Genomic DNA, 72089 nt, shown 5'->3' on the forward strand with positions numbered 1-72089 from the left:
CATCATGTGGGGGCTGAGAGGGTAGGCACTGTCCCCTGTGGAGGTGGTGATTGGTATCATTGGTGGGGTTGTGACCTTGCTCAGTATCCAACATGCATGCATGTGCAGTGGCATACATACTCGCCAAGCAGCCATGTATCGCCATGCCGCCCAGCATCTATGTCCCGGCATAGGGTGGACATTCGGTAAATGAAGCTGTCGTGGATGGGGGTGGACCCGGGATAGTTGGCATATACTGAGGTGATGATTCCCTTGGCATTACATACTACCTGCATGTTGATGGAATGCCAGTGCTTGCGGTTCCTATAGATGTGCTCAGATGCCCTGGGGGGACGTAGAGCCACATGGGTGCAGTCGATGGCACCTAGCACTTTGGGGAATCGTGCCACACCGTAAAAATCCTGGGCCGCAGCATGCCTTTCTGCAGGTGTTCTGGGCAGGTATATGTGCCTGCGGACTGATGGGCGTGCAGTGATGTCCAAGACCTGGTGTAGGCAGCGTGACTGGGTGGCCTGTGACACCCCACCCACTATGGCACTTGTCCGCTGAAATGATCCAGTGGCTAAGAAGTGCAGTACATTGAGGACCTTCTCCAGGGGGCTGAGTGCTTGGGAGCACAGGGTGGGTGATGTGAGGTCATCCTCCCACTCACTCACCAGGTCCAGTATTATGTGTGGTGGAAACCTGTACCTTCCATACACCTGGTCATCAGGCATCCCGAACAGGCTGGTTCTGGGTGTGAATATTCTGGCCCTGACTCTCCTCCTCCTCCTCCTTTGGTAGCCCACTGCCACTGCTGCTAGGAACGGTATGTTCATCCTGGCATCTGGCTTGTCATTTGATAAGTGCGCAAATTAATGCTTTGCGCGTGTACTAGGCGAGCGTGTGACCCGCGCACCCCTGGAATCTAGTTCCCAGTCCAATAACGTGTGGAAATTCCCACGCACCACGGGATACAGGTGCGCTGACGTACTTGCGTGTGTAAGTGCCCGCGCACCCCTGAAATACACGTACATAGGCCAATCGCGTGTAAGCGCACTTTTGTCCAATGACACGGGATGACACTCGGACGTGCAGTATTTTCACGTGTGCTCCGTCATCACGTGCTGAGTGGGGAACACCCGTGCGGGTCACGTCACAGACGCGCTTACGCGCTGAGGGACTCTGGTCCAATAGAATCGCGTATGCGTGCTGACGCGCTTACGCGCTAAGGGCCTTTCCTCGGATTTCACGCTGACGTGCAGGATTTTCACGTGCCAAATCACTCCGTATCAAGCTGGCCACCCGAAAACACACGGAAGACCACGCTCCTGCCCAGAAGGCCGAGTTACTGCCCCCCAGTGCCCCGAGCAGCCTCCCACGTGCCATCTGCTGCTGCCTGCCTGCCTGCTGCCTGCCTGCTGCCACCGTGCCCTGCCATTTGGTGCCTGCACATCAGCCATCTGCAGGGGTCCAGTTGCTGTGTCCACCCCTGCTGGAACTGAAGACTCCCAACTGGGATTACATCGCTCCACAGACCAGCCCCAGGACCCAGTTGCCCACCCACACCTGCCTCTGGGGTTGCCATGTCGGGCACTTCCACATCTGGCACCAGTGGCAACCCCAGGCCAGAGGGGCAGAGGGACACCAGCTTCACTGCCACCGAAGTTGGTGTCCTGGTGGAGCATGTCCTGGGGCAGTATGATGCCCTCTTTGGATCGTCCCGCGCCAGCAAGGAAGGACGGGAGAGGATCTGGGCCGACTGTGTGGTTGCCATCAACGCGGAGGGGGTGGCAACCCGCAACGTCCAGAAGATCAAGAAGCGCTGGGAGGACTTGAGGTCCAGGACCCTTGTGAAGGCCCGGCGCCTCGTGGAGGGGGGCCGGGGCCACATGAGTTCCATCCAGAAGAGGGTCCTGGAACGCGTACGCCCAGCGCTCCACGCCCAGATCCTTGAGAGGGAGGCCCGTCTGGAGTTGAGCGGTAAGTGTCCAAGCATTACTGTGTGAGACAGGGCATGTTGCGGTGTGCTGGTTCTATGATGCTTGCCTGTATGTGTGCCATAGGCCATGTATGCATGTATGTGTGCAGGGACATCATGGTAATGCATGTGCGACCAGTGATGTGTGACCCACGTGGTTGTTGCATGTGTCCAAATGCGGCATGGGGAGCCCTATGCAGATTTAGAACATGAGAGCATGCCAGTCTCTGTACCTGGACATGGGTGGGGGTGAGGGATGGGTGCTGATGCCAGGTACATATATGGTAGCCATGTCTGTGTGCCTGACCTGCGTGTCTGTGACTTGTGCATGCCATGGATGCATGACACATGTGTGTGACAATGCACAGATTCAGTGAAGCAGCCAACTTACCCTTGTTTTGGCTGTGTTTGGTGTGTTTGGGGCCAGATGGATGTGACTGAGGTGAAGTGTGTGCATGTGATATGCATGAGCCATGATGCATGTGAGTTGCATATCATTGAATGTTTCAAGAGTCCATTGGACATGCATGGAAATATCCATGGCATGCAGCATGCCTGTTACTGTGTGTGTTTTGCCTGGACTGGAGGGACATGATGGAAGTGTACTTTGACAGTGGTGCTCATCTGCTATTGCTTCCTGTCTAGGGGACCATTGTGCAGTACCCTGATGCTTGTGTTCTTTGTCTCCCTCTACGCAGCGGCTAGTGAAGAAGAGGGCGTAGACGGAGCTGTGGAGCAAGGCGGCGGGGATGCACCCACGGCTGCAGCGGAAGGGGTGGGTGAGCCCCCACAGGGGCCTGCTACGGCGGGAGACGGTGAGGAGCCATCCAGGTTGGTGGTTTGCACAGAGGAGGAGGAGGCCGCCACTGGGGCACACATGGGGCCTGGTGGGGGCATCCCTGCTGGTGCAAGTGGTGCAGTCCAGGGCCAGGGGCAGGAGGCAACACAGGTCACCATGGAGGGGCCTGTGCATGTCGCTGTCCCTGACCCTGTGAGTGCACCACCATGCACCAGCAGGGATGCCCCGTCCCAGGCCCGTCCGCAGGTAGTGGGGATGTCCATGTCACCTGACTCCCCTCCACCTGCGGACGTGGGAACCCCTGGCCGTGTGGAGAAGGTCCTGATTGGGGTCGCGATGCGCACGGCTGTGATTCGTGATGCCGTGCGTGCTTCCCGGGAGGAGCACGCACGTCATCACGAAGTGCACCGTGCCGACGTGGCCCAATTGGGATCGGCCATGTTCGGGGGTTTCCTGCATGTGTTGGCCAATGTGGCGGCCCTCTCCTCCTCTGTGCAGGCTATCCACCAGTCGTTCTCCTTGCCGTCTTCCGGGCCAGATGCCACCAGGGCCCCCTGTGGACCTGCCCCGACCAATGCAGCCAGCTCGGTGGGGATCCCATCCCTGCCACAGTTGGGAGTCGGAGGTCCGGCAGGGGTGGACAACACTGCAACTGGACCCCAGCAGATGGAAGATGTGACAGCATCATCAGGCAGGGCACGTGCACGACGGCGTCGGTGGTTTCCATCAGCCTGGATGCCGTCGTGCTGGCAGAGGCAGTGGCGTCGGAGGCAGCAGCGGGCTCGACGTGGGAGGCATAATGGCTCGGGGCCATCAAGATCAGAGGGGCAGCCATCGGCCGGAGGGCAGGGCAACCCTGGGATGGTGGTGTCTTCCGTGTGGGAGGAGTTGGTCCAGCGGATAGGTGCGGAGCGGCAGCGGGCGGAAGAGGAGCGGCTCGCCATGGTCAGGGCGGAGTTCTCCATGCGTCGGGCATTGAGGCGGGCTGAGTGCCTCGAGGAAGCTCGCAGGGAGTTTGAGCTGAACATGGGGTTATCCCTGCGAGACCTCGGGGCCAGGACAGAGTCCCGCCTCCAGGACATCGACATGGAGTTCGATGATGCCCTGGCCAGCAACATCAACAAGTGAGCCGCAGGACTTGCCCGCTGCCTTTGTATATAGTTATTTAGTTAGTTAGTGTTAGGTTTCCTTTATTTTGTTTTATTATTTTGGACCGCTCGGACAATGGCCACTTTTTTGTATATATTTTTTAGATTAGGTAGTAGTAGGTTTCATTTATGGTGTTGGGCTCATGGACCCTGGAACATTCCTGTATATAGTTTGCTTTTTGTAGATACTTCTTTTTCATTTCTTATTGTGTTCACCATGAGGAAATGGTTTTTCATATTTTTTCATACTACATGATATTGCTTTGGACGACAATTTTTTTTTATTCCTTTGTTTTTTTGATTATGACTTTTGTTCTCGGACATGGACCATTAATTTGCTTATCCACATAGTTGTATGTTTGATTTGTTTACTTATTTTTAATCTATAATACATTTTTTATTTTTACTTTCACTTGTGTTATTTTCTCATTGGTTTCATACATGTCATGATATGTGTTTTGACATTCACTTGCACCCATTGTGTATGTGTGTGTGTCGGGCATGTGTCCATTTACATTGTTGCCATTGGGGTTGTATCATGTAATTGCATTCACTATGTGGGTGGATGCTATCCTTGCCTGGGTGTTTGTGCTGGGTATGCTGCCCATTACTGCCATGATTGTGTATCGTCAGGACCTGGGGCCAGGGGGACATGTGTGGGTGCCTGGTGGAGGTTGCCCCTGCACTGCTGGGGGGTGGGGGTGGTGGGAGACATGAGTGGGGGCCTGGTGGAGGCTGCCCCTGGATGGTGGGGGGTGGGGGTGGTGGGAGACATGAGTGGGGGCCTGGTGGAGGCTGCCCCTGCACTGCTGGGGGGTGGGGGTGGTGGGAGACATGGGTGGGGGCCTGGTGGAGGCTGCCCCTGGATGGTGGGGGATGGGGGTGATAGGGGACATGAGTGGGGGCCTGGTGGAGGTTGCCCCTGCACTGCTGGGGGGTGGGGGTGGTGGGAGACATGGGTGGGGGCCTGATGGAGGCTGCCCCTGGATGGTGGGGGGTGGGGGTGATAGGGGACATGAGTGGGGGCCTGGTGGAGGGTGCCCCTGGATGGTGGGGGGTGGGGGTGATAGGGGACATGAGTGGGGGCCTGGTGGAGGTTGCCCCTGCACTGCTGGTGGGTGGGGGTGGTGGCAGACATGGGTGGGGGCCTGGTGGAGGCTGCCCCTGGATGGTGGGGGGTGGGGGTGGTGGGAGACATGAGTGGGGGCCTGGTGGAGGGTGCCCCTGCACTGCTGGGGGGTGGGGGTGGTGGGAGACATGAGTGGGGGCCTGGTGGTGGGTGCCCCTGCACTGCTGGGGGGTGGGGGTGGTGGGAGACATGGGTGCGGGCCTGGTGGAGGCTGCCCCTGCACTGCTGGGGGGTGGGGTGGTGGGAGACATGGGTGGGGGCCTGGTGGAGGCTGCCCCTGCACTGCTGGGGGGTGGGGGTGGTGGGAGACATGGGTGGGGGCCTGGTGGAGGCTGCCCCTGCACTGCTGGGGGGTGGGGTGGTGGGAGACATGGGTGTGGGCCTGGTGGAGGCTGCCCCTGCACTGCTGGGGGGTGGGGTGGTGGGAGACATGGGTGGGGGCCTGGTGGAGGCTGCCCCTGCACTGCTGGGGGGTGGGGTGGTGGGAGACATGGGTGCGGGCCTGGTGGTGGGTGCCCCTGGTGGCTGGGGGGTGGGGGTGGTGGGAGACATGAGTGGGGGCCTGGTGGTGGGTGCCCCTGGATGGTGGGGGGTGGGGGTGATAGGGGACATGAGCAGGTGTGCAGGCTAGTCCCCTGTTTTGTGGGCTGCCTGCAGGGGCCGTGGAGGGTGTACAGGGAACACCTGTGAGGACCCACCCAGCCTAATCGCGTGTGTAACTTCCCACGCACCCCTGTAATACACTTACCAAGCCAAATCGCGTGTGATAATTCCCGCGCACCCCTGAAATACACGCGCCCAGGCTATTCGTGTGTGGAAATTCCCACGCACCCCTGAAATACACGTACCCTGCTGTAATCGCGTGTGGGACTTCCCGCGCACCCCTGAAATACACGCGCCCAGCCTATTCGCGTGTGGAAATTCCCGCGCACCCCTGAAATACACGTACCCTGCTGTAATCGCGTGTGGAACTTCCCGCGCACCCCTGAAATACACGCGCCCAGGCTATTCGCGTGTGGAACTTCCCGCGCACCCCTGAAATACACGCGCCCAGGCTATTCGCGTGTGGAAATTCCAGCGCACCCCTGAAATACACGCGCCCAGGCTATTCGCATGTGGAAATTCCCGCGCACCCCTGAAATACACGCGCCCAGGCTATTCGCGTGTGGAAATTCCCACGCACCCCTGAAATACATGCGCCCAGGCTATTCGCGTGTGGAACTTCCCGCAAACCCCTGAAATACATGCGCCCAGGCTATTCGCGTGTGGAAATTCCCGCGTACCCCTGAAATACACGCGCCCAGGCTATTCGCGTGTGGAACTTCCCGCGCACCCCTGAAATACACGCGCCCAGGCTATTCGCGTGTGGAAATTCCAGCGCACCCCTGAAATACACGCGCCCAGGCTATTCGCGTGTGGAAATTCCCGCGCACCCCTGAAATACACGCGCCCAGGCTATTCACGTGTGGAAATTCCCGCGCACCCCTGAAATACACGCGCCCAGGCTATTCGCGTGTGGAACTTCCCGCGAACCCCTGAAATAAACGCGCCCAGGCTATTCGCGTGTGGAAATTCCCGCGCACCCCTGAAATACACGCGCCCAGGCTATTCGCATGTGGAACTTCCCGCGAACCCATGAAATGCACGCGCCCAGGCTATTCGCGTGTGGAAATTCCCGCGCACCCCTGAAATACACGCGCCCAGGCTATTCGCGTGTGGAAGTTCCCGCGCACCCCTGAAATACACGTACCCTGCTGTAATCACGTGTGGGACTTCCCGCGCACCCCTGAAATACACCTACCCTGATGGAATCGCGTGTGGACCTTCCCGCGCACCCCTGAAATCCACGTACCCGGCCAAATCGCGTGTGAGACTTCCCGTGCACCCCGGTATACACGCACACGTATTTTTTGTCAGCGTGTCCGTGTTTGTGGGTACCCCTTTGCACGTCATTTGTCCTGGAGGGCCACAGTATAGGACATTCATCATGGCAGTATATGGGTGCTATTTGTTGGCGCACCTTTTGGCGCACATTTCTTACAGCCGCAGAGACGCTACCGCCTGCTTTCTTGTGGCGGTCGTGTTTGTGCCTGTGCGCTGGTTTGAGCGTGCGCTTTTTTGCCCTATTCTATTCCATGAATACGTGTTGTAGGCGAGCGTGTGGGCGTTCCGCGCACTTGTGCCCTGTGCTTCCCCCGTGACGCCCACGTTTTTGCAAGTTGTTCCCCATTCCGAGTGTTACGCCCGTGTTCCGCCTACTTTTGTTGCGTGCGCCGCGCTATGTGCGAATTTCGCTGTGGCCTGTGCGATTTTCGCTGTGACCTGGCGCACGCTGTTTGTTGGCCTGTGCGCCAACGTGCGCCAACGTGCGCCGCGCACTTTTTTATCGCACATCCGCTGGTTTTCTCGCGCACGGCCTTCCATGAATCGACGTGCGCTGCTTTTCGTGCGATTTTCGCACTTGCACTGCGATTTTCGCTATTCCACTGCGATTCGCACGTTTTTGCCCACTTGCGCCGCGCTAATTAGTCCATGAATCGGCCTGTAAGTTGGCCTTGCCAGGATTTGAACCTGCAAATCACACTCAGACTGCAACAGCGAGCACTCAGCCCACTGAGCTATCTTACCGGCTAACAAACAAAAGCATGTTTTCTGACCTTGGCATTACAGTTTATTACTGGTGTTAAGGCCAAAGGCAACATAAGTGTTCTTTCATTGTGGTGGGGGTATTCATACAGCCTAAAAAAAGTCAATGTTTTTTTTTCCCATGGCATGACATTTTTTACTGCCGTTAGGGACTAAATACAACATGATGAGAGTTCTTAAATGCGGAGTGGGGGATTTGTGTAGCCAGCAGGGATATGTTTTCTTACTGTGGAATGACTTTTTTTACTGCCATTAAGGCAAAACCAACAGGAGTATGTTCTTACGTGGGGATACTGGCATGTATTGGCAGAGCCAGCATAAACATGTTTTGTTATAGTATCATTACTGGCATTATTGACAAAGCAAACAAGTATTTTTTATGTGGGATAGTGGCATTTATAGGTGCACCAGAATGGACATGTGTGGGCACAATCGATATGAAAATGCTTTTTACACTTGCAGAGTACTGGCATATAGTAGGCCAAGGCATTATGAAAATGCATTTGAAAATGTTCCTGTGCATTGTTGTTGAATTGGCATCTGATGGACTTTTTATGTTTTATCTACAAACCCGATTGTATACTGTGTGACTTTTTACCTAATTTATCATAGAAAGTGTGCTGTAAAATGCACAATTTTAACCCATTATTTAAAAACATTTCCCAAGGGGACAACTTCCCTTGATTTGTTCGCCCTCCCTCACTGCACTCTGTCACTCCTGTGCATTTGTCTGGTGGCAGAACAAGCCGCCTTCCTTCTGCGGGCTCTTCTTCGTGTAGCCCCTACTACATTATCTCCAGGCCCCACTTTTTACACAATTGTCGCTATGTCTCTGGTGAATTCGGGTGAAAGATGCATCTAAGGGGCAAAAGGAAGGTGTAATATCTACTCAGCCTCCTGAACTTGGGGGCGGGGCACGGGGGATAGATCAATAGCGCAAAAGGTTTAACGTCCCGTCTCACTAACAGTTTTCAAAACTGCCATCCAGCCCCCCAAAATGTTGAGGCTGGCTCGCCCCTGATCCCCGGGGATTAGTCAGGGAGACACCTTCAGGTTTCTCACAGCACAGAGGGCGGAGCTGGCAGATAGAGGAGACTCGACACTGACAGACCTCAGGAATCGTAGCATGTGAGTATATCCATGATGAAAATACTTGTGGGGAGTGTATAGTTTTTGTTGAGATTGTTTAAGTTCAAAAAGAGTATTGAATAGAGAAAAAGAGGTACTTCCAACAATTATTGGGGAAGACCGCAAAATAGAGCCTAAAGCCCAGACTTTTTCGGGGGCAGTAAAAGAGATAACAGAGGAGATACACCATATTTCAGATCACCAGTACTTTCTGCCCATGCACCTTTGCATCACAGGGAAGCGCTCCGGCCGTCTCTAACTCTCTTGCTGCTGTTGTTTTCTTCAATATATCATTTTTCTTGTATTTCTGCATATTTCTGCTGTTATCTGTCAGGGTAACGTTCACTTGTCTGGCTTCAGGTTCAATGTAACTAAGAAACACTGACAGGTGCTCTTGCCTTTTTTCCTTGTAACTAAATAAGCACTGCTGTAACAGCGCCACGATGCCCCAGGGCCGCTTTGTGCGCTTTATAAATTCAAATAAATAAATACATAAATAAATATAAGGGAAGATAGCTGTGTAGAATATATTTTATTTCATGTTGATTGGTGTGTGTAATGTTTTGGTATATATACAAGGACGATAAAGGTGTCTTTTTGAGTTAGAGTAGTAGTTAGGATTGTTTGGAGGTAAGTATGGAATTGAAATAAAGGAGGATCCTCAGGCACAAAGGCACGCTCCAGCACAATTATCTTATCCAGCTTCCGTCCATTACATTAAGATGATACAGAGATAACCACTGGCTGGGGCTCCCCAGCTGCCTGTCGCTAGAAACAACAAAGCACACCACAACACATCTCCCTTCTTCACATAAAGCAAGCATCCTTCATACACACATCACTCCTTCCCCACCACTGAGATCAGCTGCACGCTGAGTGCACACACAACTTGTTAATGGAGATGGGGCAGCACCAACTTCTCTGCAGGAAAACAAAGGCAATTGGAAGCCATATGTCTTTATCCTCGAACAAAGTGAGAAAGCACCTTTCACCAAACAACACTCCGCCTCAGAGATCTACAACATGTATGACTAGCGATCGAAACTCACACTGCACACCTCTCATACTGCACCTCTTTAATGAGAGATGCAACTCTGAACAATGCAGGAAGCGCTCCCCCCTCTTTATGCTAGGGTTTGGTAAACCTAACATCGACCCCTCTCCTGTGACTACTTCAAGAGCTCCTGATACTAGCCAAATGCTCAACACACCTTTTTAATGAGCGGTGCCGCTCTGCAGGTACCGCAGCACTTCTCATCATGGATCCACACCACAAGTGGGGTCTTAACACCATGAAACACTCAGATGCCTGGTGCAGACATTTCCCCAAACTTTCCAAGAAGATGGCAATACTAGAACACGTTTGGGATCTCAAGAACTCTCAGCGAACAACACTCTCCACAAAACATTAAAGATGCTCACACAAGAAATATGGCATTTCACATTTTAAAACGTATTTTGCTAAGAGTACATAGCTGACTTCATCTTTAAGCTGAAGGTCCGCTCACAGGTTAATTCTAGCTGCATTCTCTCTTTGTCCAGCCATACAACACTTAATCCTATGCACGCTAGCTCACAAAAACATCACAGAAACGACAGCAATGAAGTTCAATCATTACATAACATTTCCAGTCTTAATGTCGTATCCTACCCACATGACACTAGAAACTCTGAATTTTAACTTCTGAAACCACACGTTACCTATAGAGTTATGAATTTTTACCATACCCTAAAAGTCAAATGCCATATTGCAGATCTATCATCAAGGGTGTGCAGTCATAATGTCGAAAAAAATAATATTGAATTGCAAAAATGTCTAAACAATAATGTTGAAAAAAAATGTCTAATTTTTTATTTTTTAATTGACATGTTTTTTTTTGGGTTCTGGGGTAAAAAAACGGGTTTCGAACAAAAAACAACAAAAAAAAATTGACATTTTTTTTTCGACTTTTTTTTTAGACATTATGACTTTCGATATTATTTCATTCGACTTTATGACTATAAACCATCATCAAGAACACTTTATCTTAATAACTAAAAGTCCATTGCTTTCACTGAGCATTAAATCTAAAGTCCATAGCTGGTCACAGATCTAATGCAAAGGCCATTAATACCACATTGACTTCCTACCATGCACTATAACCATAGCATGTCACGACGGTACTATTTATGCATCTTCATTCACTTCTCCTAAGCATCTCAGCATTGCACACTCTGTCACAAACATCTACTTTAACAGTAACCTTATCAAATCACTGCAAAATGCTAAATATACATATCATGAGCCATTATTATCACTTTAACAATATTTTATCCTGAAGAGTTGAAACCTCACAAATAAATAACACTGGGCGCTTCACTGTAATTACAGCTCACATTACTCAGGAAAAGAAAATGTTCTTCCTTCCTGCGCTGCAGTTACAATACCATAACAGCACAATTGATCCTGCGCCGCTGTTGACCCAACGTCCCAGTACCTTGTATTCACGTTACACTACTGCCATCCTGAGCGTCATTAGTGACTTCTCTTCACCTCCCCATCCCCAAATGGTGATTCCTCATTTGTGTAAGTCACTTCCCAAATAAAAGGAAACAATCCTTGGATATCGTGTTCAAAGGGTTAAAGACACAGAAGGCAAAATGGTCCAGCCATGGCCACAAGAAGGGACACACTCGAAGCATCTGCTGCAACATATGCACACATATTTACACACCACACACAAAGGTAAGGAATTACAGAGCAGAGTAAGAATACTTGAGTTATGGAAGATGTTTGAGGAGGAGGAGCAGAATAAAAAAAGAGGGTCTAGGTAGAAGAGACGATGAAGGGCATGTGAAGCCCATAGCGCTTAAGTTACAGTAATCCCTGATGAGTGCCTCTGGAGGTGGAAGGTAATATTATAGGAAAGGAAAAACAAGTTGGCAAAAAAAGCGCATTAGCAACATGAGTAGAAGATGAAAAAAATTGCAGTTTAGAAGCACATCTAAGGGAAGCGAAAGACGAGTTACAAAGGGAGGGGAACAAGGAGCAGCAGTCATACCAGGTAAAAGGGCGAGAGGACAATTATTAAGCAAAATAGACAGTTAGAGAACTGACAATGACAAAGTGAAGGCCTTGGAAAAAGAGGAGGAGCAGGAGAGAAGGGGAGAAGAGTACAGGAGGGAGGTTAATGTTAGCATTAGTAGAAGGGTGACGGAGGACAGAGGAGAAGAGAGCATGAGGCAGGTCGCTGACAGCATCAGCAGAAACATAATAGAAAGAATAGGGTATGTGAGGCAAGGTCTTAGAGGTGTTAGCAGCAAAATGCTGGGCGAGGTAGAACGAGAGGAAGATGTGTGGGAAGATTAAGGGGAGGAAGAGGAAGACTAGGCGGCGTAAGCATTTAGAATTGTATGCTTGTTTTTGCTTTCCATTTTACTGTGACATTGTTGCTAATCCTTTACTCGCTACTAAACCTTGCTGAGTAGTATCATCTTAACATTGTGGGAAATGCTTTTATCCTCTTTTACCCTTGTTAGGAAGTACTGTTTTTTGCTTTTTTTCCTTCAACAAATCCTTGTTGCCGCTCAAGACTACATCTCCCAGCAGCCCTGCTATTATTTATAGACTGTCGGGGCATGGTTAAGCGCCAGCACGTCAAAGCCGGTTTGTGCCGGTATTTAATTGGCATTTCAGCGACTAACAAACAGTAGCATTTAGAATTGTATGCTTGTGTTTTTGCTTTCCATTTTAGTGTGACATTATGGGTAATCCATTTGTCAATACTAAGCCCGGCTGAGTAGTACAATCTTAGCATTATGGGAAACGCTTTTATCCTCTGCTTGCCTTGTTAGGAAGTACTGTTTTTTTGCTTGGGAAATCTTTGACTACATCTCCCAGCAGCCCTACTATTATTTATAGACTGTGTCAGACACGTCAAGTGCCAGCGGCGCCTCAAAGCCCCTTTGTGCCAGTTTGTGTTGGGTGTGTGGCATTTGGTGCATTCGGCTGCTACTTGGCCGGCTGGTAAGAGTCACTGCATATAATATTTAGCTCTGCCCTTCCTAATATTCAGTCTTCACCATCTGTGTATTAATACAGCTATGGGCCATCATCCTGAACTCAGCCTACTTTTAGGTGAGCAGAAAGCTGCACGGGAGGCTATTGTCAGGTGGTACTTTAACGAGGAAAGGAACAACGATCAGGCTACCCCAGTTAAAAACAGTTCCATACCCATTTCTTCTCTGCCCATTGATTACTTTATAACACCTACTTCTGCCCCTCATGAGGAACCTATGGCCTCTTCCTCAGAGATGAATAGGCTGCCTCCTTTAGCAGAGCAAATCTTGTTTCATTCCGTTAGTGAGTTCACCTGTGCCATATATGATGTGCATGGCAGCCCCCCCCCAGGTCTACCTCACTGAAAGAGATATTATCACTACTGAGTGTAGTATTGAAGACCCCCTGACAACAGCCACTATTAATACTGATCAAGTTGGGACCCTGATCGATTCTCCAATGCCAGTAACTACACACATCAAGGGTAACATATTAGCCTGGGGTTTAGAAGGATTTTTGATGTTGACATTTCTAATACCACACTGTGTTTTTGGTTTAACCACTTTTTGTGGAGAGCAAAACTAATTTACTTAAAAAAAACCTTAGCAGGAACAAAAAAAAAGAAAACATCTAAACTCATTTGGCCTCACTACGACCCTGGCAGCCGCGGTATGAACGTTGCCGGGCCGCCACATTACGAGTTTGCTCGCGGGTGGTGGTAAGCACGTCTGGTCTGGCCAGACATGCATCCTGGCAACCACGAGCAGACCAGGATGCTAACAATGGACCAGTCATTAATGGGTCCGTTGTTAGCATCCTCTCCATTCCCATTGAGCCCTATGGGGGCTCAATGGGAATGGGGACGTACCGGGTCTGGGTCCCGAAAATGGGAATTACCGGGCCCGCAAAAGTCAGAATGGCCCAGTAATTCCCCTTTTTCGGGACCCTGACACAAGCTTGGAGGTAGCCATGCCGGTAATGATGGCATGGCTACCTCCAAACATGTAATGAGGCCTATTGTGGGCATCAATACTCTGTCTGAAGCTTCTACGGACTCTGATAATCCAAATACTTTGGCTAAAGTCATACAGAAAATACATTCCCTAAATGTTGGATCCTGTAGCACCTATGACAGAAAAATAATAGTTGATTCACCCCAACTCTTGAAGATCTAAAAAAGAAGAAAAGGCAGGTGGAACGCATCTGGCAAAAATCAGACTTCCACAAAACAGCATAGAGAGCCCATGAGAAAACCTACAGGTTAACAATTGATATAACAAAGCAGAACTTCTTTAATGAGGAGATAAACAGTGCCAAAAAATAGCCTTAAAAATCTTTTCTAAATCTTTAAAATGCTGAATAGCCTAAAGTCCAACCACAAGCCTTTAATCCCACCAAAGAAGACTGCTCTAGAACGCAACAATCCTTTGCTGATAAAATCTCTATCCCACGTGAAAAAATCTACAAAGATTTGCTTGTTGACCTATAGATCCCTAATATTGTGGCAACCAATGATTCAATGAATAATCTTAAAGTACCTGAACACATGTTCAATTGCTCCGAATTCTTTTTTAGGGCTGTCACTGTAGCAGAGTTGGAAGAGGTGCTGAACAAAACGCACCCTACCTCCTGCGCAGTGATGTTTTACCATCTAAATTGATCCTTGAGAACAGGGAATTGTTTGCCCCCTTTTTACACAGTTTTGTAATGCTTCATTTAAGCACAATGGCATTCCAGATGGTATTAAGGAAGTTATAGTCCCTCCTTTGATAAGGAATGTGGATCTTAATCCCAAAGTCGCTACCAATCTTAGGCCTATTAATAACAAGCATTTCCTCCTAAAGGCTAAAGATAGTTGACAAAATAGCTGCAATGCAATTCCAAGAACATCTGCATTTGACCCCCATTCTGCATGTTAGACAATCTGGTTTCCGACCAATCCATGGTACAGAAAGTGCCCTGCTCGATCTACAGACCCACATGTTAGATATTGTGCACAGAAGTAAAGGCAAACTATTAGTTCTGCTTGACTTGTTGGCAGCTTTTGATATCCTTGATCACAAACACCTGCTATCTCCTCTCAATAAGGTAATGAGATGCCCTGAAAACACCATTGACTGAATGAATTCAGTGCTAAATAATAGGAAATCCACCATGTGTTGGATGCATGTTCAAAACCAGCCCCTATTTACTGCAGTGTATATCAGGGCACCTTTTTGTCTCTGGCACTCTTCAACATCTATATTAAGCTGCTTTGTAAATTGTTAACTGAAATGGAAGTCCAATTTACAAACTATGCAGACGACACACACTTGTTGTTTGAATTGAATGGCATGTATGAATTAGATGCTGAAAAACTGAATCTCGTCTACAAAGCTATTAAGTACTGGATGTCTACCCATTGTAAGTGTGTTAGCAGCTCCAAAATAGAATTTATGCTTATCAGGTCATCACAGACCAGGCCTAAACCTGACTCTAGGTTTTCAAGTTTTACCATTGAGGACTGTACCATCGCAGTCCAAAACAAAGTAAAGGCATTAGGCATTTATTTGGAATCATCTCTGGGTGCTGATGCACAGGTCAAGAACATTGTAAAAAAAACTTGCAATGCCATCTAAGATTACTCAGACAAATGAAACCTTTTGTCTCAGATAACAACTGTGAGACCCTCAGAAGAGCATACTGTAATGCACTGTTAGTGGGTGCCACCAAAGGTAATCTCCAGAAACTCCCAAGTGGTTCAAAATGATACAGTTTGCACAGTTAAAGGGTTAAAGGTGTTTCTCGTGAAAAACATATCTCTGAATTCAGGAAAGATCTTCATTGGGCGCCTGTAGCTGCCTGAATACAATTTTAAATAATGACCTTAATGCACACATGCGTTTACAGTAAGGACCCTTCTTATCTTAAGGAAGGACTAACTAGATATGAACCAAAAAGAACCCTGCGGTCAAGCAATACCATTCTGCTTTCATGTCCCAGAACAAGACATTAAAAAGTCATGTAGAGATGTATTTGTTCATAGGGATGCACGTGTTGTGGAAATCAATCGCCATATCATGCTCCAACACCACAAATAATGGTGGTAAGCATTTGCAAGACCTTTTTTTAATAAGAATAAGGGTATAATTATGTGGATGAACAGCATGTAATGTTTGCTGTTTATTTGTTTATGGTACAGGAGTTGCTGAGAATACAGTGATGTTGCACAATATTTGACAGTAATGAACATGGGGACTTATCACTATTGGAAGAAACTGAAATTAAGTAATGAGAGAACGGTGGTTGTCCATTGGTTCAACGTGTTATTGAGTCAACTGTGATGTGCCGGTATTGTAGCGGCATTGTTGGAAATCCCTGCAAGAAGTTCCAAACGTGTGTGTTGTGAATCCTACGGAACGAACCATGTTGGTTTAGGAAGAAACTGCATGTTTTTGGTTGGCATGTATGAGGGCATGAGTAGGCCTTTTTATGTCAATATTTAATAATCAGGATCATTAATTAAATATGACAGCAATGAAAATGACATTTGGACATGCTGCTGAACTACATTGAATGTGGACATCTTTTATATGATTTTCTAGTTGATATAACGCTAGTGTGTAGCTGTGGGAATTTTATTTTATGTGTTAGATAAAAGAATATGATTATGATTTTTAAGCACAAGTCACTTTATGGGGTGCACATGACACTTTAATCCTTTTGACAATGTGTGTTTGTAAATTAATGAATTAATAAAATAATGTTCATATGTTGAAATATTGAATACAAATTGCATTGTTTTGACTCACTCATGTTTATTTGATAAAAATTGACATTGCATGAGAATAGGTCATAAGACATTATGGGCCTCATTACAAGGTGGCATTAAGTGTAAAACTGGCAGTAAATTCATTACGGCAAATTATGAGGTTGGGCCTGGAGTGGAGGATTTAGCTTCAGTAAATACTCCCACTCACCGAGAAAAAACCAGCAGAATTTCTGCAGTAGAGATTCTGCCAAAAAAGCACAATTGAGTCCAATGGACTCAAAATAAATAGGGACTCAAACCGCCACCGCCCCTTGTAATACAGCGGTAATTCCGCTGGACCAAGTGGTGGGAAAGGTAATACAGTTGGGCGGTATTCTGCCAGATATACTGCCGGGATACCACCCAACTCGTAATGAGGCCAATATGTGACTCTATGGTGATTATCTCATTTAATATTCACCTGCAATAGCCATTGTCAAGAGAGGGTCTATTGAGTTTGTGTTTTTTACCTGGGGTGACGTTTTCTCGAAAACCCTGGTGTCCCCCATAATATAGAGTGTCAAAAAAAGATGGGTCAATGCAAAAGGCAAGTCCTTCCCTGTTATAGCAGCCACTGCCTGGAACTCATTACCGTTGATTCTACAATAGGAAAGAAACCTGTTGTCTTTTCGGAAGTGCTTGAAAACCCTTCTGTTTGAATGATCTGCCTTTCTGCCCTCATCTCTCCTGTTGTCCCGAACTTGATATTGTATTTTATGTGTTTTTGTGCGCTCTGATGCCTGCTGGCTACAGCGGATAATAAATAAATAAACAAGTGCACCTGAAACACCAGTGTATCCATTTATAGATTTGCGAGATGATGAACTATTACGGAGCAGAGGCCCATTTCTCCTGGAGTTTCTCCCAATAATTTCAGGAAAGAAAACACCACATGTGAACAGATTAAGGAATTTGCCAGTCCATTGAACACACTACATGGCAATAACTACAAAGGGGACAAACAGTGTGGTTACACTCATATGCAAGGCAGGGTTGACACAGTTACCCTTGCTCCAAAAGGGGAGGAGGATCACTCAGTATATACCGTGGCCTCGAACAGACAAAAGCAATTTGATGGCTAACTTATCATAGGTGACCGCAGGGCCAGGAAAGTGGATTTATGAACTGGAAAAAAGGACAGCAAGAATGACATTGGCAGTAGGGGATGTGAAGAGTTTACTTGCTTCTGTATTGAGAGAACGGTCAAATGATGTATGGGAAAGGGCAGGTTATCCCCATATGACGGCACTAAATAATGCACCTGATGGTTTGCCATTTAACCAGTCGTAGAACTAACATTTGGAAGACATTGAGGGTGTAATACCCAGACACATCAGCCATGAGTGCGATTATGAAACACAAAATTGGGATAGAGTGTAGGATCCAGCAGCATATATACAAGTAATACAAGAGAAGTGGCATTTAGAAACAAAGGAGAGCTTGGATAAAAATATACCTGTTCTTTTTATCACATCTTATGCCAGGGTCTTCACAAAGATGTGCAGAAACAGCTAAAGAAAATTATAGGGATTGAGATGAAATAATGGCCTGAGATACAGTTGAATATTGTCCATTGTTGTGATATGAAACAAGAGAAGGAGAGGAACATGGCAGAAGACAGGCAGAGTGAGGAAGCTAAATTGGTGCAAAAAAAATTGTTAAAGAAAGAATGTTGGGGGACAAAATGATGAGCAAGAAACAGCAGGGGGGCAAGCAGATATTTGGGTGGAGGAGAATAAAGTAACTATTACCCCAGGGGGAAGGGGTATGCACAGAGCGAAAGAAGGTATGCGTTTGGAGGTGGATATGGAGGTGTTTTTTTTGGGATGGGACCATGATTTGGAGGATTTAGAGGTTTTGGAGCATAGTGTTGGACATGTGGGAAGATCAGGCATTATGCACGGGTGTGTAGGAGCACAGGAAACATGAACGAAGGATGGCAGCAATCGGCCTAAGAGGGGTGCCTGTATTTGCCCTGGAATATTCTGCACAGGCACAGGGCAGATTTCGATATATGCAACAGCAACCATTTCCATTACATAACATGCAGCCACAGACACAGCTGCAGATGCACCAGACACCGCAACAGCAGATGCCCCAGATACAGTAGCTGCATCAGCCACAAGTCCAACAACAATCACTGAATCCATTACAAATGCAAACGCAACATTCCAGACAGTGGCACAGGAATATATTACCACAAACTGCAGTACCCAAAACTTGAGGTGGGGCAGTGGTGGGAGGGAATTCCTTTACAGAAACAGGGAGGAGCATTTACACCCAATAGGACACTCCACAGAGAAGCTTCATGTGTCCAGTGCTATAAGTAACTCCCGACCCAGAAGAGGAACCCTGATTGGGAGTGACAATAGGGGATAGGACGTTTTCTCTTTTGGTTGACACAGGGGCGACGAGATATTATATCAGGGAAGGAAGGTTCCACTGTCACAAATAATGATGGACGCACAATGGTTCTCTGGGGCTATGACAAAGGTTCCATTCACAGAAGAACTACCTATAACAGTGGAAGAAGATACAATGGCAGTTCCATTTCTGTATTCTTGAAAGTCATAGGTTAACATATTGGGAACAGACTTGATGAGTACATTAAACACAACTATTTCATTTACTGAGGAAGGGGTAATATGTTCAACACCAGGCATTCATTATGCAAATGCAAGGGAATTTCATTATGATGGATACCCTTACATTCAGAATTATTCCTTTTTGGGGTGCAGGTAGTGATAGGGAGGCTTCCACCAATACAGGATAAATTGTTACAATTACATGCAGAGTATTTGTTCATAGGAGAGGTGCCCATGGATGTGGTATAAGGAGAGATGATAACAACACATTTTGAAGCAGCAGTGCTGCAAGAGGACAGTCTGTTACATGGGACAAGGTGTTAACTGGTGCAGAACCATTGAACTGGACTCAACACAGTGGTTAACCGTCATGATAGATGATTAGCTATTCAAAGACAGCGATACAGGTGATGAAGTGATTTTCTAAATTTCTATTCTATACCAATTGCAAATACAGTACAGGGAAATACTGTAGATAATACTTTTGGCTAAATAGGTACCGTCTTTCCTGCAACAAGATTTGGTAAAAGTATGAAGTGCACTATGGACTAGCAGCCCTTATGATGTAGGTCTGCTGAAAGGATGGGAGTAGTACGAATAAAATTGAAGGAGGGAGCAAAACAGTATCCCATGCCAAGGGAGGCAGACAAAGGCATTTATGAGACAATAGCCACCATGATGCAACAGGGTATCCTTGTGCCATCTGAATCCCCATGCAACATGACAGTGTACCCAGTGAAAAAAGCAAAAGGAGGATTGTGGTGATTCATACAAGATTTACACCACGTAAACAATATTGTAAAGGCAGAATTTTTGGTTGTTCCCAATCCGGCTATGATTCTGTATATCATACTGCCTCAAGCTACACATATTACATTGATTGACAAGCTACATATATTACAGTGATTGACATAAAAACACTTTCTTTTCCATTCTATTGCTCATAGACTCTCAGTATCTTACAGTGTTTACCTATCGTGGCATCAGGCTGCAACACTCAAGACACTGACAGGGGTACTGTGAATCCCCCAGAGTCTTCAACAGAGTGCCACAGATGGACTTGGAAAATGTACATACACTCAGTACGATTATGCAGTATGTTGATGATATGCTAGTGTGTAGCACCACAGAGGAAGATTGGAGGACAGACCACAGAGGAAGAGTGGAGGACAGACTCAGTAACGTTATTAACAGTATTGGTTGAAAAAGGATACAAGGTGGACAAAGACAAATTGCAGTATTGCCAGGAAGAAGCACTATATTTGGGCCAGATAATATCAAACAAAGGGAGGAGGGTGATTCCTGACAGAGCAGAGGCAATTGCAAAAACACCCCGCCCAAAGACAGTGAAAGATTTACAGCAATTATTGGGTCTATGTAATTATTGTTGTGTGTGGGTCTTTTACTACAGCATGTACGTTAGTCTCCTTTTAGAACGATTGAAGGAAGCACAGAAAGAGAAGAGCCCCATAATGTGGACAGACAAGAACTGAACTGAAACAAGCAATAGGTACAGCCCCTGTATTGGGAATAACAGATTACAAGGAAGAATTGTATTTATTCTCACATTCAAATAGATACCTGATGACAGCTGTCCTCAAGCAAAAAACTTCAATGGGGCACAAACCCATGGCATATTACAATGGGTTGTGCAGTAACATTGTCTGTGGAGCATGCCCTGTTTGCCATTCTTGAAAAACCAATGTCCATGCTCACTACACAGCAAGCATTTGGATACAAGGTCATACGGTCCAATCCATTAATAAACATTGTTAGATGTTGCACTGTTAATCCTGCAAGATTGTTTGCTGAACCAGTAGAGGTAGGAGATTGGGTTCATGACTGTTCTACATCTACAGACATACATGACGACATACCCCAAGTAAAAGAAAGAAAGTTGGAGGGGGAGAGGTGGTCTTCATTGGTGGTTCATCAATGAGAGGTCAGAGCACTGGAATGAGGCATTTGGGAGCAGCAGTGATGAGTTGCAGGTGCAATGACAAACATCAGATTAACAGCACATTTTTAGAGTTAGTAGCAATGATATAAGCATTTGTAGAGAGCACGAGGGCTAGGCAGTGACAATACACTCTCACTCCGACTATGTAACATCTACAGTACACTCTGGATTGTCACAGTGGAGAAGGAAGGGCAGGCTTTCAGCATGCAGGCAGCACACCAGTACAGCATGCCTCATTATTAGGGAGATTACTAGATACTGGTGTATCCCACGCCAATGAAGCAGTAGATGCAGAAGCAAAAAGGGCAGCATATTTCCCTCAAATAGCAGAGATAGCATTTGCTACACACAAAATGATGCTCAAGATGAAGATGGAAGAGGGCTATAATGCATTATCATTGACACAATGGTGGAACTGCAGGGACGCATACCACATATGGCACAAGATCTGTGGACAGAGTGGTGCTACTCATTATCCCCCACTGACCTGGTGTGGTAACAGAATAGCACTAGGAAACCTGTAATGCCCCTCGAGTTACTTACAGTAGAATTAGAACAGTTACACTACCTGGCACACACCACAAGGGAATATGTGGCAGCAGATATTTCATAACATTGGTTCGTCCCAAACCTACACGAACATATCATGAATTTTATTGTCAATTGTGCCAAGTCCCAGCAATATACTGCTGGGCATCCTTGAGAATGGTGAGAGGAGCCCTACCCAGCCCTACAGGGCTATCTTGGCATTTGAATATCGACTCCAAAGTTGTAATGGATACCAATACATGATTGTGGTGGTGTGTCCCTTTTCACGCTGGACAGAAGCAAGACCATGCACCCATGCAGATGCCAAGTCGGCTGCTAAGTTCTGAAATAATGGCACAGGGCATTTAGGAAACAATGTAGGATGCAAACGCATCATGGATAGTCCAGGCATGAAAGTAGGCACAGCAGTACTAATGGACCTCTACTTTGCCTGTGTTTCACAGGCACACATGCAGCTCGTGCCAAATTGGGGTTGTATATGTTCACTAGCAATGTTACATTCACTGGCACTGTTGCTGTCCCAAAGTGATGTGGTGCAAATTAGAGACTACCCTATGGTAAAAGGTGATCAGAAAGAGAAGGGATACAAAACACTACAATGCACAAAAAGAGATAATTATTTCTCGGCCAAATCTAACGATGCACTGGACAATATCCCATCTGAACACACGCTGTTTAGCAAGGCCTCAATGTGCATTGCGTCTCTTCACACCCCTGACTTGCAAATGGCAGCAGATAACAAGATGGGAATTGCTTTTGGCTAAATGTCACTGAGAAAGGGCTCAGTTCTAGTATCCAGCTCAGAGCTATCAGATTGATGACTCTCCAAAATAGGTATGTCCTCAACCTCACTGCTATGGAGGGTGGCATTTGTCAGAGCTGTCGCAGAGTCAAAGCAGTCTCTGCAGTGAACACTCCTCCAGCTCTACTCCTGCTCTACTCCACAGTGACAGTCTTTTTCTGCTTTCCATCAAGGGGAGGACTTTAAAATCCCTTTCTGGCCATGGAGCGGCCGCGGAGCCATCGCAGAGTCAAAGCAGTCTCTGCAGTGAACACTCCTTCAGCTCTACTCCTGATCTACTCCACAGTGACAGAGTTTTTTTTTTGCTTTTGTTAGGGAGAATTCTCATTTATGGCTAATTTCCCTTACTGAGTCGGTCCCTCAGCAGCTTTGCTGGATATCTGGGGTTTATTTTTTCCACCTGGTAAGAGTGTGAACCTTTTTCCCACTCTTACATGTGTTTTGCCATGTGTATTTCAAGTGTTTGTGTGATCTTGGGCTATGGAGCCACACCACTCCATGAGCCCAACTTTTTGTGTGTGTTACCCAGCACCTTCGGTGCAGCAACACAGGGTTGTCTCTAAGACTTTCCACTGACTCCATTTTTCTGGGGCTGACTACTGTCCCCCAGAAACAGGTAAAGTTGCCATTTACTTTGTGTAGTCATTCAAAAATTCAGACCCAGTATACCCCATCTTACATGGAGTACTGGAAAGGGTTAATTCCTACTCCTTTCTGTCTGCACCTCTTGGAGCTTTGTTTCGCTCCCTTAACACTAAGACTTGGCTGGTGGCAGTGGTACCTACCCTATCTTTTCTACCGCGATTATAGTATATAAACGTGATACTGTTTTAGGCTATTGTATTAGCCTCAACCTTAAACCTGCTTCACCAAATACCTGTTAATTTGGCTCCGGTCAGGTTTTATCGCCATTTCTTTTTGTTAAAATACTTCTTGTGTTTTACTTTGAGCGGCAAACCAGGTTTGCTTTCTTTGTTTGCCGACCTTTGGCAGGCTTCTGTCCAGAAGCCCTCCTTTGGCGTCTGGGTGTCTAGGTTGGCTGAATGTGAGGGAGGGCTTTAGTCACCCCCTGCTGAGTGATTGACAGCCAGTCTGTGTGAATGGGGGATTTTGGCATAAAAGGCAGGACTCTTGGGCTGGAAGTCAGAGCCGCCACTGGAACTGCAAGGAACCGGAGAGAAGCGGAGAAGAAGACGGCTGCTGCAACTCCCGAGTCCGGGTAAAGCCCTGCTGCAGTCCTGAGCTATCTAACCTTCAACAACAAGAGAAGATCCAGTCTGGAGTTTTCTTTCCTTGAAGAATGAACCAGCTCACCTTCTACAGCCAGAGGATCCTATTCTTGGTCGAAATCGCTGCACACAGCTGTAGTGGTCCGGATAGCCATCTGAAGAGCCTCTCCTGTTTTAAAGGAGCGTACCTTTTATTCACTGTTGCTTTGCTGCTGCTGGCCTCATCCCTGGGTAGTGCAGATCGCTCCAGACATCGTGCTTCTTGTCCCCACTACTGAACCTCCAGGAACCCTGAGTCTGCAGGAATTACCAGGAACAACTGCCTTGGCACCAGCTTTTCTTCAAATGAATAAGGTACTGTGTCCAACTTCGAGGAATTGGGGTGAACCCTTTTCCCCTCACCAAAGGCTTGTCCTTATCTTCCTTCCCTCTTATAACTTTTGCCTCCCTTTCGACAATATCTAAGTACTCCTGGCAATCTCAAATCGTGAACTGTTCTAACCTTGTGATCCTCGACAACAGGACCCCTGTCCCATTTGACACTGCTGCAGGCCTATTGACTTTTATCTACGGATCTGAAAGTATCCTCTGATTTTATCTGCCTTGACAAAAGTATTGCTTACGATTTTTATCCCCTATTTTCTTGTGTTAATTCATGTGCTAAGTGTGTTTGACTTCGGTAACATTTCTTCTCGTGGGTACACCTTTCTTTCGTAAGACCAAACTGTCATTACTGTCAAAAAGTGATCGTGTATTAACCCACGGTAACCTCTTTGTTTCACAACACCGGTCCGTCAAATCCAATGCACTTACCTTGAATTGAACTGAACAAGGGGAATTGTTGTGTGAAGTATATTTGAAGTGTGATTTCAATTTAATAGAAGTGAAGTGTTTTATGAACAGATGGTTAAAAAATAAATGTACTTATATTTTATAACCAGAAACCTTGAGTCAGTGTTTGCTTGAGTCACAGTAATTGTAGTCCTTTGTGTAATCTCTACTACTGCTCATTTGCTCTTGAGATAAGTCTGGCTGCTCCGCTACTACTACCACTCTAACTGTGTAGTACAAGCTTGTACCAAAGGTGAAATTGTACTACCACCTGTAATCTTAATCTTGTGTAGTGGTCCCTAAAGGCACTGCCCAGGATTCTGTCTAACAGCTTTCCATCAAGGGGAGGACTTTAAAACCCCTTTCTGGCCCCATAGCTGCCACGGAGCCGTCGCAGAGTCAAAGCAGTATCTACAGTCTATGGCAGTGCCGACAGGACGAAAGACAAGTGCTGGAGATGCAGGGATGTGGTGCTGGAAGACTACTGTGAAGTTCAAAGGTACCTCCCCATGAGCCCTTCTATTTGCCACCTCCATCCATGCGCCCTACTGCAACCCTTTGCCCTTAGTCATCACACTTGACACCCCGCGAACAGTTGCCAAAAGTACTTACAAACCCGCCCCTACTTTCCACAGTGACTGCACATTGCCAGCTAGCTGGTCATCCACCTTCTACTGAACTACCACCCTGTGCTGTATCACCACTCTTGCCAGCAAAATCACCAGCGCCAGGCATCAGCCGGGAAACAGAGATGGGCAGCGACATGGATAAACTTGCCGCCCCCGTAGGACGCCTGCTGACAGCCGCACATGGTATCCAGCGCAGCCCATCGTTGGAGCAGGAAGAAATGCAGGGACAAGTGCAAGGGGCAGAGGTGCCACCCGTGGAGGGAGAGGAGCCTGCCGCGGATGCACCGCTTTTACCGTTGGATTCTCTAAAGCACGACTCTTCTCAAATAGAAACCATGAGCGAACATTCTCACAATCAAGTGGGCCCTCATCTCCCGTCTGCTTGCGAGGCTCCACGCCCTTCCATTTCAATTCAAGCCCAACAGCACTCTAATAAAGACGCGGGAGTCTTTGTCCCTCCGGCAAGAAAGATTTCAACATTTGAGTCACACCCATCAACCAGCTCACCTTCAAAATGCCAGGGAGGCGATGGTGGAGATCCAACCCTCGCCAGGGACTCCCTCTTCCAGATGCCGGCAGACGGGGCGCCTCTCTCCCCGCAGCCGATCGTGGGTAGTGGCCCCTGCCCCTTGGGAGTGTGTTTTCCTCCAGGTGAGCAGCCTGACTCAGGCGCGGCAGAGGGGACTCCCCCTGCTGGCCGGAACTCACACCAGCTGGAGGAAGATAGAGACAAATGCACAAAACCGCCAGGCAAACTGGCGCATTCAAAGACACAAAAATGACCTCTAAAAGATCAGCACGCCAAAAGACCCCTTATAACAGAGGGCCTAAAACCCCAAAGTGCCCTCAATCTCTCAATCCTTCATTATCTATGTCATCTTTAAGAGAGTTCTTTGATAAGAAAAAAGCGAGATGGCACCCGCCAAAAAGACCTTACAGACGCTGAACTTTTGGCTATAGTGGAAGATACAGCCATCCACTAGGCCAATATCCAGACGTCTTTGAGGGGGCCCTCTACTTCTACAAACCCAGCGCTGCCCATTCTGCTACCTACGCCGAATCCTGGCCAAGTTAAATGGCACATTGGCAGACCCCCGGCGACACAGGATCTAACATCCGGCCATTGATCATTGATGATCATAAGAACGAGAATGCTAAAAGCTCAACACCAGTTCCCGTGACTCCCCCCTCCCACTTACTCAAGCCACAGTCGAGTGTCAATTCTTCTGGAATGATAAGTGAGAAAAGGGAACTTGCACCTCTCATCACAACCCCTCCCAATAAGTCTACAAAAGAGCAAACTCCGGGCATGAGAACATCAGAGAAGAGAGATATGATACCCTCCCCCGAATACCAAGATTCCATAGAAAGCAAAGACTGGTTTATCCACCACATGGGGCCAGCATGAAAGTGACCTACAGCAATGGAAAAAGAGAAATGTGCATTTAAAGATCCTCCCACACGAACACCGCGGATAAATCGACGCCATAGCGAAATCACCTCTAAGCCAGTGCTGGATTCACCTCAAAAGAAACTCGATCCAATGACAATCCTCACGACGGTCACCATAGCTTTGGCCCCTTTTGGGAAACTTTATGAATCCCTGAACGATGCTGTTAAAAATCAAAGCACGTTGATAGCATTTATGCACACAAAGCTCATTTACTTAGAGGGGCATATCACAGCCAAATCGCAAGAAAACCCAGCGGCTCAGGAGCAAATGTCGCTACAGGTCCACCAGAGTAATAAGAACATGCGCATAAGGGACCTACAATCAGCAGTCTCAAAAGAAACACAAATGGCTGATTCGATGGCAACCATTTACTCTGATGCTGCCTCTCAAACCAACAATGAAGCGCCTCAGAAACCTATAGTGGACCTCTCTACCAGTGACCACAGGCCCTTAGCTAAGAGCAAAGAACATAAATCGAGGCCAGAAGTTCCAGCACCTAAGAACAAGTCATCAAAGAGACTAACTATCAAAACTAAGGCTCAGTACTGCGAAAGGCACCTAATACTATAACCACACTCTCATCTCAACAAGCTCAATGGCCATGAACAATCAGACTTACGGAATATTCTCTCAAAAGGGGATTCACCACCAGCCATCCAATTGGGCCCTTCAAGTAAAGGGAGAGTAATCTTTTACTTAAGGACACTCCCTAGTTAACCAAGTGGCTTTGGGAAGCAAAGCGACCAATTTAGGTGGAAAGGAGCATGCATCAGTGAAACTCCCTCCAAGGACTTCTCGATGTACTGGTTCAGATAAGGAGCAACATTACGCCTCAGGAGGCAACTCATTAGACACGGACATCTTGGAAAATGAAGAGGATCTAATGAATATGAGCCTCTACACCATCGAACATTCAGCAACTGAACTGCTGGATACTATCCAGCAAAAAAGGAAGAGATCCGTTTCTCAAGGGCAAAGACTGGTGGATGAACCTAAAATGAAAATCATGATTGTGGACACTCCGTCGCCTAGATCTAAACCAAGCAGAAAGAGATGGAAACTCCATCGAATCAATCAAGCATTTAAGCCCCAGATGCAAGACAAGGTAAACTCACGTGGTGTGAGATGCCCCTCTCCTTGGAGTCCATCTCTTCAGAAACGTGCTGCTCGCGGTATGTTTCATGAAAGGGGCCCCAGACCAGAGACAGGAATGCACTTGCATGAGGAGCAAATCGCAAGCAGGCAGAGAAATGGGCGATCACCCTTCAAGGTTAAAGCTCATTATAGAACGTGTGTCCACGAAAAGTGCCAAGACGATCTTCCTACTAATCCTCCACATTTGTCATCTCCCCCTCGTGACCCCAGGCTCCAAAAACAAAGAATCACAAGAACCTTTAGACTACCAAGATCCTGTGAGGAGAAAGACAACTGGACTTTGAACCATAGGGCGCTATCTAAACTTTTCCAACAGGTGCCCTCACTTCCTAGTTACATCATCAAAGATATAAACATTCTAGAACCAAATGCCAATAGGAGAAAAGACAGCTCCTTTTTACACATCACCTCGTGAGCAACCCAGGAGCGGTTGTGGCATGCTAAGGACAAATTATCCATGCTAGGCTTTGACCTAATCACTGTGCAAGACCCTTCACTAGCAAGGAAGTATTACCCCTCACAAGATGATTTACCAAGGCGAAAACCAACTTAAAAAACAGAAATAAGAACTAAACATCCTTCTCCTTGCAGTCTCGAAGGGCAATTTTGTGGCGATCGACCCCTTCACATAATTTTGACCGAAACCGGAGTGTCAGCCCGAGAAACCGAAAGACAAAGCTGGGCTTTCGGTCACGACCATATCAGGAGGTAGAAAGTACCAGCAGACCTGACAAGGCAAATCAAATCGAATCCAGGAACAGAGCGATTCGCAATGGAGTCCCGCTCCAGTCAGCAAATAACCTTTGATGATAGGAAATGCCACGCGAAAATGCCCAACTACAGAAGAGATGAGAAGAAAACTCGTAGACCAAGAGAAGAGAGCAATGAATGGGCAGAGCCCCTCCAGGACTCTTATAGAAGAAACTAGCCATTAGACAAAAGCACAACGGTCATCCCTCAGGAGCACAACTATAGGACGACCGCCTAGTCCACACATCTCAGAATGGGCTTGTGGAACACGAGGGGCTTCTCGCATTTAACCCGAAAATCTGAAGTGGCTCTGGCAGACTTTGACGTGCTCTGCTTTGAGGAAACATGGTTATCGATTGGACAAGACACTCCACCCATGATCAACCTATTTTGCCAGAGGAGATCTTACTACTCAATGTGTACTGGAACCCAGCAAGAGTAAAGACAAGGAGACTACTTAACCATATTGAAGCTGGGATTGACAGTGCAATGTCTAGTAAGAAGCCCTCGCACATCATCATTATGGGCGATTTAAACATGGCTCTTTCTCTACGTGCAAACAGTTCCACTGGACGTGCACATGCATAGAATAACCTAAGGCACACAAGACACCTACACAATCTGCAGTTAGCGGTTGCGGGAACTACCCATTAGATACCTTCTTGGGAAAGAAATGGTGTTGGAGCAACCATTGACTACATCCACACCTCTCGAAGCCTCCTGGTACTACTAAACTCTTTTGCAGTGATTCGCACTAAATTTAGCGACAACAACATCTTGACTGCTGTCTGGCATACGGATAAAACCCCGGCGAGACACCTGAATGCTGTGTTAGAATAAAATACTTCTGGCAATAGGATAAGATTGTCAGACACTGTCATCCTGCAGCTCATGAAAAGCTACACTGACCAGACGAGCACTGAGCTGACAACGCCGCCTGCAAATGCAGATTACTTCACTTTCTTGACAGCTCTCATCCCGCCAAAGAAAAGGATTTCTAAGTACACAAAACCCACCGTGCATGTCTCCAAGGCACTACTAGTGGAGAAACGAAAACACTTAAGGAAACTGCTATGCATAGCATAAAAGTCACAAAGTGCCGGCTCATGGGAAGCAGTAAAATTTGCTTGGATCAACTACAAAACCTGGCTACATAACACCAAATATCAACGATAATGCTGAACATATGCTACGTGTGATATGCAGCAAGAACTCAAGAGATTTTTGTGCGTTGATTAAGGATAACAATAATATCTCCATGTTACCTTTGATAAACACTGTGAGTGATTCGGCCTGGATAAATCACTTTGAAACTTTGTACAGCCATTGCAGCAGATATGAAAGCCCTATCGTGGATCTCTCATCCACCACATGGGACATCTTAGCTGACCAGGATACTATTCTAATGAAAATTAGAAAGCTTAACAACTCCGGGCCGCTGGCCCAGATGGAATAACCAACTACGAAATAAAGCAACAAACTGTTCCTTGGAGCCATTTTATTTTGGAAGTATTCGAAAAATGTGAGGAATCAAGATCTATTCCTCCATCGTGGAAGCAGGCAATTGTGGTTCCGATTTTCAAAAAAGAGCCCAGGGACAACCCCAACAACTACCGGCCCATTGCCCTTCTCGATTCCATAGGGAAATTATTCTGATCCCTGTTACTGGACACATTTTCACACTGGGCAATATCCACGGAAACAGCGGACCCACTTCGAGCTGGCTTCGTAAAGAACCTGGGTACGACAGTGAACATCCTTGCGCTGTGTATATTTAAGGCAAAGGTCCTTGAAGGTCGGCCAAAAATCTACATCGCCTTTATTAATCTGGTTCAAGCCTTTGAACAGATCGAACGATCAGTGCTTTGGGAAAAACTTGAACATCAGTCTTGCCCGCCTAAAATCTTGAATCCCATCAAGGCATCATATGCAGGCACTTCTACGTGTGTGCGGCTAAATCAAACTGGCCTGCTCTCCCCATGGATCAAAACAGGCCATGGTGTGAAACAAGGCTGCCCACTGGCCCCGGCACTGTACAATGCTTATATCGAGGATTACGAGGTGTGTGAGAACAGAGTGAAGTCTTTCCCCCCGACTCTAGGAGAAGAAAAAATATCACGTCTACTTTACCCAGACACTATAATACTCATGGACCACACGCCGATAGGTCTCCAGAGGCAAATTTCCAACCTGGTTGTTTATCTGAAAGACAACTTCTTACAGATGAACAGAGAAAAAACTAAAATCATGGTATTGGACAAACATAAAACCACAAAGAAGATTTTTACGTGGTCAATTGCCAACCAACCATTGGAGCTTGTGGAAACCTTTAAATACCTTGGAGTGACTTTGAACAAAAGTATCACTGAAGCTCTGATGCAGGACTGTCTATGGGCAAAGACCTCCTAACAACCCAATCTGTTGCCATCAACAGAAAACATTGCCGTTTCACAATGTCCCTGCTTCTGATGTTCTACAGGTCGAAAGTTGTTCCTAGCCTCACATACGGAATGGAGGCAATGCTCTACCTTCCAGGAATACTATGGCAAAAGTTAGAAGGTCAATTGGAAGAATGTCTTGAACATTCCATCTTCTCTGCCAATCTCTTTGATCATGAGGGAGCTAACTCTTCCATCTTTAAGCTCCATTGTAGCAAGGAACGAGTTGATGTTATATAGAAAAACCTTGTTACCAACACCGCCTCTTATCCTAATGGCGATCAATAAGGAAATCCAAGCCAGGCATTGCAAAAGGTTGGGAATCTGGACTAGTAAGAACAAACTCCTGCTTGCTATGATCGACAGCACAGAAGCTGAACTCATCCAGAATCCAGAAAAGGAAAAGAAAAAGATTCTGGAAAATGACTGGATTCGAACACTGGATGAAACAAGTCACCTCATGTCCTCACTGGAGCTCCCCCTGGATGTAAGAAAGGTCAATGAAACTCACAGTTATCTGATCAAAAGCACAGATAGGAAACTTCGAGAACATCTTATGAGAATCTGCTTAAACATCATGCATACCTACTAAACATTAGCAAGATGGAAATTGACTGATTCAGCAATGTGTCGTTTCTGTACACAAAAGCAAACAACAGAAACCACTCAACATCTCTGTATCAACTGCCGGGGGCTGATCGCCACTCGTTCTTGTCACCTGGGCCCATTATTCAAATATTTGCAGTTCTACAACGAAGATGAATGGTGGCATCGGCTGATGAGTGGGGAAAAAACTTCCTGGGTGATCGCTGCAGTCGGCTTCTTCCAAGAGTCAGGTCTGCTCACCAGAGTTAAAATTGAAAAGTCTGTAACCCAGAACGATAAACAACAACATATCCTTTGTGGAATAAAGGGGAGACTTAGGTTACAGAAGATGTCGAAATTAGGAGACTGGAATCTATATGGATTTATAAAGGACTGGAAGGACACACAGTGATAAATCCTCGTAAAAATTGTTTATAATTCAATTGAAACAAGAATTTTAAAAAAATCATCACAAGCTCTTGCACATTCCTACCAGCACACAACGAGCAGAATTGGAGCTTGACAGAAGCAAACACTTTCCTGCAAAATTTGCGCACAAAACTGGTCCAGGAAACAAGTGAAGCTGACATTGAGGACTGGTTTTACGGCTTTGTTCTCATGGGTGCCTTAATGGCCAGGTAACGCGTTTAAAATAATAGCAGTTCTGGCATCGGTACTAGCTGGTCTCTGCATCCTGCAAATAGTATTAGTACAGTTTAGGAAAACTGTAGTCATTCACACTGAGCCCAACAGAACACTTCCCTCCCGCAGATGCACACATACATATATACATGTACATGTGAATATTTGCATCTGCCCGAACAAGTGTTCTTCTGGGCTCACACAGAGCCCAAACACACATTTCACTAGCGCATTTCACTCTTGTGTGCATGTGTCTCTCAAGCAGTCACGCACCCATATGGCCTCTCTCAATCATACAGAGGGCACTCACCAGAACACTTCATTCACAGAGATACACGCTTTAAGAATACAATATCTCACTCTCACACACACGCACATACACAACATTCTTTTTTTTCTTTTCAAAACTTACCTGAGCGAACCTCAGCAGTGATCGTCTCCTGGGCGTTCTTCCTCTTCTCCAACATCATCACGATGGAAGAAGAGGGCCTTGGCTCCCGACATGCCCTTCACGCCTCCCCCTGCCTATGCTTGCATCAGGCAGAGAGTAGGGTCAGCATTCTCAACCAGCCCCCGCCCTGCGACAGGCAGGCAGAGGGAGCAGTGGGAAGCCCTTCAGGATGTCCCCTATGCCAGATTTACCAGTGCTCAAGAAGTATCCTGTAAGGCGTGCATCGCCTAGGGTCGGTGGGCTGAGGGGATGTCGTCCCATCACCCCCTATGGGTGAGCCCACACTGCTTCACACTTTGTTCCTATTGGGTGTTCCCTCGACACTGTGCACGTTTATATGACTTAAAGAATTCTTATATCCTAACACATATATGCTCATTACATGTACCTCATAACCAGAGGCAGTAAAAATCTGCACAAAACCTTGTGAAAATGGAGTGGGAAATGTCATTGATATAGAAGAGAATCTCCATGAACGGTCCAAACATTTCAAAATATGCAGGTGTTTCCAAACTCCACAGTTAACTGTGATCGTCTGTACTGATTAGAAAACTCTACTCTGCAGGTTTGGACTGTCTCTACTAATGACTATTCCAGTGGTTGCCTAAGATGACAATAGCGAAAGAATTTGATCTAAACAGATACTCCTCTGTTTACAAGTTGTGTCTTTGATTGCAACCAAATTGCATTTGCCTATCAGTATGCCAAAACTGCTGCATAATATCTGTTCCGCATAAGCTAACATACATATCTCATAAGAAGCTATGCCGTGCCAATGCACACACTAGGCATATTGTATACCTATTCTTTGCATTGTATTATTATACAAATATGAAATAACTATTATATATGTATATATATAGATATAAAATGACATGGCCGCAGTAGTTATGGTTAAGTTGCTAAACCCATAGGAAGAGCACTTTTTGGGCGGCTTATAACTTCGCTACCCCTGGACGAATCCTCACCAAACTTTGAAAAAGAAGTATATGGCCCACTCTAAATATGTTTGGTGAGGTTTGGTCAAGGGAGGGTAAAGCTATAGTGGGGCACCCAAAATTTCTTTTTTTCCCATAGAATGAATGGAGAAAAAACTTTGCTCATGCCTAGAGCCAAACCGCTGGACGGATTTTCACCAAATTTGCAGCAGGAGCAGCAGTTTGGTCCCAAAAGCATGCTTTTGTAAATTTGGTGAAAATCCGTACTGTAGTTTTTTTTAAAACAACCAAAAAGTAGGTGTAAAAAAATTGGTGATATCTCGCTCGACCGACACATTTCCCTGTTCGCTCCGCGGACAGGACACTGATTGGCCAATCGACTTATGTCGTGTCCGCGGACAGCCAAAGTGTTCGCTGATTGGTCGGATTGAAGCATGAGTTGCGTCACATTCTCTCGATATACACGCCATGTTAGATCCGCGGACAGCATGGCGTGGAACTGGGCATAAAATCTAATTTTGGGGAGTGTGTTGTTGTGTAGTAGTGGCTGGAGAGGGTGGGGGTGTGAGAGATGGGTAAAATGCTGTATTTGTTTAGGTGGGAGAATGCCGTGATGTGATTGCGGTGCCCGCGGTCACTGTAGTTCTCCGCGGACATACCAAACACTGGGCACACTACTGGGTATTTTACTATACTCTGATGTTGGTTTTGGGCAGTTAGTAGAGCATTGAGTGAAGAGGGTATGTATTGAAGAGTTTGTGCATTGGCTGTAGTTATTGTTTTAGAATGTTACTTGAAGTGGATAGGTTTTGAGGTGGTTGTGTTATGTTTTTGGGTTGTGGTCATTTGGCAGGGGTTTGGCCTTTGGCCATGCACCCAAGACTTTAGGTCCTGGCACCAGCCACCGCAGCATAACACATCCATACAAGCAAACATTGTGTCTGTGGTATGTGGGATGCTTAGGGGAAATGTTTTCAAAAGTTTGTGTAATGATTGGCAGTAGTGTAATAGTTTTTATAGGATAGTGACATGATGTGTGGTAGTTGGTTTGTTGGATTGTGTTCAGAATGTTGGTACTCAAGACTCTAGGCGTTTTGGGTTGTATTTATTGGTCAGGTGTTTGTTTGCATGGGTGTGTTATGTTGTGGTGTTTGTGAGTCCAATCATTATATACTTGGGGTACATGTTTTTGGGGAAGCACAGAGAGAACAATATTGGGGGTGGAGTAGCCCTAATCTGTAAAAAGGATCTAGGGTTCTATGAGGTCAAAATACAGTGCATGGGTTGTGATATTATCCATGTAAAGTTAACCTCAAATCCTAACTTTAGCCTGAACATTGTTTTACTATACCGCCCACCAGGAGATGGAGGTAATTTTAATGATGACCTAGTCAACTTAGTTACGCCTATGTTGACTACAAATTCCGGCCTCGTTATTTTGGGTGATTTTAACCTTTGGAAAAATGACAAAACAGATGAAAAAAGCATTACAATTAGAGAAGGTGATGTAAACTCATCGAATCATTTACCACAATACCGAACCCACACATATCAGGGGACATATTTTGGACTGGATTGGTGGAGGAAATGTCCAATTCGGACCTATTTCTACTACCCCCTGTATCTGGTCTGACCATTACCTTTTGGCATGTTGCTTGGAGCTCCCTGTTAAACCAGCAAGAGTGCATGCCATGGCGCACACAGTCAAATCACATAATTTTAGGGACATCAATTCAGATGTCCTAAAGATTTATGTGGATTCTCTTATGGATAAAACAGAAATACCGGATAACCCCGAGAGACTCACGGAAGTTTATAGTGAGGTTATGTTAGAGATGCTAGATAAGTATGCCCCCTTAAAAGATAAAAAAGTCAAAGACTTGCCCAACCGCCATAAGTGGTTCACTCCAGCACTAGCCAAACTTAAAGCTAGTAAGAGACAGGCGAAGCAAGCCTGGTACAAAGATAAATCCAATGAGAATGTATCGGCATGGAAACTCATTGGAAAGCAGTATAAGGCGAAGATCATAGCGACTAAGAAATCACACTATGACGATCAAATAAACCAGGCTGGAGACAAGACAAAGGAACTTTTCCGTCGCTTCAGAACTTGGGAGAAACCAATGGCATGTAATCCTGATATCAAACCTTCTACTGAAGATTGTAACCGAGTTCAGAAGGCCTTCGCAGATAAACTGCTGAAGGCCCAGAAGAAAATTGAACAGGAAGCACTGATCGCGCCTATATCAAAACCCCCTAAAAATGACAAATCAACTAACTCTCCAGGTTCTTTCAACTTCACTGAACCAAATTCAGTCGAAATCCTGGAGATATTAAAAACTATGCACCCCACTAATTGCCCAGGGGAAATTTTTCCTTCCAAATATATATTGGAACATTGAGAATTGTTTGCTCAGTTCCTTAGCCGGTTCGTCAGTTCATCCTTTCGCAACGGCTACATCCCTCAATCCATAAAAATGTGGCAGTTACCCCTCTATTAAAAAAAAACAGGCTTCGACCCGCTGGATGCAGCCAATCTGAGACCAATCACAAATACCCTGTTCTTTCTAAAAATTAATTGACAAGGTAGCTACCACACAGCTCCAATCCTATGTACTTAACACCGGTAAACTACATGTGAAGCAATCAGGATTCAGGAGCTTTCATGGAGCTGAGTCCGCGCTCTTGGACCTACAAACACACATGCTTGGTAAACTAGAGCACAGCGGGTCGGGGTTGCTGATGTTATTAGACCTCTCAGCAGCCTTCAATCTGCTGGATCATAAAATCTTGCTTGAAAGGATGGCGACTGTCGGAGGTCTATCCAGCAACGCCATCTTTTGGCTTGAATCCTTCCTGGAGGGCCGCCAGTCGTGTGTTTATTGGGGTGATCACGTTTCTGAGCCACAGACTATAACCTGTGGTGTTCCTCAAGGAGCTTGTGTTTCACCTTTATTGTTCAACATCTATATTCTACCACTATGTGTTGAGCTGGAAGCCCTGGGGATCTTTTTCTGCAATTATGCAGATGACTTCCAGTTGGTACTAGATATAACAGGGGACTATGAAGTAGATCAAAAAACATTGACTGCAGCATACCTCGTTATTAAACAATGGATGTCAACAAATTGGCTTTGTTTAAATGCCGCTAAAACAGAGTTCATGCTCTTTGGTTCTAAATATGCACAATCATAATTGAACCAAAAATATAACAGCTTTTCCATCGAAAGGCAATCAAATTGAGGTTGTACAGAAAGTCAAGACCTTGGGCACCTATATGGAGGAAAGTCTTGATAGTGAGGCACATGTCACCGCCGTCTCCACTAATACTAACTACCATCTTAAAGTATTGAGTCAAGTAGCCCCGCTTATATCGGTGGAAAATCGTATAAAACTAATAAGAGCAGCGATTCTGCCACGTGTTGACTACTGTAACGCCCTACTTGGAGGAGCCAATAAGGCAAACGTTCAGCAGTTGCAGAAAATACAAAATGCAGCGGTACAAATCATCTTTCAGATGAAAAACTCTGAACCTACCGGCACTGCCAGAAGTAGACTCCATTGGCTCCCGGTGGCTGCCCGTATTCAATTTAAACTGCTCACCACGTGTCACAAATGTATCTTTGGCAATGCCCCTGCATACTTGAAGGAGAGGATTAAAATCCACCAACCAAATAGATGCTTAAGATCTAAAGAGAGCTCCCAGTTGGTAATACCACGTACTCACAGGGCCCGTGGACTAGGGCGGGCGTTTCATGTGCAGGATGCCCAAGCCTGGAATATCCTGCCAATCAGATTACGTAAAACCGAGGATCTTCATCTTTTTCGCAAACAGCTAAAAACCATCCTGTTTAGCTAAGCCTGTCTTAGCATCTGCACCTTCCTCTGTCTTTCGGCGCCTGGATGCCCACGGGCTTTGGCGCCTTACAAATTCAAATAACATAACATAACATGCTTACTGTTTGCTTTGTTGAGGCTGTATGTAGAGTTTTGACCAGGCCATGCAGTCAAGACTGTAGGGTTTGGCAACAACCACTGTAGCATAAAATACCTATGGAAGGAAACATTTTGGATTGTGGTATATCATCAGGTTTTTGCTTGAATGGGTGTGTTATGCAGCAGTGTTTGTGAGTCCAATCATTATATACTTACTATTTGATTTTTTGTGGTTCTATGCAGTTTTTTCATGACATGGTTAATTGGAGCAGACATTGGGCCTCATTCCGAGTGCAGCGGGGTTAATGGCGCCGGTAAGGCTGACGGTGCTGTTAACCCCTTACCGCCACATTCCGAGGTCCTTTAGCAGCTCCCACTATGGGCGGCTGGTAAACCCAGCCGCCCTTAGCGGGAGCCGCTAAAGACCAGCGAGTTAATAACGGGCCCGTTATCAACCGGCCCGTTATTAGCTCCCTCCCCATTCCCATTGAGCCCTATGGGGGCTTGAATGGGAATGGGGAGGGCTTCCCTGACTGGGGAAATACCGGGTCCTCCAAGGTCGGAATGACCCGGTAAGTCCCCATTCAGGGAACCCGGACCCGGTATGCGGTATGTGGGTAGCCATGGCACTAATAGCACCATGGCTACCTCCATACTCGTAATGAGGCCCATTGTTTTTTCAATCTCTGTGATAAAAGAAAAGATCACATGTTAGTGTAGGTAGTTTGTAATGAGTTATTGCATTGCATAGTAGACATTTCTGTACTTTGTCGACCCTCATAGTTAGTACTTTACAAGTAAAATGGTTCAAACCAGTGTACTGTGCAATTTGCTCAGTTCCTGTGTTTGTTCATAAAATCCCCTGTGGGAAGAAAATTCATGCCGGATTTAAAAGAAAAAAACTTTGTACATACAGTATCTTTTTGTGTTTGATTTCAATAGGAGGAATTGAATAGGTGTATGGTTTTTGGTTTGGAAGTGGTGGTAGTATTGTTGCAATTAGATACCAGTTGGTGTATTCTAATTGTTTATTTCTTGTTGCATTTTAGTAGCATTCATTTATCTGTTTGCTTGTTGTAGAATTTTGGGGCAGATACCCGTTGGCGTATTCTAACTGTTTATTTCTTGTTGCATTTTAGCAGTATTCATTTATTTGTTTGGTTGTTACAGAATCTTGGGGCAGTTAGATACCTGTTGGCGTATTCTAACTGTTGATAGTTTTGAAGTTGTTGAGGGTATTTTCATACTTAATAAGTGTTGCAGGGTTTCCTTTGAAAATGTATATTGACTTTTTCTGGTTGTAGTTAGATACTAGTTGGCGTATTATAACTGTTTATAGTTTTCCACTGTTAGACACTTGTTGTCTTATTTTATTAGTTTATGGATTTAAAGGTTATTGAGGAGATTTTGTTGATGTTCATACTCAGATTAGTGATTATATTTTGGTTTTAAGAATTTTAAGTAAGTGTTTACAAGATTTGCTGGTAATCTGCTTTAGAGTATTGGTAGTATCATTACATTCAAACCACCCACAATTCTTTTTTATGTATGCAGTGTAATGACCTGAATTGGTTGTGGCTCCTGTGTGGTAGATTATACCTATTGTTGTTAAGGTTTTCTTACCAAGTGATGCGAGTCCATGAGCCTCATTACAACCCAGGCGGTAAGTTCCCTACTTTACCACCATGGTGTAAACTCTGTTTACACCATGGTGGATGGCGGATTTACCGCCCCATTCCAAGGTGAGTGGGGTGGTAAATTCCCATTCCCCATTTACCCTTCCCCATTCCCATTTTTGCCCCATAGGGCATAATGGGAGTGGGGAAGGCGCTAATTACGGCACCGTAAATTACGGTGCCGTAATTAGCACCAAGGCGTGTTAGCGCCTTGCATTTTAACGCCTGCTAAAAGCAGGCGTTAAAATGGTAATCAGGCGTTAAGGGTTAAAGGCGCATACGGCGCTGTTAAACCCTTAACGCCTGGGTTGTAATGAGGCCCCATGTGTGAATCCAGTCAGCTTGCAGTTGTTTGTGGTACCATCTGCATTGTAACGTAAAAGCATTACTATTATGTATTCACTATGTGACTGTATTTGTAAGGTGGAACGATCAACATAATCTGCCATGGTTTGTACAAGTTTCTGAAATGGAATGGATTCAAAGCTGGGTATGGATATATACACACATCGTTCATTAGGGACTTATTCCTGTGCCACATGTGGACAGAGAGTGCATGTATGTTTCCACATGTATGAAATCTGGAAGATTGCATTTATAGGTATGTTTTTGTTTTCCAGTACTTGTAGTAAGTACAGTAGAAAGTCTTGTTGATCTTCTTGTGTGTTTATAGTGAATTTGACCATTCCAGCAAAGTAGTCTAATTCCTGCCTTATTCCAGAAACACTGTTATCAGGATTGTTGGTTGCATTTCTGAGAAGGACTAACATTTGCAAACACAATTGATCTATCCAGTTTAAGTACATTTTTTCAACAATTGGTGGCAATTGGAATAGAATATTGATTGCTACATTTGCATAGCAATTTACACCAGTTGTATTTGAAAACTTGAATTGACCAGACAGTTCTGTAACCAAGTTATTTGTTCGGACTACACGTTGTTTCTTTAAAGAGGTAGTTGGTTTTGTTTGTGCAGTAGATCCTTCTTTGGTTTTGGTCATTGATGAAGTATTAGCTTCTTTTAATTTCATTGGAGGTATTGCTATAAAATCCTGCATAATTTGAGTCTGAAGTAGTTTTCTTTTACAAACGTTTGCTTTTTGAGGAACAGGATAGGTTTTTAGGTGGGGGGCAAAGAGTGCACGCGGTCTGTTGTATTCTAAAATGCAAGGAATATCAACGTTTACTTTACTTGCATCAAAGTTCACTAGAAATACTCCATCAAGTGTACGTAAACGTGATAGTGTCACGTAGCTCATGCCTTCTTTGAACACTGTGCTACCAATATCTATCAATGCTTTATCTAGGGTAAGACCTTGTAATTTATGAATGGTGACTGTGTATGTTGGATATAGAAAAGTGTTCTCTCCGTACATACATGTCTTTGAAAAAAAGGAATCGGGCTGTTGAGCGTCCTATCCTTTTAACTTCTAATAGTTTGTCAAAGTGAATATTGACAAACTGAATGTTGTTGTCACATGGGTATGTTTGAAAGCCAACAACTGTACCAAGTATTCCATTAACTGGTCCTTGCTCCAAGTCAAGGTTACGTTTAAGCATTACTCTACAGTTTAAAGATATGTTTGATATTTTCTCCAAACCAGCTGTGTTAGAGATAGTTTTCTAAGGTATTTAGTCATGCTGTGGCTTATTCACACATGGGTAGTGTCATACCGTGCACGTGCAGTTTGTCAGTGGCGCAAATTTCAACTATTGGTTGCATTTCTTTTTTCAACATTGTTTCATTTAATCAAGCACAGCTTGTAAGAGTTGGCATCAAGGACATACAGTTTACATTTGTGTGTGCTAATTGTTCCATGACATCACTAGCACATGAGTTATGGCCATAGAGTGCATGGATTTACCTGGTATTTAATATAGATTGTGCTTCTTGAGATAATATACCAACTCTAATACATTTTAAAATGTTGGCATGCGTGAGGTCTGCAGACTGCACATTTTTCAGTTAATTCTTTGTATTGGAAATATTGCCAAAGGTTGACATTTCCTATGCTGCCAAGAGTTTTATGGCATAGTTTGTGCCCTAAGGTTTTAAAAATAGGTTTACCTTTCACCGTTGTTAATTGAAGAAGATCTCTGAAAACAATAATGTGTTTTCCTCTAAAGAGTTCTTCGTCGTCTCTTTTCAGGACCTCTTGTAATCTGAGGTGAATCAAGGCTAATATTAGCTTGGAAGCCATGCTCACCTCATCGATTAGCAGCATTTTCATTTGTTTCAAAATTCTGTATAGTTCCATTGCAGCTTCTGGAGAAAGTTTATAGTAGTCTAATTTGTTTTGGTTTTCTTCTGGAAGGAGTTGTAATTGGTGTAAAGTGACACTGCCTATGTTGTAGGTGGCTAAACCTGTGGGGGCAGTTACAACAGCTGACAGTTTGTTGTTTGTCAATTGCTGGAGGAACATACTGATGATTTTGATTTAGAATGTTTTGCCTGAGCCAGCTTGACCACTCACATTTAGCAGTATAGGTTTTTAGTATTGACAGGTACAATTTTTTGTTTCATGCTGCATGTTCAATTTGTTTTGTTATTTCTAGGAAAATGCTACGTTGCTCATTGTTTAGTTGTGATTTCAGTAGAGCAAAATCTTCTGCAGATTGCTCATACTGACACATGGTGTTTTATACTTTGGTCATGGCTAACTGCGCCTCATTTGTTATTAGTGGCTGTCGAAGTGGTTCTTGGCTTCCTGTTACAGAAGGTTGATTGCTGTCAGGAGTGTCTACATTTAGTTGCGCCTGGAGTTCTTCTTGTCGCTGTTCATTGTGTTACATTGTTTTGTACTGCGTAAAGTTTACATCTCTTATAGTGCTTTCATTTGCTTTGAAAGCATCTTCATAGAAGTCATGGGTATCTAGTAAATCTTCTTCTTTTCTCCATGGTTTAAAAAGTTGTAGTAGGGATGTGTAATACAGTTCTTTATGTTGAGGAGTTTTTAATGACAATTTCACATGATTAATTAAGCTTTGCTTGGTAAGTTTCACTAGGCTGCCTTCACAATTTTTCGACTTTGTATCTATCTTTCATCTCATCTGGTTTAATATTATTTTTGTATGTGAAGTTTTGGGCTAAGTGGTATAGACACATGTTTTCCAAACTGGTATACCTATTTGGGTAGTATGTGTCTAGTAAGTTGTTTTTCAAAATTTCTTGGCTGTTGGGAACATTTTTGGCTATTGTTTCTATGTCTTCTTATGATTTGAGAACTCTTTTCCTGGATTTAGCAGGACCAAGGCTTAGCCATACTATGTTTTCAGATTTCCCATACAAGGCAGTACCGCTTAAATGGTCTATGGCTTCGTAACAGCCACATTCTCTATGGCAGAGTATTTTTATGCCTATGCTGTACAATTTTTGTGACAATGTTTTATCAGATGAGACATCATCCCAGAGGTCTTTGAGCTCTATTTTTTCTGCTTTGGTTAAGTAGGCTGTAACATATCGTGCAACTGCAGTGGAATTGTCTGCAATGTATTGTACATCTATATTTGCATTCCATAAAAGGGCAATGATCGCATTGTAATCATTGATTTATTTTGATCCATCTGTTCTTTTAATGCAATATGTGTTCTTATGTGATTTACCTTTGACACTATGGGCCTCATTACAAGGAATGCAGCAGAGGGATAAAGGCGTCGGTAGAGCTGCCGGCCCCGTTATCCCTCTACTGCCCCATTATGAGGTCTGCTCGCGGGACCCGCTAAGTGCGTCTGGTAAAACCAGGCATCCTTAGCGGCACCCGTGAGCAGACTAAGATGCTAACAACGGGCCTGTCATTAACAGGCCTGTTGTTAGCATCCTCCCAATTCCCATTGAGCCCTACGAGGGCTCAAATGGGAATGGGAATGTACCGGGTCCGGGTTCCTGGAATGGGGAAATACTGGGCCTTCCAAGGTCGGAATGGCCTGGTATTTCCCCATTGCAGGAACCCAGACCCGGTACCGAGTATGGGGGTAGCCATGCTGCAAAAAGCAGCATGGCTACCTCCATACTCGTAATGAGGACCTATGTCTAACTGAACAAAATAAGTTGTTCACTTGACCTGTTGTTGAAACTGGTCTTGGTAAACCAAAGTGGCACTTGGTGTAGTATTTCCCTTTGTTTTTAAATTTGCAATGACAATACTTTCCACACTTGTGTCTTTGAAATTGTAAAATGTGTGGATGTAGGTCACTATGTGTAATTTGTGAAGGGATTTCACAAGTGACATATTTCTGAATTAACTGTTGAACAGTGGCATCATTGTCATGATAAAATTTAGGAGCATCTTTAATCCACAAAAGCATGTGTATGTGTGGTGCTCCTCTAGCTTGGTATTCATTTCTCCAAAGAAGTGTTGCAGTTCTACGAGGGGAGGCATTGTTTTATTACAAATGAAGTGTAGCATAGCAATGAAGCGATGATGTACATATCGTGATACATTTACAGGATCTCGAGAGCAGAGTTCTCCTGTTGTTTTCATATCTATATTTGTTTAATTTTTGTTTGCTATGCATACAAAATTGTGCAAATCTTCCCATGCATTTTCTGCACAACTTAATGTCTCAAACCAGGTGGGTGGGCCAAGGTTTCTTATCATACAGCGTACCTCTGCATGAAGTTGGAACCAGCATTCTTTTGTACCACGCATGTTTGCTAAAAGATGTTTGATTGTAAAACTTCATCTTTTTCTTGCACTTTTGTAGTAATTGCTTAGTTGACATATTTTAAAAATGGGTACCTGATTTCAATGTGTGTGCAACTCTGTAGCATAGAGTTGCTAGTTCACTTTCAAAGAAAAATTGGAATATGTATTACATGTTTTGTCTGAATCTGCAGTCTTCAGAATACATCCGTAAAGAGCAGAATTCTGTAGCTGTTTTTTGTGTAGGTATTTCATCTTATCTTCCTCCTTTTCCAGTAGGAAAGAGTAGAGGAAAGGCTTGTGCTTATACACTTTTTCCCATATGCTGATTGGAGATCCTTTGGCTTATTGCATTTGATAAGTTTCCAGTGCATCATCTATGGCGTCTTTAGAGTGCAATGGGTGAATTATATAATGGTCTAAAATATTGGATTCTGTAGTAGGATCTAGAAGTTGAAATTGGCCAGTTCCAGAACAGTCAAGAATTATTTTGGTGGTTTCCCGCAGGTTTTATTCACTGTTCATTTCTTTGTAGTATTCATTGTTGTCTTTTAGATATTGCAGTGCTTCTCTAACTTTATGTAAGTCCACTAGTTGTTGCCAAATGCTTTTGTCTTTTGTAGCTACGCCATTAACTAGGATAATCAAAGACTGATCTATTGGATGTTGTACTCCCAGAGTGTGTGCATTTTCTTTGAGATCTAATGGCAAATAAACTACTTTGCCACAAATGCCTTTCAGTAATTCAGAGGGAGGTTGTTTTGCTGTTTTTTGTTCAAGGCGTATTATTGCCTGAAATGTATGCACTGTTTGAATTATGATGCTCTCATACAAGTTAAGTTGTTGCACTGGTTTTGGTAATTGGAATAATTCCAAGTTATTAGTAATAGCACATGGAGGTATTTGGTTGTTGTCAAGTTTTACAGTGCAGTAACTGCAAAGTATTAAGGGGTTAATAATTTTGTATTTGTTTTCCGCTATAAGATAGAGAGTTAATTGGAACCACCTGGAATCTTCATTGTCTTCTATTTTGTACATTATATCTACAGTATTTTTGCTATTCTTATAAAAAGTCCTGTGGCAACACACACACACATGGTTTGGTACTTCAGCAGATGTGCTTTTAAACTTTAGAATTTCTTTTTTGTATGTGTGTAGTAGAAGATTGTCATCTGTAAAGTTGATGCTAGTTTGTTCTAAAGATATTGAATTTTGTAAGTGTCTTTCAATTTCAAAATATTTGTTCTGGATGTGGTCTATTTCGTTGAGTAGTTCTTTGGCTGTACCATGTAGAAGAATGTTATTTAAATTGGACAGTGCTAAAGCAGGACTTTTGGCATAGTAGAACTTATGAACAAGATTTCGTACAGTTGAAAGGTGTGTTTCTATCATTTTGGATTTGTGGAAGGTGCTTTTGCAAATAGGTCCAGAAATGCAGGCTAATGAACGTCCTTGTAGTCCTGTGTATTTTCGCACTCAACAGGAGTCCATAGTTTGTAATAGTTTTATTTTCAATTTGTCTTTGCCTTTCACATACTGATTGAGGAAGTGGCATGAAGATGTGAAAGCATTTTTGCCTAGGTTACACATTGATGTGCACGGCCATTTGTAGACAGGATGTTTTGGTTCAGTGGAATGGAGAGTTGATATTAAGTTTTCTGAGGATATTTTTGTGAGCAGCGTTTCTTGTTCCATAATAGTATTATTACGTTTTTCATACCCTCGTCCAAAGCTATGTATGGCAATTGGGTTTCTTTGCTTTTGTTTGCATACATCTTCATTGAAATATGGTTCTGTGCTGGTGGTGTGACTCCACTAACCTCTACAGATGTTGGCGAAGCTATCTTTGTTGATATTCCGTTTATTGAGAAGTCTTTTTTGTAGTTTAGTAGTTATTTTTGTTAGTGGTTTCATTCTGTTTAAAACTAAAATATATAATTTCCTATTGAGAAGGATTGCACTGTCTATGAGAGCTTCCAGGATACATTTTCTATGGTAGGTATTAAGGGTTGTGCATGATTTCTCTCTTGTTTTTATAAGGTTCTGAAGGACTCTGTGGCAGAACATTTTTTGTCAAATAATATTTTTGGTATGGTTACTTGCCACTACATGAAGATTTATAGGAGAAGTGTTAGCAGTAGTGCTAGCTGCAGTCTTTTTAATAACTTTGTTTAGTTTTACATTTTGAAATAAGAGTCAACATTTCTTTACTGTAAACTGCTTTTGTATTGCTTAGTGACTGTATTAGCTGTTTTGTTTGAACTTGTTGTATAAATTCTGCTAGAGGTGGTTGCTTATTTTGATTTGCTTTACTTCTGCATTATTTTCTATAGAGTGGCTTTTTGGTAGGCATTCTTTGGGGTTTGTTGGAGAAAAAAGAGAAAGTGTGGGTTGGGACATTGTGCAATGTATGTGTGAATTGTGCATGAGTTTCTGAGTGTGATGGTAGGCATGTATGTAAAGGTGTTTGATTGTGGAATGGGCTGTTATTTCAGGTTTGGAAGGCTATTCTCGTATTTGTGTGTTACTATACTGGTGTTCAGATGACCATACAAAGTGTGCACCTGCTGAGTTGCAATCAGTAATACTGAATCTAATGCTGCAGGGTTAATACAATTGTTTGTTTTACAATACTAGAACTCTACAGTGTTTGAGTAACAGTTAGAAAATTATGGCAGTAAGATTCTTCTGAGTTCTGTTTTGTACTTCAGATGCTGCTGCTTTTCAGGAGAGTGGTCTTCACTGCAATTGTGAAAGAAATAAGTTAGTAAATATGTGTGTTAATAGTACTGTTGTTAAAGTAGACATGTATTTCTTTGTTTTTGCAGTAATACTGCTTTCTGTTAATTGTGCATAGCATGTACATGCAGTTTCCTTTGTCTATGTGCATTCTGGATATTTTAATTAGAATCTGTCAGTTGAACTTGCCTTAGAAATTATTACAATAGTAAGCACACAGAGCACACTTGGCTTTTTAAGACAGTGTTATTTGATGTTAGGGGATAGGAGAAATAACAGTATGCTTTTCTTGCTAGTTATACAGTTTAAATGGCAGGAGCTCTGGTGAAAAGCATGCAATGTATGTATTTACAATGTAGGGTCCCTGCTACTTACCCTGGTTAAGTAGTAAAAATGTCATGCTGTCATTTCTCATCTCCTATGATCAAGTGTCACTTTAATGGTGTGTGTTTTACGAGTTTTCATTTACCCATATCACAACACAGAACAGGAAACCATACATTGCTTGCATTAGAATATGGTTCTTGCCATTTTACAATCATACTGTTATTTCTCCCATCTTTTAACATGAAATGACACTTTGTTAGAAAGCTGTGTGTGCTGTGTCTGATTACTATTGTAATCATGTCTAAGGGAAGTGCAAATGATAGATTCTATGTAAAATGCCCAGAATATACACAAAGGAAATGTTATGTACACCCTATGCACTATAATGCATAACATGCTACTATGATTGAAATGTGGATAAATAGGTGGTAGTGGTTACAAAAATGACAAAATGAATGAAGAGAATAACAATTTGCACATTACAATTAGTAATATGGGTAAAGGAAAATTTGGAAAGAACACAGCTTTGCAAGTGACACTTGATCATAGCAGATGGGAGAAATGACAGTAAGCTTTTTTTGTTATACAGGGTAAGTGGCAGTTACCCTGTTCAAATGCATTTATACAAGAGCTGTACATGTATTGTGCAAATAATATTTATACCTGTAGTTTGTGTTCATGCATGTGGATGTGCATGAATCTGCAAGCAGAAATCTTGGAGAGTTTTACAGTAGTTATTGCTGTAGGTGCTTTGCAATCACAGTAGAATTGTACTCAGAGTGATCAACAGTACATCTAAAGTGCTGCACTGTGATGATGGAGTTAGATGTAGAGTTCCTGGATGTGATTGATGGATGTTTGTGTGATTTCTTTTATGTGTATCCAATGTGAGAGTGGTGCAGTCAGTGATGTGAAAAGGGAAAAACGGCTGCCCCTGTGTTGCGGGGTCCGCAGACACCGCGGCTGTTCACGGATAAGGCGTGCCACATCCGGGGTTTCTCAGCAAATCCAGCATGGAAAGGGGACTGTAGGAATTAGCCAATCAGGTGTTGAAGTTGTTCTTTGCAGGAAGAGAGGGTGTGGGTGTGTAGTGAAGATGGCAGAGGTGAAGAAAGTGATGGTGTTGGTTGTTGGAGATTTATTTGTACATGGTTTGGAGAGGTATGCTATGTTTAAACATACAGCTGCCAGTTTTGGGTTTGAAGGAGTGGAGGTTTTCTGGTCAACTATGCCTGGTTCCAATATACAGGCAGTGGTTGGAGCTTGTAAGACTTTCTGAATGTGGAAGAGTCCAAATGTAGTGGTACTGCATTGGGTTGGTGTCCATTTGGGATACATTAGTGCTCCTAGTTTGTTGAGTACTCTTGAAAACTTGATTCAGGCAGTGATAGAGGTTGTTCAAAATGGCAAAGTGATTTTTTCTCAAATATTGCCTAGACTACTATGGGAAAAGTCTATTGTTTTATGTCCCCAGAAACATGGTGCAAGGTGTTTGGTGAACAGATGGGTGTCTGCTTCCATGTTTAGAAGTGGAATGCTGTCTTGTAACAATGACAATATGGATTTTGTTAATAGTGAACATTTTAAAGCAGATGGCATTTCTTTATCCATACTGGGAAATGCTGTGTTATTTCGAAATATAAGGAGTGCTTTACAGAGGATAATGTGAAGACATCAGGAAAAAAAGAAGTGAAAAAAAATAACAAAATGAAAGGAGTTTTTTATAAGCACTTTGCAAAAAAACAAAAAAGGCCCTTTTCAGAGCCACCCTCAAAGGGGAAGTGGGGTACACTATTTAAATTTTCATTCCCCACTCTCAGATTTTACTATTTGTCCGCGGATACTGCGATTGTCCGTGGACAGCGTGTATTACATACAGGGATTTTGAGGCTGAGAGGCATGAAAATTAGGCTGTGTAGGGCAAAGGGATTGGTCAATAAGCTTTACTGGGTGTGATGTGTAAGGAGAGACTTTGGCAGAAAGTCTGATTCTGAGAGTTGAGCAGCTAGCTATGGCTGTGTCTTTCAGAAGGCAGATTGTCTGAATTTTGGGTGACTCGTGGATAAATTGGTTGGCGGTGCATGCAGATCGCTGTGGAATGGCTGCACTTCTTGGATTTCCTCATGTGGATGTGCACTGGCATGGAGTGCGTGGAATGAAGTGGCTGGATTTGGTTCCTCTTTGTGCTACTTTGCTGACACAGCATCATCCAGACATTATTATTATTCATTGTGGAGGTAACAGTTTAGGACATGTCTCTGGAATATCCTTACAATTTGCAATGAAAGAAGGACTTGGGAAAGTCATGGACATTTTTCCAAACTCCTGAGTAATTTTTTCTCATATTGCGCAGAGACCAATGTGGCTGCGTTCATCTTCATTTGGTCCACAAATGGAGAAAGCGAAGCGAGGCGCAATGTCAACAAGGCTGTTTGCGCTTTTTTGAGAGATGTTGGTATGTCCTCCTTTTACAATGAAAATATTATGTTTCCTAGTACACACATTTTTCGCAGAGATTGAGTACATTTTACTTATGCTGGGAATCAAATTTTTCTGTGAAATATACAAAATGCATTGCGACCCTTTTTGGAATTATAGCTATCCTTTTTCCGGTAGGTGTTGACCACTTGAAGTTTTCGAAACACAAAAAAAAACACAAAAAGGCTCTTTTCAGAGCCACCACTTCCTCCTGGAGAAGAGTGCAATGGTTTTGTTAGTGCAGCACCCCAAAAATGTTAAATGTCCGCAGAGTGTCTGCTGACTTCTAAAAATGCACAGGGCCCTGCAGCTGTTATGGTCATGAAGTGAGGAGCACAAGCATGTAGAGGTCGCATGCACAGGAGACCTGGGTGGACACTGTCCTGGCACCTTTGGCGCCAGGCTCATGAACACAAGTAAAAAAGAACATCCATTTAACACCAAAAAAGCTTTTATTATGGACATAGCACTTCAGATGCATTGACCTTGAACATTTCATCCATTAAGCAGCCCCAAGTGTATTCTTGGGTGAAGCTGCTAATGGATTGCCTTCGTACATGCGCACTCTCTGGGAGTGGCAGGGTGTGGCCAGTAAGCCGGCCCTAATGGGCGTGCCCATGATCTCAGCTACATAAACTGCCCCGATCCTCAAGATAGACGCTTCGTGTTATTCCAAACTTGCAAGCAGCATAACGCTCACCGTCACCTGAGGTCAGACTTACCTTTGAAGATCCTGCTTCCTGGACATCCTGCTTCCTGCCAGCATACTTACCTACTGGGGGAAGCGGTTCTTACCTGTACATCTCTTTGGCGAACCAAGTATTAATGTTTACACTTTCAGGAACACCGAAATCTTCATCTTGGCACCGCAGCATGACATGCTCCATCGTCGACAGCAGCGCCTGCAAGGAAAAACAGAAGACAAGGTTAGATATTGAAAAAACAGTCCGTTTAAGGTTGTGCTTCACCATACTTTGTACTTTTCCTTAAACCATCACTTACCTGCTGTCGAACATTGCGGTAGCATCCATTTCCATCCGGCCAGGTCTCGCATCTCACAGCTGCATTGAGGCCGCATTTCCATCTAAGGGAAGAAAACAGAAGAGAGACATTATTGCGGGCATAAATAGGAGCAACATATAAAGACATTAAACAGAACGAACAGCATCACAAGAGCTCAAGAAAGACTTACCAATCATAAGGAGAAGCATAGTCACAGCTGGACTGGACTAATCCTTATCAGGGATCGGTGAAGAAAGTAGATCCCATTTGGCATGCCCATGCCAGAAGTAGCAGGACAGAGAGCTTATCTTCCATAATTCACAGGTGAGCTTTATTGGCCGGTGTATGCTCACAGAAACCGTACTTTGGGGTGAAGGGTTGGAGAGATACAACAATCACAAATTGGTGCACTCAAACACTCTTATCTACACGCAGGAGCAGTCTCACCAAGTACCACCACTCACAGCTTTTCTAACGAGGGAGAGGCCTGAAGGGGGTGATTCAAGTTCAGGGAGGGATGTGACCGTACCCCAACGCCTCTGCAGAGACCAGGTGAGCGTAACAGCAGCATTTCATTGCCACTTCTATTTTTACACTATGAAAGGTGGAGCCTTTTTATTTTGTTTTTTGATGTATTTAATGTTTTGGGTTTTTTTTAACAAGAAACACAAAGGAAGGAAGGGAAGGGAGGGCAAGGAAGGGGCACCAATATGGGGATAAGAAAGGGCAGGTGGAGAGAGGAAGAGGGTGGGCCTTAATCACGTAGTGGGCAGCCCTTCTCATGCTCCTGGACCGCAGCCTGGAAAGCACTTCAAAGAGTCTCCCCCCTGCAGAGTACTGCATCACAGTACATACACAATACTGTGATCCTCAGAAGGTAAGGGTCTACTGTGTCGTGTATGGCCTGCGAGGCAGCTTACAGGATGCGCTGCCCCACAGGAGTGTCTCTTGTTGTGGCAGTAGCGGAAACAGAGGATCCTGTAGAGGAACTCAACCTACTATGTATATCGCAGGGGACAACCCTCCGAATTGCCCCAGTGTGGAACGACTTTAGGTGTTGCTTCATGGAGGTAGTACCGTAACTGTACAAACCTGGTTTGCCACGACTGAGCACCATCTGGCACTGAGTGCATTGCACCTTGATTCACAAGCATTTAGTACCCCTCTAACAGTGGCAAACAACCTCTACATCCAAGATTCACTGGTGCTGTAAGTATTAGGGACTTCCACTACCTCATCCTCGTCATCCTCTTCATCCATCTCTGCATCCTCACACCTATTCCCCTCTCCAGGCCCTTGGGGAGTTAGTTGGTGGTGGTGGAGGGGGTGGGGGTGGTGCTGAGGCAGAGGCAGCAGCACAGGTGGAAGCCATGGTTGCCATCTGGAATGTCGCACAGCAGGCAGAGAAATGGCACAGCAGACACAGTATGGACAGGACAGCAGGCAGAGGTCAGCAGCCAATGCAGTGTAGATAGCACAGCACACCAGTATTGAGGAATGCTCTCTCTGGTAGCCAGAAACACAATGAGGAGTGGTTCTGGCGTATGGCCTTTTATAGGGGTGCTCGTGCGCACTTCACAGACAGCTGTGCTGTCCCCAAACACTTAAAATCCCAGAAATGGTTAAAAAAGTTCCAAAAAGTATCCAGATCACCAGGTGCATGGTCTGGGACATGTACAAGGGTGAAGTTTTTGCTCAAAAAAGCACTTTTTGTGTGTCCGGGGGCCCGGACTGTGTTTGCGAACAAGGACCGACGTCGCGGACACATCCGCGAATGGGACGGATGTCCGTAGGACACCGAATGCGCGGGGTCGGTTGTACGCATGCGTGCCGCTGTTCTGCAGGCAGTGTTTCAGTCCCCGAACTAATTAAAAGTGTGACACACGTACAGCAGACAGTTATGAACAGGCGCAGTGTTTGTAGGACCCGAGGGAGGGAGGCGTATGCGTACAGGTGTCTGCCGGACAGGGTTTGGGTCACCAAACTAATTAAAGGGGCGCCATAACTTTGCGGACATGAGGGTAGGTTATGTGTTCTATGGACACATTTACTCTGATTGTGGACAATACAAACAAGTGGGATGTTCTTAGGACACCCCATTTTGGTTAATTGCGGACAGGCAGACATATTATGTGTCCTACGGACACCTCCACTTTGATTGCAGACAGTGCAAACAGGAATAGTGTGCTTAGGACACCCCCATTTTGGTTAATTGCAGACATCCTGGACAGTTGCGTCGTCCGCGGACACCCTTACAGCTTTTTTTTTTAAACACAGAGAAATATACGAACAGTATACACAATACATTATTATTGTACAAAAATATAGAAATTATGCAAGAGAGGGGGAAGCAGAAATTGAAACATATACAGGGGAATTAGGGTTTCTTTGGATGGTAGGGGAGGAAGGGTTTGAGATCTCTTAACGGTTTGGGTGATGGGAATTTTTTGGATATGGTTGAATGGGACATGGAGAAGGGGTACAGGTGCACATGGGACAGTGATATCTAATTTTTCACAAAGTTCTTTAAAATAATGAAATTGGTCATTAATTGATCAATTTTTTGTTCCAAACGTTGTAGAAGATTTTCCACAGTGTCTGTTTGTTCTTCCATTAGTACATGATGTATTGTTTCAGTATTATTCTCATTTTTTGTATGTTCTGTGAAAGAAAAATAAATGTGTTAGGTACACACAAAATGATATCTATTAATTGGCTTACTTAGAAAAGTGTGGTGTCTACCATTAGTTTCACTGTTTTCACTCATTTTGTCCTGGGGAAAATATTCTAGACATCTAAAGTACTAGACATTTCTGTGTAAAAAAAAGATACATTATTTTTTAGTGTATCCTACTACAGAAAGTTTATAAATATAGGAATTAATGTAGTGTACTTACCAGTTTGTTTTTTTAGTTTTCCTGTTACTGCTATGTAGGTGTGCTATGGATATTTGTTGTGCACTTTCTGAATAAAGCATCAGTGAGACATATGGAATTTTTTTGGTATGTTCCATTATGTTTCATATGCTATGTAATTGGACTGTTTGTGTCTTACATATACAGTTTGCATTTTTTTAAAATATTTTTAATGTAATTTATTTATTTGCTGCTCTTTGAACATTTGCAGTGTGTGTATTGCATGATACAACAATGTAAGATACCCCCTGAGTTTTTGGATAATGTTGATGTTGATGAGTCCATTCCCGGACATGCACACAGTCTGCGGACATCCAAACCATTAGCTTGGGACAGGGGTTCAGTATGTGTTATGGTATATCTACATAAACTAAGAAAATCCTAGTAAAAACCTATCAAATTCATGATATCTATATCTATATTCAGTAAAACAACTTTGTTAAAGGGATGTTATGGTTAGGTTGTACTACTAAAAACCTATGAAATTCAGTGAAAAAACTTTGTTAAAAGGACATTATGGTTACAAGCAAAATCGAAAAACCGCTGAAATTCACCAGTTATGGTAAGGTAAGCAACCTCAGGTAGGCAGTGGAGAGGGAGGAAGGAGAGGCCAGGGAGGGGGACCAAGAGGGGGGAGGAGAGGTAAGGTGTGCCATACCTGTCGGGCAAGGGGACAGCTAGTTAAGGATATTCCAGGTAAGCAGGCACATTCCTACAGCAGAGGGGGGACACCTTAATACAAATCTTGTGAGAGTCATGGTGTAGGGGATGAGGAAAGAAGGAATCCAGAGAGGGAGCTGACCTAAGGTAAGCAGCCACCCTGAGAGTGATGGGGGTGAGAGATGTCCCCGGGACCCGGCCTGGTAGTGGACAGGGAGGAGACAGGGCCTTAGATAGTGGGCCTTCAAGCATATGGGCTGGCTAATGCCTGCTGATCCACGATAGACCAGATTTCAACAGACCCGGGCCAATGGTGGCGAGCAGCACAGGATAGCAGGGGAGGCTGCTGAGTTCTCAACTTGCGCTGGCCATGATGGAATTGCCATGAAGCCGGCAGTAAGGGGAGGTGAAATTAAGGCATTTCAGCACGGCAGCATGCTCAGCCCAGGAGAACAGAGGGCAGCAGTTGGGGAGGGTGAGCACACAGCGAAATTAGATGCACACATCAAATTAAATGCCACAATAAAAATCAGCTGGTCGAGTTTCTTTTTTCTCATTCATCACCGCCACGTGCAGACTTCCTATCTGGTGCCAGGAAGTAAGGAGGAGGGTATGCACGGCGTTCCGGGGTGGCATTGATCGTGGAGAAGATCAAACCAGTGGGCTGCAATGTCGGAGGTGCGCAGGGCAAAGACAATGGGTTATCACCAATGATATCAGCCTGATGGTCTATGAAATGCACAGTTTGTAACACATTTCCCCAAAACACATCCCTGGCTAGCATTCTAAAGGGTTTTCAGGAAAATTGACAAATTGTGATTTCTGAGACCGAGCGAGAAGCAGTAGTAGTGAAAAGCAGTGCTAAATCTATAGACTTCAAGGGTTTCTGTGGCAAATGTAGGCAGGCGGTGAGAAGAAAGTCAGGGCTGGGCAGTCCTTATCCACTGGCTCTGTCGCCTTCGCTCCTGTGTGTTCATGCCTGCTAAGGTCACCTTGCTCCCTCTCCTGTGCAGAGCCCCCCCCTTCCTCACACTCGTTTCCCCCCACCTTGCCTTAAGGCTTAGTTGCTCTAGCAGTGTCCTTTGTGTTAGAATGTTGAGAACCCTCCATTCACCTGCTGTATCAATCACAAGCACATGCCGGCAACTCTCCAAGAAGCCACACTGTTGTTGTTTTACAGGCCAGTGTCATTTTTAAAGTGACCCCCCAGCCATTCTTCGATATAGAATGATTGTTCTCTTGGACAGGAACAGGAAACGCTTCTAAATAGGTCAGCAGTGTGTGCGCCCATGGCACGGATCTGTGTGTAGCTTGCACCTATCGGCTGGAATCCCCTCAGGGTTGACTGACACTTTATTTCATTCCTGTATTCATATTATGGGCCTGATTATCGGTATGTGGTGATAATGGTAACATGCATGGTATTTTAAATGCCTCCTAATTTTAGAATGCCACTTATTTATGAGTTGGGTTTGCATGGGTTAATTAACTAATTGAGTTGTGTAGCGTTGGAGATAAAAATCCTTATTAGCACCAGGAGTGAAATGTCAGAGTTATAAAAGCTAATCAGGATCCAGGGCTTCCCCACCTGTCGAGGGATTCCCCACCTGCCCACACTTTACCTCGCTGTCACCTGGCCTCCAGTTGCTGCCCCTTCACCCACCGGCATCTCCTCCCCAGCGAGAAGGTACAGCGAGAAGCGATTTTACTAGTGTAGCAATACAGCAGGTATATTACTCAAGCCTTCCTTAAGTGCCATCACTTTGCTCAGGCTCAAAAGTCAAGCTTGGATACACAATTCTCTGTGGGAATGGGCAAACATGGCTAATTATTTAAGCACCAAAAGATAATTCAGTTTTTGGTCTTGGGTCGGACACACAAACACACCCGAGCTTTAGATATTGGGCAGGATGCAATTACTGAATATTGCATTTTATCCGGGGTGTCAAAACTACAGTAAATTACCAAACGGGAGGTCACTAGGATACAAATGTGATGAGCAAATATAGCAACAGAGCTTCTCTTTCAGGTATTACCATGGTAATAGTTTGTAAAAGATGCATATATGATCTTGAATGCTAAATTTACATGGATCCGTATCCAATGCAGGGTCATCAGCAGAAATGTAATCAGAAGGTGTTTCCCGATACCAAAATGTACTTCATCTACTGCATTTTGCAGTTTGATAGGCCCTGTGCTATGTTATGATGTGTTGCAATTCGTTCACAATGTGCCAAACCAGCATTGTAGTAGATTCAGGACATCTTGGCTTGTCCATGGGTAGGTGTATTGTGCCCCAGCCAGTGTGATTCAGACCTTAGTTTGCAGAAGCAAAAAGATTAGGGAAAGTAAAGGGGATGGAAGTGGGGCTATATCCTCAAATTAGCACCTGGGGCAGGCGCTGCAGCCAATCAGGTTGCTCAGAATGAGATCTGAACCTCACAATAAAACCCAGCGTTCTGATCAAGGGTGCTCAAAACTGCACCACCATCTTCCCTCCGGTCTCCGCTCTCTCCCCACTCTACCCCACTTATTGTCTTTCTATGGCAGCAGCACCATCGCCTCTGCCACTCCATGTCCTATGCCACCATGGACACGGAAGAGGGGCTCTGCATAGAGCACTGCCTTCCATCTTCATGGTGGCCATCTTAGGTAAGTATTTGTTTGAATGAACGGGATGCCACAAGAGTGCATCGGGTTCAGAGGGATCAGAGAGGATGTAGCCAACTTACTAAAGGTAGGTTCTTTATGGATCCACATTCTGGCATTCCCTTGGGCGTCAGGATTAAAAACTGTTCTTCAAAACCTGCCTGGTTTCTCAAGACCAATGGTTTCTCTGGACAGTTGAGATCAGTATTAACAGATGGACATGCTCTGATTTTCCAAGAAGTGAGAGAGTTGTTGAACAAGGGTGCTATCCTGAGGTTTTCCTTTATTCCAGGTGAAATTGTGAGCAGCATCGTTTTCATCTGCATAAAGGTCAAATGGTTGTCTGGTTATGTAACTTTAGATCTGCTGTCCAAGACTTGTTCCTTTCCTAATTGGATGGTGGCAATACCCTCCTGGAAAGCCTTCCGGTGACCACCCAGGCATCCCTGAAATGCTTCCCACATGCTACAGCATAACTCACCAAACGGCTCTGCAAATTCAACCACATCACCCTAACCCTCATTGAACTGCAGTGACTCCACTGAAAACATGTATCAGCTTCAAATCCTGTGGCATCAACTCTCTATGGCCATTCACCTTAAGCCCCCAAGCTATTCCGCTGAGAAGCTCAGCATCTCTGGAGGCCTACGATCCACCATAAGGCAGGGCATGTGCAGAATTGAATGCTGCAGGTTCGAGAAGGAAAGAATCAGAAGATAGGCCTTCTCTCCCTAAGCCCCTAGCCTCTGGACACTCCTCCCCATCCACAGCAGGCTTGCCCCACATGTTATACATTCCAGGATGGAGCTCAAGGTCCTCCTCTTCAAGGAATGGCTCCTCCTTACCACCTAGGTCCACACATCCCCAACTAACATGAGACTGGGAAATCAACAACCCTGTTTCCTCCCCAGTTGCTTGTAGATCCCTTGCTGCCAAATTGCCCACCCTCATGTGCCTCTGTTGTTAGCTCCCCACTGCTTTGTACTGATCCCTGTGAGATGCTTCCTTCGCCTTGTACTTATCCCTATGACTGTTAAACTGCTCTGTTGCTACACAAAGCTAGGTCCATGCTCAATAAATGCTGTAATAACGCTGCTTCTTAGACACTCTTGTAAGTTCCTTCAGTTAGGCTTTATTGTAAGCCTCTTTACGATGGTACAGAGTGAACCACTGGGTACCATCACCCAGGCTGACTTGTCCCAACTGACTCAGGCAGGAACCTTGACACATCATTCACACCCAAACATTCCACTGCAGCAGATCAACATTCTCTCAGTTCATACATACACAGCAAGCACGATACAACAAATACCATAACTATAATAATAATAATCCTGAAAAAAGCCCAGAGTTAAACATTACCTTTGCTGGAGGTATTCATCATAAAGGTATGTGCAGTATTAACCTGGCCATCGTTGATTGTCCCTGAGGCACAGCTCTCTGGGCACAAGCCTTGGGACTTGCATTTGGTCACTGATCTTGGGCCACAGATATTTGACGATGGACTATTGGACTAGTCTTTGGGGTTGCCTTTTTCGGTCTGACTTTGGGGCTGATCTTTTCATACTTGCCTTGGTTGACAGACCTTTTGAAGTTATCTTTGGGTCTCCCATTGTGAATGATCCCTGGGGGCTGTCTTTTGGTCATTGGCCTTTCTGTTCCTGCTCTTCAACTGGCAACTTGCAAATAGGTATTTGGACTCGCCTTTGTGGAGTTGGCCCTCAAATGCCTCTTGTGTCATAGGTCTTTGAGGTTGTGTCATGGGTCTTTGAGGAATGGCTTAGAGGCAAAGAGCACAGAATGGCTGTTTGGAAGAAAACAATTTAAAATGCTGTACTTTAAGAACCCCTTTATGCCGCCAAAGGTGCTCTGCTTAACAGTCTAGTGGATGTCCACCAGTCCCACCAAAATCATAGTAACTATCCTATGTAGTATTTCTTTGTTATGTGCATGAGCCACTGTTGTTCTGCTGCTGAGACCTACATGCAGCACCCGTCAACTGTTCCACTTCCCTTCCTAAAACCTGTCTGATGAAATGGCAGAAGACCCTCCCTCTTAACCCAATCAGTCAACATTGAAAGGAGAATGGAGGCAAACAGTTTAGCACTGGAGTCTAACCTCGCCAATAGTCTGAATTTAGCAGGCAGGTTGTGAGGGCCCTACTTGTGGATGGGGATGAATATCGAAATCTTCCATGTACAGTTGATCCTCCACTCCTCACAAATGTGGAGAAAAAGATGTCCCAACAAGGAACCCCAGAAACGAGGATAATTCTTAATTACCACATTAGACATCCTGCCCAAGCCTACGGCCCGGGATGGCTTCATTCTTACAATCATTCCCTCCACATCTATATCCCTAATACACTCCGCGACCAATGAAGACTGCATATAGCACGTCCCCCCTCTTCTCTCACTTCATAATTTGTCCAGAAAGTCCTCTGAATAAATACACCCCATAGCGACTCCATTACACTACTGACTTCCTTTATGACCCCTCCTACCTCATTACTTTGAATCAGGTGCCAAACCTTCTTGGAATTATGTGTCCTTATTAAATAATTAATGAAATTCCCAGCTGCAGAGTCTAGCCCATGTTTATACCATCTAAGCCAAGACCTAAATCTCAGCCTTGTAGTTGTAAAAATCTTTTTCTTGCTCAGTTCTGATATGATAAAGCTTTGTTTGGTTTTGCGAATCAATGCATTTAGCTCTTTCTTTTTTTCCGCAATGCCAATATCAAACCTTCTGCCTTATTTGCTCTGGCGTGTGCCACAATACCACGTCTGGTCTTGTCAGCAGAAAACAACATCACCATCCTCTCCAGATTCCAGTCACAATGCATGAGAATGTCAAACTCACCTCAGCCCAAATTGTTTAGGGTCAGGTCACAGTATTCAATTCTGGATTGTGTCCACCCAAACCTATTCCCCTGGGAATTCAGTCTGGTTCCCTTTACCAATGGTATCAGGCTTAATTATCTGTAGCCCACACTTCATACTGAGCATTACATGGTTAGTACTATGTGCTCGAGTACTTGACAGTACTGGCTGGTCATTCAAGATTACCCCATTCACAAAATGGAAGACTATACAACTGTTACGTATGCCGTTTCACCAGGTAACTTGGTTCTCACCCTCCTTGACCCTCCATGGGGAGAGATCAAACTCATCCAAGGCCTCTTGCCAGACCCTCGTCCTGGGATCCAGTCCCTTCCTCCACTTCTGTTTAGTACCCCGTCTGGGGTGGGCTCAGTCTACGTTGAAATTGTTAGGGAGAATTCTCCAGAATGGCTAATTTCCCTTACTTACTGAGTCCCTCAGCAGCTTTGCTGGATTTCTAGGATTTATTTTTTCACCTGGTAAGAGTGTGAGCCTTTTCTCCCACTCTTACATATGTTTTGCTGTGTGTTTTACATTTTTGTGCTCATGGACTTTGGAGCCTCACCTACTCCATAGGCATCATCTTTTTACTGTGTGTCACACAGCACATTTAGTGCAGTGAAACAGGGTTGTCTTTTTCAGGCTTCCCACTCTAAGCTCCATTTTCTGAGGCTGACTACTGTCCCTCAGAACATGTAAAGTTACCATTGACTTTATTAGCCTTTTTAAATTCACAGACCCAGTACAAACTATCTTACATAGAGTACTGGAAAGGGTTAATAGTTATCCCGTTTTGTCTGTCTCTCAAGAAAAATGATTTTGTTCCCCTTTCTTTAAGATTTGGCTGGTGGCAGTGGTATCTACCCTTTTTTCCCTACTGCGGTCTATGAAAATAGCCTTCGTACTGTTTTAGGCTAAGTTAGTAACCTCAAACTTAAATCCACTGGACCCCATTTACTTTTATTTGGTTACGGTTGGGTTTATTCGCCATTTTTTTTTTGTAAAGGTCTTTCTCATGTTTTACTCTGTGCACCAAACCATGTTTGGTTCCTTTGTTCGCCTTCCTTTGGAGGGCTTCTGCGCAGAAGCCCTCCTTAGGCACCTGAATGTTTGGGGGGGACAGGATGTGAGGGAGGGGTTTGAGACTCCCTGCACAGGGTCTCTTTGGAGACCCATGTCGCACTCTGTATGATTGGCTGTGGTGACTGTCCCGCCACGACAGCCACCCTGCTGTGTGATTGAAAGCAAGGCTGTGGTGAATGGTGGAAAACTACATAAAAGGCTGATGGCTGGGATTGGAAGGCAGAGTTGCCAGTGGATCAAGAGAACCGAAGAGAAGCCTGAGGAAGAGGACTACTACCACGACTGAACCTCCCGGTGAAGTCCTGCTGCGGGTCCGAATCTCGAAACTTAGACGACAGAGAAGATCTGCAAGGAATCTTCTTCCTTTAAGCTGGTGGGACCAACCAGTTGGCCAAACTCCAAACCAGGCCTCTCTCCTCTGGTCGAATTTGCTGTGCACAGCTACAGTGAACCGGATAGCCAAGTGGACCGGTCCCTGCTTGGGTATTAAGGTGTGCACCTTTTATTCGTCGCTTTGCTCTGCTGCTGGTTTCTTACCTGGGCAGTGCAGGACCCTCCAGTCATCCTCCTTCATGTCAGTCCGACAGTCGCTTTAGGAACCATGAGCCTGCAGGATCTGCCAGGAACTTCTGCCTCAGCTACAGCATTTTTCTGCTCTAAAGGTACTGTGCAAACCCGGTTGTTCGTTCCGTCCGACTGCAGTGAATGTGTTTGAAATCTTTCGCCAATCCAAAGGCTTGTCCTGCTCTACTCTTTTAAGTAACTTTTCTTCCGACCAACTACGTTTCAAACTCTTTGCAAAGACTTAACCGCAAACTACTCTGAACAGTGTGATCCTCTGCAAAGACTCGTAACCAAAGATATTGGCCCAGGCCTATTGAATTGAATCCTCATTGTAGCAAGCCTTTTCTAGATTGCTCTGCCTACTTATTGTTGGTGCTGCTTAATTGTGAATAACCTTGTCTTTCCCTCCCTTTTAAATTACTGGAGTGCCATGGCTCACACTTCATTTTGAGCTTAACTTGTCCTGAATTCATGGGGTGTTGTGTAGTATATTTAGATTGTGATTTTCTGCTGCTTTACTTTAGTGATCTGTTTTACAAACGATGTGTAAAAAAATGTATATTCTTTTACTCAGAAACCTTGAGTCAGTGTTTGCTTGAACCATAGTAATTACTGTCCTTTGTGTAACTTCTGATACTGCTCACTTTACTCTTGAGATAAGTCTGGCAGCTCAGCTATCGCTACCACTTTACTGTGTATTACAGGCACAGCTAGAGTGAACCGGATAGCCAAGTAGACCGGACCCTGCTTGGGTTTTAAGGAGCGCACCTTTTATTTGTCGCTTTGCTCTGCTGCTGGTTTCTTCCCTCGGCAGTGCAGGACCCTCCAGTCTTCCTCCTTCGTGTCAGTCTGACAGTCGCTTCAGGAACCGTGAGCCTGCAGGATCTGCCAGGAACTTCTGCCTCAGCTACAGCATTCTTCTGCTCTAAAGGTACTGTGAAAACCTGGTTGTTCGTTCCGTCTGACCGCGGTGAAAGTGTTTGAAATCTTTCATCAATACAAAGGCTTGTCCTTCTCTACTCTTTTAAGTAACTTTTCTTCTGACCGACTACGTTTCAAACTCTTGGCAAAGACTTAACCGCGAACTACTCTGAACTGTGTGATCCTCTGCAAAGACTCTGAACCATAGACATTGTCCCAGGCCTATTGAATTGAATCCTCATTGTAGCAAGCCCTTTCCAGATTGCCCTGCCTACTTACTTGTTGGTGCTGCTTAATTGTCAATAACCTTGTCTTTCCCTCCCTTTTAAATTGCTGGAGTGCCATTTGGCTCACACTTAATTTTGAGCTTAACTTGTCTAGAATTCATGGGGTGTTGTGTAGTAGATTTTGTGATTTTCTGCTCCTTTGCTTTAGTGATCTGTTTTACAAATGATGTGTAAATAAATGTATATTCTTTTATTCAGAAACCTTGAGTCAGTGTTTGCTTGAACCATAGTAATTACTGTCCTTTGTGTAACTTCTGATACTGCTCACCTTACTCTTGCGATAATTCTGGCTTCTCAGCTATCGCTACCACTTTACTGTGTATTACAGGCTTGTACCAAAGGAGAATTTGTACTGTCACTTGTAGTCTTAATTGTGTGTGGTGTTTCCAAAGGGTACTGCATATGATTCTGCCTAACAATGCGCCAAGAACATGGCTACCTTTTGTCACCTTATCCACACTATGATGCTGTTTTCCCGTCTAAGCCTTTTTCTTGTCTTGGGGTTAAAATATAAAAATATCAGCTTAAAAACAGAAGGTCACCCTTACTGAGGTAATAAACTGGTTGGCTTAATGAATCCTTGCTTTTTACTTGTTGGCACCTGGCAACTGCATGATTTAAAAGGAAAGTTAGGAATATGTACAGTAGGGTGCCATTCTTTCATGGCATTTGAGGAGGGATACATTGAAATGTTTATCCAGACTCTGTTACAGCAATCCATTTTCACATTGTATTATTTTGTTTTACTTGGACACTTCTAAGCAGGCTCTGTTATCTCAAGCCTTTCCTCTATTGGATGGTGTTACTGTCAATTCGTTCTACAAAAGGGGTTTTCTGAAAGGAAAGTGGTTAGTTACAGCTTGTCAGCTAACCCTTATTGCATTAATATCCTATTTAGGAGGTTTAAAACAGCAATGTCTGCTTGCAAAAGCATCGCCTGTAAAGGCAATGTGCCAATAACGTCTATCAAGCAGCTTCTGATGGAATACAACCTCTTAAGCACAAGTGAATTCAGACACTTGTTTTTTAATCAACGACGTATCCAACAGATTATCGATTTTTGGTTCGTATAGAAAATATAATGACCAGTTGACAAATGCCATCAGTGTTTTTTTTATTTTAAAAAGCTAAAGACCATTGGTAAAATGTCATTCATTTTATTGGGATCGTTTGCGGAAAATTGCAATATGTGAATGTAGTCATGTTAAATATATCAGAATGGGTGGAACATGTCTTCCTATTTGAAGGTTTTGCCAGGGTCTGTTTTCTTATTCTATTACGGAAATTTGTTTCAATCTTATAATGGGATTAGGTGTTACATCAAAGAATCTATGGCCATTTCAAATGGAAGGCTTATGCATAACAATCTGCCGATTATAATGAACTTTAAAGGTAATGAATGCGCTCTAAAGTACAAACAAATTAACAGTTTGGACATTTGCGGGATCAAGTCTATAATTTTTAGTTCTATTTTTGCTTGACTTAGGGTTTGGACCCACAACCATAAAGTTAAGAATTCAAGGCTTTGCCTATTGCACTAGCCAGTAATTTAGGTGACAGCCCTGATTTCTTTCTTACGTCATGCCTACCAAAGGTTTTATGAGTTTGGCAATCAGAATTTCTATGTCCTGTTCAAAAAGAGTGGCTGCTCCTAACAACCTTCCAATTGTAATAATAATTAAAATGAATGGTTCAGCGTGAATAGTATGATAATTTACTATCGTTAATGTGATTGTTTCTGCCATGTGTGTATTCCACATTTGCAATAATGAGCTATTCTGCTATGGTTCCTCCCTAGCCTTGAGTATGAACACACCACATAAGACAAGGACATACCTATTCACATAGCTGATATCCGTTAACAAAACCTCACTTGCTTCTTATATAATGACTATCAAATTGACTAAAGGCTTTGGCTTATTCTTTAAGGCATCTTTAGCTATTCAAAAAGGTACACCTGTCCCTTTATTTTCTTGGGGTTCCAAGAGGTGTGAGCCTGTTTGAACAGTTCCTTATTAATCAAGAAATAAATATTCTGAATCTCTCCCTCCACCTGCTTCTCTTACCCATCCATTCTACTCTGCTACCCCTGCAACGTACCTATAGCCCGCTCAGCGCAGTACCGATGTGCATTGCTCCGTTGCTTCCCAGCTATGTTCTCGCTTTAGAAATCACATTCCTACATATTTACTACAAAACATAAAAACGGAGTTGCTATGGGGGCAAAATGCGTTCCATTCCTCGAAAATGTATTCAGGGCCCAATTTCAACATATGCATACCCTCTGTCTGGAATAGCAGGGGTACTACAAAGACATCTTAAGTTCACACTTTGATTGAATATCTATGTATGTTTTGACAATAAACTGAAGAAGAACGTATTTACACTAATATTTTATGTTATGACAATTTTCAAATACATAGAAACCTTTAATTTAATAGGGCGAGAATACATTTATTAAAATAGGAAATGTTTATTTATAAGAATCAGAAAGAAAATAAAAACACTTTGGAAATCGACTGCGGCCAATTAAGAACTTGACACAAGCAGCTTCCAAATAACCATTAGGGGGATATATTAGTGATAAAAGGATTTGCCTCAAGATATGCACTATACAATGAAGATTAGACCATTAAGACAACATTTCTATCCAAAGGCTACATTTATCAGAATATTAACAAAGCTATCAGGTCATCTAAAAATAGAGTCCTACATGTTTTAATCACACCCACCCCCGGAGTCCCACAGGATAAAAAAATGAATCTAGTCAAATTAATTTCTCAATATTCATTAGAAAGATTATTTATAAAGTCTTAAAGAATCATTGGTATATATTGAAAGGAGAAACTGACATTTGTAAATACATACATACCATTCCACAAATACATAACAAAATATTACCTTCACTGCATAACTTGATTGCACTGAGTAAATCTAGTCCACCCAATACATCATTAGAAACTCTATATGTCATATTTTTACAAATGTGACATGCAGCATGTGCTCATTTGTGCTGAAGGAAACACATATTGTTATTGACAAGAAGGGGAAGTTCAAAGTTAATTCATCAACTGTAAGAGTCCAGATGTAATTTATTGTGTCATTCATTGTATGTGTTTGTACATCAAATGATTGTTATGGACTTCAATGTACAAACCTTTGGGACAATCACATTACAGGATGAACGCCAGCCGCTGGCACTGCATAGGAAGTCTTCAAACAAAAATGATAACAATGATGGACTGAAATGTATTGCCATAAAAAGAATACGTTCAATGGAAAGAGGAGGAGAAAAGGAACCACACATATGCCAGTGTGAAGCAAAATATTTATTTTTCTTTTATAAGCCATGAAAGATTGAGTGAACAAGGATACTGAATTGAATCGTTTTTGTTATGGGACTGCTTATATTTTCCATTATTATATTTCTATGTTTTACTGTTTTGATTTATTTATTTATTTATTTATATAGCGCTTTACACCAAGGCACTGTACAGTGGAACAACAAAATACAAAATAACAACAACATTTAACAATGAGAGCAACATTTACATCTTGAATCATTCAACAAAACAGTGCAAAGAGCAATTAACTTAGGTGGGGGGGTGGAAAGGGGAGAGGGGAGAGGTGGGGGGAGTAGGAGATGGACAGGGCGAGGGAGAATGGAAGGGGAAAAGAGAGGAGTAGGAGAGGGGAGAGAGGAATCAGATGAGAGTAAAAAGAGGGAGGCTGGGGGGAAGTGAAGAGGGCAGAGGAGAAGTTTTCAAGGAGGAGAATGGAGGAGGAGGGATTTAAGGGAAGTGCGAAATGAGGTGAAGGTTGTGGTAGAGCGGATTGTAAGAGGGAGCGAGTTCCAATGCAGGGGTGCAAGGAGTTGGAATGAACGGAAACGGGAGGAAGCGCAAGGGGAAGGAGGAACAGTGAGAAGGAAATGGTCAGCGGAGCAAAGGGAGCGGGAGGGGGAGTAGAAGGAGAGTAGGGAGGAGAGATAAGGAGGAGCAAGACCATGGAGGGGTTTGAAGACAAGGCAGAGAAAGTAGAACTTTAGTTGTGAGTGGAAAGGTAGCCAGCCAAGGTGAGAGAGCGAGGAAGAGATGGAGTCACGGGAGGTAGGGAGACAAAGGGTACGGACAGCAGAGTGGTACATGGATTTTAGAGGGGCAAGCTGAGATGCGGGAAGTCCAAAGATTAGAGAGGAGCAGTAGAAGAGGCGGGAAAATATGAGAAAGGAAATTAGGAGTTTGGTGGTGTGGAATGTTTTCTGAGCTACAACTCATTCATAAAAGTATACTTGTATTTCTGCTACGAGTATGAGTTAGGACTAGGTAGCAATATAAATATCACATGTACTGTAATTACTTTAATACCATACAGTGTCATTTCTATGAGAAAAAATGTTGATACACCAAATACGACAAAAAGAAAAGCTATAACCACAGGCTCTAACTAACATGGTTATTACTGCATTGTTTGAAAAGGGATTTATCTCATATGTAAGTATATATTTTCACATTTAACATTCATGTTATAAAAAATATTTAATTGAAAGTGATGCTCTGCACTGAAATATCAAGTGATTAAGATTAATCAGACAAAACAAAGCAGATGCACATTCTATATTGCAGTGTTTAATGACAATGAAACATTGTAATGCAGAAGAGCTTCTGTATCTATGCTGTATCTATGCTGCCATGTTCCACAAGGTAATGGTCAGTATGTTAATAAATGTACCATGTTAGGACATGCACTAGAGATCACACAATATCATTATGGACTTTTACATTAACATATTGCCATTACAAGTAAAATGACACAAAGTCAACATTTCCGTTCTACATGTAACATCAAACTGTCAAATTCGTTTGGAAAAAACAGGTTTGTTTGTGCAGATGTTACTCTTTTTGTGAAGCAGAAATGCCCAGCTCCACATCCATTATCCATCATGTGTTAAATTAATAAAATAGTTAATGGACCCAGTTGTGTTTACGGAAGACAAATGTCCCTTTTCCAAACTCCAAGAAATATATTCAAAAGCCAGGATATTTCCTTCAAAATACCGAATCCATGGTCTTGTATTTTTAAGGTAATTTGAAAGTCAACAATTTGAGTTTCTGATTGATCATCACTTGCAATTTCAAACAAGAATATTCTTAGGACAGTTCATTGACGTTTACCATTGGCAGAGCATTAGGCCTCATGAAAATGGTTCTGTTCCGTTAGGTTCCCTATTGAAATAATCCCTTTTTCAGCAGAATGTCCTTCTTAGAAGATGGTCTATTGGTGTTGGTACAACCCACAGACAAATGCAATTCAGCTAGAATGCATGACACAATGTCAATTTTAAATGACCACAATAACTACCTTGCTGGCTATGGCTTCCAAACCCTTGGTCCAGTTAAAAAAGCTGGATACAGATATAGACTCAGTAGAACAACATGAATCACAGGCATATAAAATGTAAAAATGCATTAACAATGTGCATACATGAATACCTCCATTATGCATGAAGTGACAAGATTACAAATGGTATCACCAGATTCAGAATATCTTTACACATCTGAATATGGATTATCCAATAATACCAGAAAGAAATATAAGAAAACATGAATTTCCCAGTTCAATTTTGATTCTCATTCTTAAGGGAGTACTTATTCATATCTGCCATATCCCTTTATGACACAGAGTATTCATTTGGTCATCAGAAGCAAGAAACATGGCCCTGGGATGGCCTTTATTAAGGCTTTTCTTTTGCAATTTGACATCTCTGGAGGACTTAGACATGTCATTTTGGAATATAGAATGACAATTCCTTTGATTCGTATCTGTCATACTAAGTAAAGCAATTGACGTCAATTTCTCAATGAACACATGGGAATGGGGTGTTATGAGGGTGAACTTGAGTCCCTAATAATAGTGAAAGTTAAGCACTGGTAACCCTGTATTTCAAAAGAAAACGAAACACCATGAAATCCGAGCCTTAAACAATGTTTGCAACCAGTTTAACATCATTACACATATTGCATTCTATTAGTTCTCAAGCAATGAACCAATAGTTTGTCACTGATAGTGTCAAACATGTTATATTTCAATATCAGTCCAAGCATGGGTGAGATATATTAAAGCAAAACGGTTCTCTAATTCAATTCTACCCATGGCTTCAGAGAAAACAAAGTGCATTGTTTTGTTTTAAACATTATCCTGAGAACTGCTTGGCCTTTTGAATTCACGGGGCACTGGACATCAGATGTACATTATTCTCTGTACTGTAGATTGAAGGAAAAAAGTAAAATACACCAATGTCAATTTGTGCGTCTGAATGGCAAACTAGTGGAGTCTAGTCTCTAGAATAGTCATGCATATTCGTTTTCATATATTTGAATGTTGGTGTTAGTTGGAATGAAAGCATTAGTGAGTCAATAGCAGTCCGGTTGTGTTTTCCTTTTTGAAAACAAGCTGCTGGTATCCATTCCAAATTTGGGGAACTTCTTGTATTCTTTGATTTTATTTCAATTAAAAGATAATATTCAGATTAAAACCACCAGTTTCTTGGCTAATATCGTGGAGTGCGATTTTTCCATAGGGGCAATGGTATACAATGAGTGCAATTAACCTGTACAAAGAATCACTAGACAAAAAAAGATATATTCCATTGATAGATACCATTGCAAAGTTAACCCAATAATAAGTGCATGTAAAAGTGGTTCTGCGCCTTGCTCTATTTATTATCTGTTATCTTGAATAATTAATGTGTGGTGCATACTCTTATGTCTGCTGGAAGTATAAGTAATTATAATGATGGCCCAAACAATTGATTGGATTTCTTTATAATCATTTTAATTTTAATCATAGATTTGAATTGGACTGTGATAAATGTCACCTCTATGTGAAAATATCAATGTTTAACTATTGTGAGCATAAGACTGAAAATAATATGAAGTGATTGTGAGATACATTGAAGGTCAGTAGATCAACCAAATAAAAATTGTAAATAATTTTGGACAACACTAATTCGAAGAAATATCTGGAATTAAATGTGACAGCATTTCACTTGTTCTTCCCATCTGCTGATAAACAGTATTTCACAGCGCATTGGAATTATTTCAACTAGAGAATTTCTTAAGGTGTTTAATCGACCTTGAACAACTTGATATAATCAAACTAAGACAATGCAAGTTACAGCTGTTGAGTTTTCATTATTCTGCAGACATTGGGTTCTAACTATTTGGTAAACAAATATTTTTTCTCTGCACTGGTTTAGACCATCTTCACTTCATATGCTGGGTTCCAGGTTATAGTGATAATTTTGGTGACTGTTGATATCTGAGAGAGATACGTAATTAATGTAATGTATTTTGTACAATGAGTTGGTTGCATCTTTCAGCATCAGTATTGGTCATGCAATAATGGTAAAACAAGTGGTATTTTCATTTACAGCCTCCCTTTATAACCAGGTGGAAATATTAGTTCATTGATGGTCATATTAATGCGTCAGTGTTTGTTTGACACCCATTGCAATAAATAGTGGGTACAGAAATGAGAAATTGTGCATGAGCTAAATGCTGCATGAGTCAATGTCCAAAACCACCCAAACAACATAGGAATACCTGCAAGAGTTCAAATGATGCATAGGTGTGGCCCATCAATTCCCAAAGTATAGAAAGGTCCACTGAACCTTCCAACACAGTAGTCTCACTGTAGTCACAGTGGTATGTCTCACCAGGCAGCCATGCATGGCCATGGTAACGCACACTGTTGAACTAATGTTTTTATTTGAAGTTAAAAGAAAAGAGCAGATTTGGTGAGAGAAGGCCATTCTTAAACTTAAAACGGCAAGCACATCAAGGGCATGTTAGGGAGTATTCTCTTATAAGGCTAATTTTCCAAAACTAGTGAGTCCCCCAGCAGCTTTGCTGGATTTTTGGGGTTTGTTTTTTTCTCCTGCTAAGAGTGAGAGCCATTTCCTCCCACTCTTAGGCATGATTGGAGGTATGTCTTTGACTTATTGTGTGCTTATGGGCTATGGGGTCTTTTTACTCCATAGGGTATCATCTGTTTTAGTGTATGTGTTACACAGCACCCACAGTGCAGTAACACAGGGGTGTCATAGTGACCCCCAAGCATAGACTCCATACCCTGGGACTGACTACTGTCTCCCAGGGCATGTAAAGTCACCATTGGCTTTACTGGTCCAAAATTGTGAACAGAACCAGTACAAACCATCATATTGTGGAAGTACTGGAAGGGGTTAATTCAATTGCCCCTGGGTCTGTTTCCAAGGGGGCACTGTCCAGTGCCCCCTTGTCGAGTTTCTGGCTGGTGGCAGTGGTTACCACACGAAATATTCCACCAGAATATTTCCTATGGGATTTTCCCATTGATTTTAAACGCACCACTTTTTGGTGTAATGTTAAAGATACCGCCGGTTTATTTATTTAATATAAAATCACTGGTTGGGTCTTTTCGCCAGAACTCTTTTCCAAAATGGCATTTGTGTCCGTCTCTGTAACTCCAACCAAGGTCGGGCCCTTTGTTCCACTTTTTGGCGGGCTTCTCCACAGAAGCCCTCCAACTGATGCCACTCTGTCTGGGTTCCACAGGATGTGTGGGTGGGGGAATTGGCACCCTGGACTGCGTTGCCTTAGCAACCCAACTTGCACTCTGCTCTGATTGGCCCAGTAGTGAGCCGCCCGTCTCACCACTTAGCATGTATGAGTGACAGCTAGGCTTTTGAATAGGGGTTTTTATGTATAAAAGCAGGGCTTTGGGGACTGGAACTTCAGAGGTCGCCACAGGACCTAAGAAATCCGAAGAGGGGAGAAGCTGAGCCATCTGCAACGAGGACACCACCGGTGGAGCCCTGCTGCAACGACCTCACCACTTTCCTGACGACAAGAGAAGATCTTCTGCTGTAAGAGTCTTCTCCCTTTGAGCTGGTGGGGACAACCAGCTCACCATTCGCCTTCCAGGACGTCCCTTGGTCGAATCACCAGTGCCAAGCACCCCGGCGCTAGGATAGCCAAGCTTCACCACTGTGACCGCGAATAAAAGGAATGCACCTTTTTTACCGAACAAACTCAGCGGCTGGTCTCTTCCCTGGGCAGTGCAACGACTCCAAGTTTCCTCCTCGACGAGATCCTCTCTTCCCCTGGTCGAAACTATGAACTGCACCCGCTGCCAGGAACAACTGCCACCGCTGGAGCTTTCTCACTCTATAAGGGACTGCGTTCCACCTGGCCTCCCTTTCTGCGGATTGCTAAAGGTGACCCTTAAATCATTGGCTTTCCAACTGGGTTGGCCCACAGACCTTCTAACTTTATCTTTCACATCAAACCAACCTCCTTTGAACATTTCTGCAAAGACTCGAGTGGTTTTTAAACTGCGTGATCTTGGGCACATTTCGCCTTGCTCCATTTAAAGTGGGCCTGGCCTATGAACTTTAGCTCTACAGTAGACCCTGCCTTCACTAACTTGCTGTGGTCTTAGAAAAGTGTTGGGAACTGTTCTATTTTCATGACCAGCCTTTTTCTCTCCCTTTAACTTAATTATTGGAGTGCCATCTAAGTTACGCGCTCACATTTGTTTTTACAAATAGTGGTGTTTTGACCTAGACTTGTCTAATAATCATTAAAGGAGGTATGTATAGTTTTTTTCTGATTGTGTTTGAAATTGCTTTGATCTATAGTGCGTATTGT

Source organism: Ambystoma mexicanum, chromosome 4p, assembly GCF_040938575.1.
Source record: "Ambystoma mexicanum isolate Mex_15411 chromosome 4p, UKY_AmexF1_1, whole genome shotgun sequence".
NCBI lineage: Eukaryota > Metazoa > Chordata > Amphibia > Caudata > Ambystomatidae > Ambystoma > Ambystoma mexicanum.